The 64,912-nt window shown below is 37.0% G+C and overlaps 1 long non-coding RNA gene, 2 other non-coding genes and 1 pseudogene across 3 annotated transcripts; 3 read left to right on the top strand and 1 right to left on the bottom strand.

Annotated features, from left to right (window-relative positions):
• The first annotated feature begins 14,627 nt into the window (after positions 1–14,627).
• On the top strand, positions 14,628–14,735 carry LOC130959510 (small nucleolar RNA R71). The gene has a single exon (XR_009078585.1). It is a non-coding gene; the product is annotated as a small nucleolar RNA R71 (small nucleolar RNA).
• A 6,977-nt stretch (positions 14,736–21,712) lies between these two features.
• On the bottom strand, positions 21,713–22,847 carry LOC130957421 (photosystem II protein D1-like; annotated as a pseudogene).
• An 8,653-nt stretch (positions 22,848–31,500) lies between these two features.
• LOC130959107 (small nucleolar RNA R71) lies at positions 31,501–31,608 on the top strand. Its single transcript, XR_009078202.1, has one exon. It is a non-coding gene; the product is annotated as a small nucleolar RNA R71 (small nucleolar RNA).
• A 4,304-nt stretch (positions 31,609–35,912) lies between these two features.
• On the top strand, positions 35,913–37,484 carry LOC130958081 (uncharacterized). Its single transcript, XR_009077325.1, has 3 exons — positions 35,913–36,484; positions 36,838–36,914; positions 37,056–37,484. It is a non-coding gene; the product is annotated as an uncharacterized LOC130958081 (long non-coding RNA).
• Positions 37,485–64,912: the final 27,428 nt, after the last annotated feature.

The following is a 64,912-nucleotide window of genomic DNA, read 5'->3' as shown; positions in this document are numbered from 1 at the left end:
GATTCTTTTGCGTCTGTCACTAACGCCCCGCCTTCAGGAGTTTGAAGCACGTCACAGTCATTCAGTCATTGAATCCTACTCAGAATACACAGACAAGGTTTAGACCTTCCGCATTCTCTTGAATGCCGCCATCATTCTAGCTATACCACGAAGATTCTGTTAAGGAATCCAGAGATATCTACTCAATCTAAAATAGAACAGAGGTGGTTGTCAGGCACATGTTCATAGTTGAGAATGATGATGAGTGTCACGGATCATCACATTCATCCGGGTTAAGAACAAGTGATATCTTAGAATCGAAGCAAGCATGATTGAATAAGAAACAGTAGTAATTGCATTAATCCATCAAGACACAGCAGAGCTCCTCACCCCCAACCATGGGGTTTAGAGACTCATGCCGTGGAATGTACACAAAGAAACGTGTAAAAAAATGTCATGAGATACAGGAACAATGTCAAAGGTCCTATTAATAGTAACTAGTATCCTAAGGTTTACAGAAATGAGTAAATGACAGAAAAATCCACTTCCGGGCCCACTTGGTGTGTGCTTGGGCTGAGCAATGAAGCATTTTCATGTAGAGACCTTTTCTGGAGTTAAACGCCAGCTTCCATGCCAGTTTGGGCGTTTAACTCCAAGTTTTATGCCAGTTCCGGCGTTTAACGCCGGAATTTCTGAGGCCGAATTGCTACGCCGATTTGGGCCATCAAATCTTGGGCAAAGTATGGACTATCATATATTGCTGGAAAGCCCAGGATGTCTACTTTCCAACGCCGTTGAGAGCGCGCCAATTGGGCTTCTGTAGCTCCAGAAAATCCACTTCGAGTGCAGGAGGTCAGAATCCACAGCATCTGCAGTCCTTTTCAGTCTCTGAATCAGATTTTTGCTCAGAACCTTCAATTTCAGTCAAAAATACCTGAAATCACAGAAAAACACACGAACTCATAGTAAAGTCCAGAAAAGTGAATTTTAACTAAAAACTAATAAAAATATACTAAAAACTAACTAAAAGATACTAAAAACATACTAAAAACAATGCCAAAAAGCATATAAATTATCCGCTCATCACAACACCAAACTTAAATTGTTGCTTGTCCCCAAGCAACTGAAAATCAAAATAGGATAAAAAGAAGAGAATATACTATAGACTCCAAAATATCAAAGAAACATAGTTCCAATTAGATGAGCGGACTAGTAGCTTTTTGCCTCCGAACAGTTTTGGCATCTCACTCTATCCTTTGAAGTTCAGAATGATTGGCATCTATGAGAACTCAGAACTCAGATAGTGTTATTGATTCTCCTAGTTAAGTATAATGATTCTTGAACATAGCTAGTGTATGAGTCTTGGCTGTGGCCCAAAGCACTCTGTCTTCCAGTATTACCACCGGATACATACATGCCACAGACACATAATTGGGTGAACCTTTTAGATTGTGACTCAGCTTTGCTAGGGTCCCCAATTAGAGGTGTCCAGGGTTCTTAAGCACACTCTTTTTGCCTTGGTTCACAACTTTATTTCTTTCTTTTTCTTTTTCTCTTCTCTTTTTTTTCGAAATTTTTTTTTCACTGCTTTTTTCTTGCTTCAAGAATCAATTTTGATGATTTTTCAGATCCTCAATAACAGTTCTCTTTCTCCTCATTCTTTCAAGAGCCAACAATTTTAACATTCTTAAAACAACAAATTCAAAAGACATATGCACTGTTCAAGCATTCATTCAGAAAACAAAAAGTATTGTCACCACATCAAACTAATTCAACTAGTTTCAGAGATAAATTTTGAAATCCTGTACTTCTTGTTCTTTTGTGATTAAAGCATTTTTCTTTTAAGAGAGGTGATGGATTCATAGGACATTCATAGCTTTTAAGGCATAAACTTTAAATTTTATTAATTATGAATTAAGAACAAGACTCAGGAAATAAATATAAGATGAAACTAAAAATAGAAAAACAAAAAAAAAACGAAAAAAATAGGCTCCTAATGATAGAGGTTTTCACACAGTTAGGACTCAACAACCTTGATTTTGAGAAGTGGATGCTCCCTCAGCTTGAGAGGAGAGCTTTTGGCGTTTCATCTCTTGGATTTCACGCCCCTGCTTCTCTTGTTCCTTCAGTAATTTGCAGAGCATGCAGTTCTGATTCTGCTGTTCTTCCCTAAGTTGCTCCATAGTTTCTTGCAACTTGGTGATAGATGCTTCTAGGCTGGCCCAGTAGCCAATTTCAGGAAATTCAGGGAGGAACTCCTGCGCCCTCCTTTTGATAGAGTTTTCTTGCATTTGTCCTTCCATTGACTTCTTGGTGATTGGATGTTCAATGGGTATGAATTCATCTACTCCCATCTTCACCCCAGCCTCTTTACAGAGCAAGGAGATTAAGCTTGGGTAAGCCAGTTTGGCTTCAGTGGAATTTTATTTGCAATTGTGTAAATCTCACAGGCAATCACATGATGAACCTCCACTTCTTTTCCAAGCATAATGCAATGAATCATCACTGCTCTCTTGATTGTAACCTCAGAACGGTTGCTAGTGGGCAATATGGAACGCCCAATAAAGTCTAGCCAACCTCTTGCAATTGGTTTGAGGTCTCCCCTCTTGAGTTGGTTAGGGACACCCTTAGAATTGGTTATCCACTTAGTTCCAGGGAGGCATATGTCCTCTAGAACTTGATCCAACCCTTTATCTACTCTCACCATCCTCCTATTAAAGGAGTCAGGATCATCTTGCAGTTGAGGCAACTTGAAGATTTCTCTTATTTTGTCCAGATGAAAGTACATAACTTTCCCTCTGACCATAGTTCTGTAGGTATGGTAAGCGGTTCCAGTCATTCTCTGCTTATCTGTCAGCCACAGATTTGAGTAGAATTCCTGAACCATGTTCCTTCCAACCTTTGTCTCAGGATTGGTTAGAACTTCCCATCCTCTGTTTCGAATTTGCTCTTGGATCCCCGGATATTCATCTTCTTTCAGATCAAATTTAACTTCTGGGATCACTGACCTCAGACCCATTATTTTGTGATAATGGTCTTCATGTTCTTTAGTTAAGAACTTCTCTTGATTCCAAAGATTCTTTGAATTAGTCTCTTTCTTTCCTCTTAAATTGGTTTATTTTCCTTTAGGAGCCATGATATTGATGAATCTTGGCTTAGTGATCACGGAAAAGCACACCAAACTTAGAGGTTTTGCTTGTCCTCAAGCAAAAGAAAAGAGAGAAGAGAGGGGGAGGAAGAGGAAATTCGAATGGTGTGGTGTAATGAGTGAGCCAAACGTGTATTTATAAGGTGGGGAGGGGAGTTTTCGAAAAAAAAGAGAGAAATTTGAAAGGATATTTGAGAAGATATGGAAAGAAATTGAGAAAAGGGTAAAATTTTTTAACAATGGTTGTAATTGATTTGAAATAAATTTGAAGAATGGTTTTGATTTTTGAAGATTTGAAAGTGAATGATGAATGATTGAAGTGTGATTTTGTAGAAAAGTATGGGTGAGAAAAGGAAAGTTTGAAAAAATTTGATTTGAAAACAAAATTGTGGTCCCCCCACCTTGCTGGCGTTAAACGCCCAGAATGGCACCCATTCTGGCGTTTAACGCCCATTTGTTGCCCCTTTTGGGCGTTTAACGCCCAGCCAAGTGCCCTGGCTGGCGTTAAACGCCAGAAATCCTTTATCACTGGGCGTTTTTCTGAACGCCCAGGATGCTGCACACCTGGCGTTAAACGCCCAGAATGGTACCCATTCTGGCGTTTAACGCCCAAAATGCCCCTTACTGGCGTTTTTTCGCCAGTAAGCTCATTTTCTCTGCTTTTTGAGCTGAATCCTTCTGTAACTCTGTGAATTCCTTCATTTTTGATACTTGCCTCTGTAAGAACTAATCATATAACTTCCTAATGACTGGGTTGCCTCCCAGCAAGCGCTTCTTTACTGTCTTTAGCTGGACCTTTACTGAGAATCACTCAAGTCTCAGTTTTGAGCATTCCTGCTCAAAATTGCTCTCAAGATAATGCTTGATTCTCTGTCCATTAACAATGAACTTTTTGTCAGAATCAATATCTTGAAGCTCAACATATCCATATGGTGACACTCCTGTGATCACATACGGACCCCTCCACCGGGATTTGAGTTTTCCTGGGAACAATTTGAGCCTGGAGTTGAAGAGCAGAACTTTTTGTCCTGGCTCAAAGACTCTGGTTGACAATTTCTTGTCATGCCATTTCTTTGCCTTTTCCTTATAAATTTTTGCATTTTCAAAGGCATTGAGTCTGAACTCCTCTAGCTCATTTAGCTGAAGTAATCTCTTTTCTCCAGCTAACTGTGCATCCATGTTTAGGAATCTGGTTGCCCAGTAGGCTTTATGTTCCAGTTCCACAGGCAAATGACAAGCCTTCCCATACACCAGTTGGTATGGAGAAGTTCCTATAGGAGTCTTGAATGCTGTTCTGTATGCCCACAGAGCATCATCCAAGCTCTTTGCCCAATCCTTTCTTCGGGCTATCACAGTCCGTTCTAGGATTCTTTTTAGCTCTCTGTTAGAGACTTCAGCTTACCCATTTGTCTGTGGATGATACGCAGTTGCCACTTTATGGCTAATTCCATATCTAACCATAGCAGAGTATAGCTGTTTGTTGCAGAAATGAGAGCCCCATCACTGATTAGTACTCTGGGAACACCAAATCTGCTGAAGATGTGTTTCTGGAGAAATTTGAGCACGGTCTTGGTATCATTAGTGGGTGTAGCAATTGCTTCTACCCACTAGATACATAGTCTACCGCCACCAGAATGTAAGTGTTTGAGTATGATGGTGGGAATGGCCCCATGAAGTCAATCCCCCATACATCAAACAATTTATCTCTAATATCCCTTGTTGAGGCATGGCATATCCGTGAGGCAGGTTACCAGCTCTTTGGCAACTGTCACAGTTACGCACAAACTCTCGGGAATCTTTATAGAGAGTAGGCCAGTAGAAGCCACACTGGAGGACTTTAGTGGCTGTTCGCTCACTTCCAAAATGCCCTCCATACTGTGATCCATGGCAATGCCATAGGATCCTTTGTGCTTCTTCTCTGGTACACATCTGCGGATCACTCCGTCAGCACATCTCTTAAAGAGATATGGTTCATCCCAGAGGTAGTACTTGGCATCTGAAATTAATTTCTTTCTTTGCACTCTGCTGTACTCCTTGGGTATGAACCTCACAGCTTTATAGTTTGCAATATCTGCGAACCATGGAGCTTCCTGAATGGCAAAGAGTTGCTCATCTGGGAAAGTCTCAGAGATCTCAGTAGAAGGGAGGGACGACCCAGCTACTGGTTCTATTCGGGACAGATGATCAGCTACTTGGTTCTCTGTCCCTTTTCTGTCTCTTATTTCTATATCAAACTCTTGCAGAAGCAACACCCATCTTATAAGCCTGGGTTTGAATCCTGCTTTGTGAGTAAGTATTTAAGAGCAGCATGGTCAGTGTACACAATCACCTTTGATCCCACTAGGTAGGATCTAAACTTGTCAATGGCATAACCACTGCAAGTAATTCTTTTTCTGTGGTTGTGTAATTCTTCTGTGCATCATTTAGAACACGGCTAGCATAGTAAATGACATGCAGAAGTTTGTTATGCCTCTGTCCCAACACTGCACCAATGGCATGATCGCTGGCATCACACATCAATTCAAATGGTAATGCCCAATCTGGTGCAGAGATGACTGGTGCTGTGACCAGTTTAGCTTTCAGGGTCTCAAATGCCTGCAGACACTGTGTGTCAAACACAAATGGTGTGTCAGCAGCTAGCAGGTTACTTAAAGGTTTTGCAATTTTCGAAAAATCCTTTATGAACCTTCTGTAAAATCCTGCATGCCCCAGAAAGCTTCTGATTGCCTTAACATTGGCAGGTGGTGGTAATTTCTCAATTACCTCTACCTTGCCTTATCCACCTCTATTCCCCTGCTTGAAATTTTGTGCCCAAGGACAATTCCTTCAGTCACCATAAAGTGACATTTCTCCCAGTTTAAAACCAGGTTAGTCTCTTGGCACCTTTTCAGGACAAGTGCTAGGTGATTAAGACAGGAGCTAAATGAGTCTCCATATACTGAAAAGTCATCCATGAAGACTTCCAGAAATTTCTCTACCATATCTGAGAAGATAGAGAGCATACACCTTTGAAAGGTTGCAGGTGCATTGCACAGACCAAAAGGCATCCTCCTGTAGGCAAACACGCCAGAAGGGCAAGTGAATGCTGTCTTCTCTTGGTCCTGAGGATCTACTGCAATTTGGTTGTAGCCTGAATAGCCATCCAAAAAGTAGTAGTAATCATGACCAGCTAGTCTTTCTAGCATTTGGTCTATGAATGGTAAAGGAAAATGATCCTTTCTGGTGGCTGTATTGAGCCTTCTGTAGTCAATACACATGCGCCACCCTGTGACTGTTCTTGTAGGAACCAGTTCATTTTTTCATTATGAACCACTGTCATGCCTCCCTTTTTGGGGACAACTTGGACAGTGCTCACCCAGGGGCTATCAGAAATAGGATAAATAATCCCAGCCTCTAGTAATTTAGTGACCTCTTTCTGCACCACCTCCTTCATGGCAGGATTTAGCCTCCTCTGTGGTTGGACCACTGGTTTGGCATTATCCTCCAATAGGATTTTGTGCATGCATCTAGCTGGGCTAATGCCCTTAAGATCACTTATGGACCACCCAAGAGCTGTCTTGTGTGTCCTTAGCACTTGAATCAGTGCTTCCTCTTCCTGTGAATTTAAAGCAGAGCTTATAATCACTGGAAAAGTGTCACCCTCTCCCAGAAATGCATATTTCAGGGATGGTGGTAGTGGTTTGAGTTCAGGCTTAGGAGGCTTATCCTCCTCCTGAGGAATTTTCGAAAATTCCTTTGCCTCCTCTGGTTCTTCTTGATCAGGTTGAGCATCTTTGAAGATGTCCTCAAGCTCTGATTCTAGGCTTTCAGCCATATTGATCTCTTCTACCAGAGAGTCAATGATGTCAGCGCCCATGCAGTCATTGGTGTGTCTGGATGCTGCATAGCTTTTACAGCATTTAACTTGAACTCATCCTCATTGACTCTCAAGGTTACTTCTCCTTTTTGTACATCAATAAGAGTTCGTCCAGTTGCTAGGAAAGGTCTTCCTAGAATGAGAGTTGCACTCTTGTGCTCCTCCATTTCCAGCACTACAAAGTCAGTGGGAAAGGCAATGGCCCAACCTTGACAATCATGTCCTCTATTATGCCTGATGGGTGTTTAATGGAGCCATCAGCAAGTTGGAGGCATATCCTGGTTGGTTTGACTTCTCCAATCAACCCAAGCTTTCTGATAGTGGATGCAGGTATTAGATTGATGCTTGCTCCAAGATCACATAGAGCTGTCTTGGTGCAAGTGCCTTCTAATGTGCATGGTATCAGAAAGCTTCCAGGATCTTGAAGCTTTTCTGGTAAGCTTTTCAGAATGACTGCACTGCATTCTTCAGTGAGAAACACTTTTTCAGTTTCTCTCCAATCCTTCTTATGACTTAAGATTTCCTTCATGAACTTAGCATAAGAAGGTATTTGCTCAAGTGCCTCTGCAAACGGAATCTTTATTTCAAGAGTCCTTAAATAGTCTGCAAAGCGGGCAAATTGCTTATCCTGTTCCGCTTTGCGGAGTTTCTGAGGATAAGGCATCTTGGCTTGATATTCTTCAACCTTAGATGCTGCAGGTATATTCCTTACAGAAGTGGTTGAAGAAGCCTTTTTAGAGGGATTACTGTCAGCACTCTCAGGTGTCTGATCTTCCCTTGGCGTTTGAACGCCAGGAATGGGTGAAGTTTGGGCGTTAAACGCCAACTTCTCTCCCTGTTCTGGCGTTTGAACGCCAGAACTGGGCAAGGAATGGGCGTTTAATGCCAACTTTCCTTCCCTTTCTGGCGTTTGAACGCCAATAACATTCCTCTCTGGGCTCTTACTGTCCTCAGAGGGATTTTGAACAGTGGTTTGGTTATCCTCTGTCAATTGTTCCCTATTTGGCTTTTTGTTCTTTTGAGCAGTGGTATTCAGTGTATTCCCACTCCTTAGTTGAACTGCTTGACACTCCTCTGTTATCTGTTTAGATATTTGCTGTTTTGCCTGATTCAACTGTAGTTCTATGCTCTTGTTAGCAACTTTAGTTTCATAGAGCATCTCTTTAAATTCTGCTAACTGTTCTGTCATCAGGAGTAATTGTTGATTAAGCTCAATTATTTGTTCTTGAGGATTAGAGTCAGTGACTACTGTCATGACTTCCTCCTTTGGAACGAACTCATTGCTAGAATATAAGTATTGGTTTCTAGCAACAGTGTCTATAAGCTCTTGAGCTTCTTCAATTGTCTTCCTCATGTGTATGGATCCATGGTGCGCGAAATTGTGAACTATACTTTTTTCACAACTTTCATAATCCCTGGTAATGGCTCCAAAAACTTGGTGCGCTTAATACCATGGCATTACACAACTTCGCACAACTAACCAGCAAGTGCACTGGGTCGTCCAAGTAATAAACCTTACGTGAGTAAGGGTCGATCCCACGGAGATTGTTAGTATTGAAGCAAGCTATGGTCATCTTGTAAATCTTAGTCAGGCAAACTCAGATATATATGGTGATGAACGAAAATAACATAAAAGATAAAGATAGTGATACTTATGTAACTCATTGGTAGGAACTTCAGATAAGTGTATGAAGATGCCTTCCCTTCCGTCTCTCTGCTTTCCTACTGCCTTCATCCAATCCTTCTTACTCCTTTCCATGGCAAGTTCGTATAGGGTTTCACTGTTGTCAGCAGCTACCTCCCATCCGCGCAGTGAAAGCTAATGCACACACGCTGTCACAGTGCTGCCAATCACCGGTTTGGTTCCCTCCCCTACCGGAATAGAATAACTCTTTTGCGTCTGTCACTAACGCCCAGTAGGTTACAGGTTTGAAGCACGTCACAGTCATTCAGTCATTGAATCCTACTCAGAATACCACAGACAAGGTTAGACCTTCCGGATTCTCTTGAATGCTGCCATCAGTTCTTGCCTATACCACGAAGACTCTGATTAAAGAATCCAAGAGATATTCACTAAGCCTCATATGCTTGTAGAACAAGAGTGGTTGTCAGTCACTTTGTTCATGGGTGAGAATGGTGATGGGCGTCAATCATCACCTTCATCAAGTTGAAGAACAAGTGATATCTTGGACAAAGAACAAGCGGAATTGAATAGAAGAACAATAGTAATTGCATTAATACTCGAGGTACAGCAGAGCTCCACACCTTAATCTATGGTGTGTAGAAACTCCACCGTTGAAAATACATAAGAACAAAAGTGATCATTGGTTTCGGCCCCAAAGAGGGAACCAGAAGAACCAAGATCTGATCTAAGAACTAGATGTCCAAAGATGATCTAGAGATCTAAAAGTGATCAAAAGATTTCTATACAATAGTAAAAGGTCCTACTTATAAGAAACTAGTAGCCTAGGGTGTACAGAAATGAGTAAATGACATAAAAATCCTCTTCCGGGCCCACTTGGTGTGTGCTTGGGCTGAGCAATGAAGCAATTTCGTGTAGAGACTCTTCTTGGAGTTAAACGCCAGCTTTGGTGCCAGTTTGGGCGTTTAACTCCCATTTGGGTGCCAGTTCCGGCGTTTAACGCTGAAATTTCTTGAGGTGACTTTGAACGCCGGTTTGGGCCATCAAATCTTGGGCAAAGTATGGACTATTATATATTGCTGGAAAGCCCAGGATGTCTACTTTCCAACGCCGTTGAGAGCGCGCCAATTGGGCTTCTGTAGCTCCAGAAAATCCACTTCGAGTGCAGGGAGGTCAGAATCCAACAGCATCTACAGTCCTTTTGAGTCTCTGGATCAGATTTTTGCTCAGATCCCTCAATTTCAGCCAGAAAATACCTGAAATCACAGAAAAACACACAAACTCATAGTAAAGTCCAGAAAAGTGAATTTTAATTAAAAACTAATAAAAATATACTAAAAACTAACTATATCATATCAAAAACATACTAAAAACAATGCCAAAAAGTATACAAATTATCCGCTCATCACAACACCAAACTTAAATTGTTGCTTGTCCTCAAGCAACTGAAAATCAAATAAGATAAAAAGAAGAGAATATGCAATGAATTCCAAAAACATCTGTGAAGATCAGTATTAATCAGATGAGCGGGGCTTTTAACTTTTTGCCTCCGAACAGTTTTGGCATCTCACTCTATCCTTTGAAATCCAGAATGGTTGGCTTCTTTAGGAACTTAGAATCCAGATAGTGTTAATGATTCTCTTAGTAGAGTATGATGATTCTTGAACATATCTATTTATTGAGTCTTGGCTGTGGCCCAAAGCACTCTGTCTTCCAGTATTACCACCGGATACATACATGCCACAGACACATAATTGGGTGAACCTTTTTAGATTGTGACTCAGCTTTGCTAAAGTCCCCAATTAGAGGTATCCAGGGTTCTTAAGCACACTCTTATTTGCCTTGGATCACAACTTTATTCTTTCTTTTTCTTTTTCTTTTTTCGGTTTTTTTTTTCTTTTTTTTTTCGTTTTTTTTTTTTTTGAAATGCTTTTTCTTGCTTCAAGAATCATTTTATTGATTTTTCAGATCCTCAGTAACATGTCTCCTTTTTCATCATTCTTTCAAGAGCCATCATTCATGAACCACAAATTCAAAAGACATATGCACTGTTTAAGCATACATTCAGAGAACAAAAATATTGCCACCACATCAAAATAATTAAACTATTATAAAATTCAAAATTCATGCAATTCTTTCTTTTATCAATTAGGCACGTTTTTATTGAAGAAAGGTGATGGATTCATAGGACATTCATAACTTTAAGGCATAGACACTAAGACACTAATGATCATAAGACACAAACATGGATAAACATAAGCATTAAAATTCGAAAAACAGAAGAACAATAACAAGGAAATCAAAGAACGGGTCCACCTTAGTGATGGCGGCTCTTTCTTGCTCTTGAAGATCCTATGGAGTGCTTGAGCTCCTCAATGTCTCTTCCTTGTCTTTGTTGCTCCTCCCTCATGATTCTTTGATCTTCTCTAATTTCATGAAGGATGATGGAGTGTTCTTGATGCTCCACCCTCAGTTGTCCCATGTTGGAACTTAGTTCTCCTAGGGAGGTGTTTAGTTGCTCCCAATAGTTTTGTGGAGGAAAATTCATCCCTTGAGGAATCTCAGGGATCTCATGATGAGTGAGATCTCTTGTGTACTCCATCCTTTTCTTGGTGATGGGCTTGTCCTCATCAATGGGGGTATCTCCTTCTATGTCAACTCCAACTGAATAACAGAGGTGACAAATGAGGTGAGGGAAGGCTAATCTTGCCAAAGTGGAGGTCTTGTCCGCCACCTTATAGAGTTCTTGGGCTATAACCTCATGAACCTCTATTTCTTCTCCAATCATGATGCTATGGATCATGATGGCCCGGTCTATGGTAACTTCGGACCGGTTGCTAGTGGGAATGATTGAGCGTTGTATGAACTCTAACCATCCTCTAGCCACGGGCTTGAGGTCATGCCTTCTCAATTGAACCGGCTTTCCTCTTGAATCTTGCCTCCATTGTGCGCCCTCTTCACATATAGTTGTGAGGACTTGGTCCAACCTTTGATCAAAGTTGACCCTTCTAGTGTAAGGATGCTCATCTCCTTGCATCATAGGCAAGTTGAACGCCACCCTCACACTCTCCGGACTAAAATCCAAGTATTTCCCCTGAACCATGGTGAGATAATTCTTTGGATTCGGGTTCTCACTTTGGTCATGGTTCTTTGTGATCCATGCATTGGCATAGAACTCTTGAACCATCAAGATTCCGACTTGTTGAATGGGGTTGGTGAGTACTTCCCAACCTCTTCTTCGGATCTCATGGCGGATCTCCGGATATTCACCCTTTTTGAGTGAAAAGGGGACCTCGGGGATCACCTTCTTCAAGGCCACAACTTCATAGAAGTGGACTTGATGCACCCTTGAGAGGAATCTATCCATCTCCCATGACTCGGAGGTGGAAGCTTTTGCCTTCCCTTTCCTCTTTTTAGAGGTTTCTCCGGCCTTGGATGCCATAAATGGTTATGGAAAAACAAAAAGCAACGCTTTTACCACACCAAACTTAAAATGTTTGCTCGTCCTCGAGCAAAAGAAGAAATAGGAGAGTAGAAGAAGAAGAAATGAAGAAGAGGGAGATGGTGGTGTATTCGGCCAGAGAGGGGGAGAAGTGGTGTTTGGGTTGTGTGAAATTGAAGGGTTGAAGTAGGGTATATATAGGAGAGAAGGGTGTGAATGGTTCGGCCATTATGGGTGGGTTTGGGAGGGAAAGTGGTTTGAATTTGAAGGGTGAGGTTGGTGGGGATTTATGAGGGATGGATGTGAGTGGTGAAGAGAAAGATGGGATTTGATAGGTGAGGGGTTTTTGGGGAAGAGGTGTTGAGGTGATTGGTGAATGGGGGAAGAAGAGAGAGAGTGATGGTAGGGTCCTGTGGGGTCCACAGATCCTGTGGTGTCAAGGAAAAGTCATCCCTGCACCAAATGTTGCTCAAAATCACGTTTTGAGCCATTTCTGGCGTTAAACGCCGGGCTGGTGCCCATTCCTGGCGTTTAACGCCAGGTTCTTGTCCTTTACTGGCGTTTAACGCCAGTCTGGTGCCCCTTTCTGGCGTTAAACGCCCAGAAAGGTGCCAGACTGGGCGTTAAACGCCCAACTGCTAGGCTGACTGGCGTTTAAACGCCAGCAGCATCTTCCTCCAGGGTGTGCTATTTTTCTTCCTGTTTTTCATTTTGTTTTTGCTTTTTTCATTGTTTTTGTGACTTCTTATGATCATCAACCTACAAAAAAGATAAAATAACAAAAGAAAATAGTTAACTATAAAATATTGGGTTGCCTCCCAACAAGCGCTTCTTTAATGTCAGTAGCTTGACAGAGGACTCTCATGGAGCCTCACAGATGCTCAGAACCGTGTTGGAACCTCCCAACACCAAACTTAGAGTCTGAATGTGGGGGTTCAACACCAAACTTAGAGTTTGGTTGTGGCCTCCCAACACCAAACTTAGAGTTTGACTGTGGGGGCTCTGTTTGGCTCTGTTTTGAGAGAAGCTCTTCATGCTTCCTCTCCATGATGACAGAGGGATATCCTTGAGCCTTAAACACCAAGGATTCTTCATTCACTTGAATGATCAACTCTCCTCTATCAACATCAATCACAGCCTTTGCTGTGGCTAGGAAGGGTCTGCCAAGGATGATGGATTCATCCATGCACTTCCTAGTCTCTAGGACTATGAAGTCAGTAGGGATGTAATGGTTTTCAATCTTCACCAAAACATTCTCTACAAGTCCATGAGCTTGTTTTCTTGAATTGTCTGCCATCTCTAATGAGATTCTTGCAGCTTGCACCTCATAGATCCCTAATTTCTCCATTACAGAGAGGGGCATGAGGTTTACACTTGACCCTAAGTCACACAAGGCCTTCTTGAAGGTCATGGTGCCTATGGTACAAGGTATAGAAAACTTCCCAGGATCCTGCCTCTTTTGAGGCAGTTTCTGCCTAGACAAGTCATCCAGTTCTTTGGTGAGCAAGGGAGGTTCATCCTCCCAAGTCTCATTTCCAAATAACTTGTCATTTAGTTTCATGATTGCTCCAAGGTATTTAGCAACTTGCTCTTCAGTAACATACTCATCCTCTTCAGAGGAAGAATACTCATCAGAGCTCATGAATGGCAGAAGTAAGTCCAATGGAATCTCTATGGTCTCATTTTGAGCCTCAGATTCCCATTGTTCCTCATTGAGGAACTCAGAGGAGATTGGTACACGCCCACAGAGGTCTTCCTCAGTGGCGTCCTCCTCCTCTCTTTCCTCTACATATTCGGCCATGTTTATGGCCTTGCACTCTCCTTTTGGATTTTCTTCTGTATTACTTGGGAGAGTACTAGGAGGGAGTTCAGTAACTTTCTTGCTCAGCTGACCCACTTGTCCTTCCAAATTTCTGATGGAGGACCTTGTTTCATTCATGAAACTTCGAGTGGTCTTTATTAGATCAGAGACCATTGTTGCTAAGTCAGAAGTATTCTGCTTAGAACTCTCTGTCTGTTGCTGAGAAGATGATGGAAAAGGCTTGCTATTGCTAAACCTGTTTCTTCCACCATTATTGTTATTGAAACCTTGTTGAGGTCTCTCTTGATTCTTCCATGAGAGATTTGGGTGATTTCTCCATGAAGAATTGTAGGTATTTCCATAGGGTTCTCTTAGGTAATTCACCTCTTCCATGGAAGGGTTCTCAGGATCATAAGCTTCTTCCTCAGATGAAGCATCCTTAGTACTGTTTGGTGCATTTTGCATTCCAGACAGACTTTGAGAAATCAAATTGACTTGTTGAGTCAATATCTTGTTCTGAGCCAATATGGCATTCAGAGTGTCAATCTCAAGAACTCCTTTCTTCTGACTAGTCCCATTGTTCACAGGATTTCTTTCAGAAGTGTACATGAATTGGTTATTTGCAACCATTTCAATCAATTCTTGAGCTTCTGCAGGCGTCTTCTTCAGATGAAGAGATCCTCCAGCAGAGCTATCCAAGGACATCTTGGATAGTTCAGAGAGACCATCATAGAAAATACCTATGATGCTCCATTCAGAAAGCATGTCAGAAGGACATTTTCTGATTAATTGTTTGTATCTTTCCCAAGCTTCATAGAGGGATTCTCCATCCTTCTGTCTGAAGGTTTGGACTTCCACTCTAAGCTTACTCCATCTTTGTGGTGGAAAGAACTTTGCCAAGAAGGCATTGACTAGCTTTTCCCAAGAGTCCAGGCTTTCTTTAGGTTGAGAATCCAACCATATTCTAGCTCTGTCTCTTACAGCAAAAGGGAATAGCATCAGTCTATAGACCTCAGGGTTAACCCCATTAGTCTTGACTGTGTCACAGATTTGCAAGAATTCAGCTAAAAACTGATGAGGATCTTCCATTGGAAGTCCATGGAACTTGCAATTCTGTTGCATTAGAGAAACTAATTGAGGCTTAAGCTCAAAGGTGTTTGCTCCAATGGCAGGGATAGAGATGCTTCTCCCATAGAAGTCGGGAGTAGGTGCAGTAAAGTCACCCAGCACCTTCCTTGCATTGTTGGCATTGTTGTTGTTTTCGGCTGCCATGGGTTCTTCTTCTTTGAAGAATTCGGTCAGGTCCTCTAAAGAGAGTTGTGCTTTGGCTTCTCTTAGCTTTCTCTTCAAGGTCCTTTCGGGTTCAGGATCAGCTTCAACAAGAATGCCTTTGTCTCTGCTCCTGCTCATATGAAAGAGAAGAGAAAAAGAAAATGTGGAATCCTCTATGTCACAGTATAGAGATTCCTTGAAATGTCAGAGAAAAAGAGAAATAGAAAGAAGAAGGGGAAGAAGAATTCGAACTTTAATTAGATAAGGTTCGAATTGTGCATTTAGAAGGAGTGGTACTCCATAAATAGAAGGATGTGAGAAGGAGGGAAGAGGATTTTCGAAAATTCAATTAAAAGATTTTGAAAACATTTTGAAAATTTGATTGATAATTTTCGAAAATTGATAGTGGAAGAGAATTCAAGTGATTTTTGAAAAAGATTTTGAAATTAGAAACTAAAAAGATTTGATTGAAAACTAATTTGAAAAAGATGTGGTTAAAAAGATTTGATTGAAAAGTTATGGTTTTAAAAAGATGTGATTGAGAAGATATGATTTGAAAACAATTTTAAAAGATATGATTTGAAAACAATTTGAAAAGATATGATTTAGAAAATTAATGACTTGCCTAACAAGAAAAGATATGATTCAAACATAAAACCTTTCTTAATAGAAAAGGCAAAAAATGTTCAATCAAATCATTAATTGTTAGTAAGTATCTTTTAAAAAGGAAAGAAATTGATTTTGAAAACATTTGATTGAAAGGATATGATTTGAAAAAGATTTGATTTTGAAAAACTTTGAAAACTTGAAAAAAAATTGATTTGAAAACAAAATCTCCCCCCTAGCACCATCCTGGCGTTAAACGCCCAGAATGGTATACATTCTGGCGTTTAACGCCCAAAATGCACCCTTTTTGGGCGTTAAACGCCCAACCAGGTACCCTGGCTGGCGTTTAAACGCCAGTCTGCCTTCTTCACTGGGCATTTTTGAATGCTCAGCTTTTTCTGTATAATTCCTCTGCAGTGTGTTCTGAATCTTCAATCCCTTGTATCATTGACTTGAAAAGACACAAATTAAAAATATTTTTGGATTTTTAATAATCAAAATGCAACAAGAATCAAATAACAATGCATGCAAGACACCAAACTTAGCAGTTTGTGTACTACTGACACTATATGAGACACATGAACACTCAAGTCAATAGAAGTTAAAGATCAAAACAAGAAATATATGCATGGATTCGAAAAATGTGACAAAAACATGCATTTGACACCAAACTTAAGATGAGACTCTAGACTCAAACAAGAAATATTTTTGGATTTTATGGTTTTGCATATTTTTTTGTGTTTTTCGAAAATTAAGTGGAAAAAGAAGGTATCAAAATTCTTAATGAGAATTCCAGGAATCAGTGCAATGCTAGTCTAAGACTCCGGTCCAGGAATTAGACATGGCTTCACAGCCAGCCAAGCTTCCAAAGAAAGCTTCGGTCCAAAACACTAGACATGACCAAAGGTCAGCCAAGCCTTAGCAAATCACTGCTCCAAAAGCAAGATTGATACGAAATCAACAAGCTCTTGTGGTGATAAGTTGAAACCTCGGTCCAATCAGATTAGACATGGCTTCTCAGCCAGCCAGATTTCAACAAATCATCATGAAACTCTAGAATTCATCTTCAAGAATTTCGAAAAAAAAAATACCTAATCTAAGCAACAAGATGAACCGTCAGTTGTCCAGCCTGAACAATCCCGGGCAATAACACCAAAAATTTGATGTTGTTGTCGGATCTTGGCACTGATGTTACCAAAGGCTTGCTCAAAACTAGAACAATCCCCGGCAACGGCGCCAAAAACTTGGTGCGCGAAATTGTGAACTATACTTTTTTCACAACTTTCATAATCCCTGGTAATGGCTCCAAAAACTTGGTGCGCTTAATACCATGGCATTACACAACTTCGCACAACTAACCAGCAAGTGCACTGGGTCGTCCAAGTAATAAACCTTACGTGAGTAAGGGTCGATCCCACGGAGATTGTTAGTATTGAAGCAAGCTATGGTCATCTTGTAAATCTTAGTCAGGCAAACTCAGATATATATGGTGATGAACGAAAATAACATAAAAGATAAAGATAGTGATACTTATGTAACTCATTGGTAGGAACTTCAGATAAGTGTATGAAGATGCCTTCCCTTCCGTCTCTCTGCTTTCCTACTGCCTTCATCCAATCCTTCTTACTCCTTTCCATGGCAAGCTCGTATAGGGTTTCACTGTTGTCAGCAGCTACCTCCCATCCGCGCAGTGAAAGCTAATGCACACACTCTGTCACAGTGCTGCCAATCACCGGTTTGGTTCCCTCCCCTACCGGAATAGAATAACTCTTTTGCGTCTGTCACTAACGCCCAGTAGGTTACAGGTTTGAAGCACGTCACAGTCATTCAGTCATTGAATCCTACTCAGAATACCACATACAAGGTTAGACCTTCCGGATTCTCTTGAATGCTGCCATCAGTTCTTGCCTATACCACGAAGACTCTGATTAAAGAATCCAAGAGATATTCACTAAGCCTCATATGCTTGTAGAACAAGAGTGGTTGTCAGTCACTTTGTTCATGGGTGAGAATGGTGATGGGCGTCAATCATCACCTTCATCAAGTTGAAGAACAAGTGATATCTTGGACAAAGAACAAGCGGAATTGAATAGAAGAACAATAGTAATTGCATTAATACTCGAGGTACAGCAGAGCTCCACACCTTAATCTATGGTGTGTAGAAACTCCACCGTTGAAAATACATAAGAACAAAAGTGATCATTGGTTTCGGCCCCAGAGAGGGAACCAGAAGAACCAAGATCTGATCTAAGAACTAGATGTCCAAAGATGATCTAGAGATCTAAAAGTGATCAAAAGATTTCTATACAATAGTAAAAGGTCCTACTTATAAGAAACTAGTAGCCTAGGGTGTACAGAAATGAGTAAATGACATAAAAATCCTCTTCCGGGCCCACTTGGTGTGTTCTTGGGCTGAGCAATGAAGCAATTTCGTGTAGAGACTCTTCTTGGAGTTAAACGCCAGCTTTGGTGCCAGTTTGGGCGTTTAACTCCCATTTGGGTGCCAGTTCCGGCGTTTAACGCTGGAATTTCTTGAGGTGACTTTGAACGCCGGTTTGGGCCATCAAATCTTGGGCAAAGTATGGACTATTATATATTGCTGGAAAGCCCAGGATGTCTACTTTCCAACGCCGTTGAGAGCGCGCCAATTGGGCTTCTGTAGCTCCAGAAAATCCACTTCGAGTGCAGGGAGGTCAGAATCCAACAGCATCTGCAGTCCTTTTGAGTCTCTGGATCAGATTTTTGCTCAGATCCCTCAATTTCAGCCAGAAAATACCTGAAATCACAGAAAAACACACAAACTCATAGTAAAGTCCAGAAAAGTGAATTTTAATTAAAAACTAATAAAAATATACTAAAAACTAACTATATCATATCAAAAACATACTAAAAACAATGCCAAAAAGTATACAAATTATCCGCTCATCAATCCACCAGCTGAGTGGTCTAAAGACATCTGAGCTTTTTCTGTAAGCCCATAGTAGAAAATGTCTAACTGTACCCACTCTGAAAACATTTCAGAGGGACATTTCCTTAGCATACCTCTATACCTCTCCCATGCATTATAAAGGGATTCATTATCCTCTTGTTTAAAGCCTTGGATGTCCAGCCTTAACTGTGTCATCCTTTTTGGAGGGTAAAAATGATTCAGGAATTTGTCTGATAACTGTTCCCATGTCTTTATGCTTGCTGTAGGTTGGTTATTCAACCACCTTTTAGCTTGATCCTTTACAGCAAATGGAAACAGTAATAGTCTGTAGACATCCTGATCTACCTCTTTATCATGTACTGTGTCAGCAATTTGTAAAAATTGTGCCAGAAACTCAGTAGGTTCTTCCTGTGAAAGACCGGAATACTGGCAATTTTGCTGCACTATGATAATGAGTTGAGGATTTAGCTCAAAGCTGCTTGCTTTGATGGGAGGTGTACAGATGCTACTCCCATATGCAGCTGTAATGGGGTTAGCATATGACCCCAGAGTCCTTTTGGACTGATCAATCCCACTTATGTCCATAATGGACAAAAGGGAAATGATAATGATTGCAAATAGATAAATTTTGTTTTTTTTTTTTTTGAATTAACAAAAAAAATTATAAAATAAAACAAAAGAAAATTAAAATAAAAATTCGAAAATCAAAAAGAAAATAAGATCAAAGCAATTTGAGAACTGAATCAATTAAGTAATTAAAAAGATTTTGAAAACAGCAATTAAAAAGATATGATTGAAAAATTTTTATGAAAAAGATTTGATTTTTGAAAAGAGGAAAGAGAAAAACACAAAAAGACACCAAACTTAAAATTTTTAGAAAATCAAACACTAATTTTCGAAAATTTTAAAGGAAAAACACAAAGAGGACACCAAACTTAGAATTTTTATGAATCAAAAAGGGACTAAGAACATGCAAAAACGAAAATTAAGAGAAAAATAAAAGCATGCAAAAGACACCAAACTTAAAATATGAAACTAGACTCAACTAAAAGACTCTAAACCAACAAAAATAAACAGTCCTAATCTAAGCAACAAGATAAGCCATCAGTCGTCCAAACTCGAAGAATCCCCGGCAACGGCGCCAAAAACTTGGTGCACGAAATTGCAATCACACTTTTGCAATCCCGCACAACTAACCAGCAAGTGCACTGGGTCGTCCAAGTAATACCTTGCGTGAGCAAGGGTCGATCCCACGGAGATTGTCGGCTTGAAGCAAGCTATGGTTATCTTGTAAATCTTAGTCAGGATATCAGAAATTATCAGGATTGATTGTAAAAAGCAAAAGAACATGAAATAAGTACTTGTTATGCAGTAATGGAGAATAGGTTGAGGTTTTGGAGATGCTCCATCTTCTGAATCTCTGCTTTCCTACTGTCTTCTTCATCAAACACGCAAGGCTCCTTCCATGGCAAGCTGTATGTAGGGTTTCACCGTTGTCAGTGGCTACCTCCCATCCTCTCATTGGAAATGTTCAACGCACCCTGTCACGGCACGGCTATCCATCTGTCGGTTCTCAATCAGGCCGGAATAGAATCCAGTGATTCTTTTGCGTCTGTCACTAACGCCCCGCCTTCAGGAGTTTGAAGCACGTCACAGTCATTCAGTCATTGAATCCTACTCAGAATACCACAGACAAGGTTTAGACCTTCCGGATTCTCTTGAATGCCGCCATCAGTTCTAGCTTATACCACGAAGATTCTGGTTAAGGAATCCAAGAGATATCTACTCAATCTAAAATAGAACAGAGGTGGTTGTCAGGCACATGTTCATAGTTGAGAATGATGATGAGTGTCACGGATCATCACATTCATCCGGGTTAAGAACAAGTGATATCTTAGAATCGAAGCAAGCATGATTGAATAAGAAACAGTAGTAATTGCATTAATCCATCAAGACACAGTAGAGCTCCTCACCCCCAACCATGGGGTTTAGAGACTCATGCCGTGGAATGTACACAAAGAAACGTGTAAAAAAATGTCATGAGATACAGGAACAATGTCAAAAGGTCCTATTAATAGTAAACTAGTATCCTAAGGTTTACAGAAATGAGTAAATGACAGAAAAATCCACTTCCGGGCCCACTTGGTGTGTGCTTGGGCTGAGCAATGAAGAATTTTCGTGTAGAGACCTTTTTTGGAGTTAAACGCCAGCTTCCATGCCAGTTTGGGCGTTTAACTCCAAGTTTTATGCCAGTTCCGGCGTTTAACGCTGGAATTTCTGAGGCCGAATTGCTACGCCGATTTGGGCCATCAAATCTTGGGCAAAGTATGGACTATCATATGTTGCTGGAAAGCCCAGGATGTCTACTTTCCAACGCCGTTGAGAGCGCGCCAATTGGGCTTCTGTAGCTCCAGAAAATCTACTTCGAGTGCAGGGAGGTCAGAATCCAACAGCATCTGCAGTCCTTTTCAGTCTCTGAATCAGATTTTTGCTCAGAACCTTCAATTTCAGTCAGAAAATACCTGAAATCACAGAAAAACACACGAACTCATAGTAAAGTCCAGAAAAGTGAATTTTAACTAAAAACTAATAAAAATATACTAAAAACTAACTAAAAGATACTAAAAACATACTAAAAACAATGCCAAAAAGCGTATAAATTATCCGCTCATCACATACCCCTTGCATTTTGCATAGAATATTTGCGGCTCAAACTCATATACAGTGTAGCCAGCTCCTCTAGAGATAGCATAGGTCTTAATTGTAGAGATCACCAATTCACTAGAACCAAATTTCATTCCGACACTAAATTTACCATCTTCCGCTGAGACATTGCCTTCATCTACGACATGCGAACTACCATTAGTCGGTCAAGGAAAATAAAATAAATGGAAGCAGTAACTTTAATTAATAAACATAACATACCCACATTCACATACTCAGAAAATTTTGGAGCATGCATGGCTGCGAGATCTAAAGTTTGCATAATAGATAGAACATAAAAAAGGTGCTGGTTTACTAGTGCGTCTGCTTCATTTTACACCACCAGATTGCCTGTATCGTCTTCATCATCGTTTGCATCATCGACTTCGTAGTTGGCTTCGAACTCCTCTTCACTATCGTTGTTATCTTCTTCCCAATCTATATCCCCGAACTCATCAACATTCATATCCTCGCCAACTGCGTCCAGCCTTGTATGATGTTCAAACTCAACGTACAACACTATCGTCGGCACGTGAATCGGATTTGTTGATAAATATAGAACATCTACTGCCTACATGTGTCATCCGTGATGGACATTATTTGAAATTGTATCAATCCACCAAATACTTGTACAGGATTCTTGTATAAAATGTTGCTCACCCTCTTTGAAATATGACTTTGTATGTTCTCACAAAGACTATTTTGCAACTCTACAAAACTCATGATGCATGAAATTTCTTCCTCTTGACCGAATCTGTAACCTTCATTAGCAGATTCATTTTCTGTGGTTTTCCTAATCAAACTAGAAGTTACCAAGGAACCGTGCATTGCACTGAATAGGGAGCCGCCGAATACACCAGCTATGCCTAACATATGAAATGGATGCATAAGAATATTGTGTTCAGCCTGAAATACAATCATAAAATTGAAAGTACCAGAAATTCCTAGAGGCATACCATCCGAAAAGCTTCCTTGACCAATTGGATAGATCAAGAAAACAGTAGTAGCCACTGCAACAAGAGCTGAATATGCAACAGCAATTCAAGGGCGTAAACCCAGACGAAAACTAGGTTCCCACTCACACGCATGTAACAAGCTACACCAAGTAAGAAGTGTAGAACAATTAGTTCATAAGGACCGCCATTGTATAACCATTCATCAATAGATGCCGCTTCCCATATTGGGTAAAAGTGCAAACCTATAGTCGCCGAAGTAGGAATAATGGCACCCGAAATAATATTGTTTCCATAAAGTAGAGATCCAGAAACAGGCTCACAAATACCATCAATATCTACTGGAGGGGAAACAATGAAAGCAATAATAAATACAGAAGTTGCGGTTAATAAAGTAGGGATCATGAAAACACCAAACCATCCAATGTAAAGACGGTTTTCTGTGCTAGCTATCCAGTTACAGAAGCGAGCCCATAGGCTTTCGCTCTCGCGTCTCTCTAAAATTGCAGTCATGGTAAAATTGGTGCCATGTGTCTGGAAGATTTGCGAATCCCTATCTCTTACATTAAAAATTTCCAAGGTCCGCCTCATGGCATCCAAGTTGAAAGAGATAAATTAAACAAATATGGTCGCTCCCTATTGGGATGTACTATTAAACCAAATTTGGGGTTATCTGCGAAGAATTACGGTAGCAGTTTATGAATGTCTTCGCGGTGGACTTGATTTTACCAAAGATGATGAAAATGTGAATTCTCAACCATTTATCCGTTGGAGAGACCGTTTCTTATTTTTTGCCGAAGCAATTTTTAAATTCCAGGCCAAAACTGGTCAAATCAAAGAGCATTACTTGAACGCTACTGCAGGTACATGCGAAGAAATGATAAAAAGAGCTGTATAGTAAACGAAAATAGACATTCACAAACAAAAGTCACTCCTTCGTATGTGTTTGGTATAATCTCACCGTTATAATATACTCGCAAATTTGCAATACCTTCCATAACTTTAACTTCACCTAACCTAACTTTTTGGACACTATTAATTGTCAAAAAACTCACAAGTTTGAAAGATATGAAAGAAAGAAGAATGGGAGTGGAAGTGAGGTATAATCACGGATGAATTGGCTTTGTTATTTCTAGGCAAGACTCTGGATTAAAATATTTTTTTCTGTACAAAATGCAACTCGCATTTTTCAACTTTCAATAAAAAATTTTTGCACATTTAAAACGCAAGCTGCGTTTTGATTTTTCGAAAAAAAATAAAAAAGAACTCTTAAAATGCAAGATGCGTTTTGTTTACATTCAAAAACAAACAAGGAAAAGGTTAAAAAATGAAAAATGCAACCGGCGTTTTATGTGTTTCAGAAACCAAAAAAAAAAAGAAAAAAAAGTGAAAAAGCAAAACGCAACTTGTGATTTTCACTGACATCATAGCCGTGTAAATACTTTATACACCTATATTTAATTGAGTTACACTATAATTATTTCCGTATGTAAAAAAAAAATGAGCCTATCTCGAATTCTCGATGTGAGTAAAACTAATTATTTTCAATAATTAACGTGTGAATCATTTAAATGAATAGAAAATGTTATTTGCACACTAAAATAAGTTATCATATATATTTATGTATAAGAATAATACTATACATCCAAGTATTTTTGTTAATTAAGTCCAATCAAGTTGGTGTCGATCTATCATAGCAAAAATCAGCTATGGCTACTGTTATTCCAATTCTTATTATTTAATTTGGTTGGACTTGGATCATAAAAAAAACTTGGATGTGTAGCATTACTCTACGTATAAATACATAGAGAAATTCTTAGAAGTTAATGATTTTTAGTATTTTTAGCCATCATTTGACTAGCATAAATACTAAATTATTTTTAACAAATGAATTTTACTAATTAAATGTGTAAATTCTAAAAATCATGAGTGCAAACTGTATTAATTAATGTCTGCAAATTATAGTAAATACATGTGTAAATTATATGCTTCTTGTGTGCAAAATGTTTGAAAATATAGTTGAAAATTATTGTTGACCAAGTACCGACAAAAAATAATAATATTTGCTGGACATATAGCATTGCTCTAAATACATATATGTTTAACTTATTTTTTATATGTATTTTAATATATATTTTATATTGGTGATCAATTTTAGTGTACCTAGTATGGTTATAAATAAATACATATGATTGAACGACTATGTACAATGATTTATATAAACAAAACATTAAAATTAAAATCAATAAACAATTATAAATCCAAAAATTTAGGCATCTAAACTTTTTTAAACCAAGTATTTAACCAAGTCACAACGCCTCTTTGAATGTACATATATACACCTTGTCGTTCTTGCTTCTTCTTCTTCCTTTTCCTTGTCATCCTCTGTCATTATCATCATTATCGACATCTTCTTCATGTTTTTCTTTTATATATGTTCAGAAAATTACAACACATAAATTTTGATTCATAACATAAAAATTTTGATAAGTTTTATACACAGTACAAACATTTTAAAAGGACATCTCCAGCACCCAATGAATAAAATATGCATAACACATAAATTTCAGTACAAAGTACAAAATTTAGTGCATAACAAAAATTTTGGTGCACAATACAAAATATTTTGAAGGATTACATTTCTAAAACATTGACATCCAACTAACAGAACATACAATACAAAAATTCTGGTGTACACGTACAGCACATAAATGTTTATGCACAATAGAATTTTTTGAAAGACCACATGTTTAGAATATTGACTTATCCAATCTAACAAAACTCTATTCAAACCTGCAGAATTGAGTGGTGAAACGGTGGAGCAAGCATGGTGCGCGAAATTGTGAACAATACTTTTCACAACTCTCATAATCCCTGGTCATGAACTCCAAAAACTTGGTGGTTCAATTCCATGGCATTACACAACTTCGCACAACTAACCAGCAAGTGCACTGGGTCGTCCAAGTAATACCTTACGTGAGTAAGGGTCGATCCCACGGAGATTGTTAGCATTGAAGCAAGCTATGGTCATCTTGTAAATCTTAGTCAGGCAAACTCAAATGTATATGATGATGAACGAAAATAACATAAAAGATAAGGATAGTGATACTTATGTAATTCATTGGTAGGAACTTCAGATAAGCGCATGAAGATGCCTTCCCTTCCGTCTCTCTGCTTTCCTACTGCCTTCATCCAATCCTTCTTACTCCTTTCCATGGCAAGCTTGTGTAGGGTTTCACTGTTGTCAGCAGCTACCTCCCATCCTCTCAGTGAAAATACGTCCCTGATGCTCTGTCACAGCATAGGCTAATCATCTGTCGGTTCTCGTTCAGGCCGGAATAATATCCATTGATACTTTTGCGTCTATCACTAACGCCCTAGCCTGCTAGGAGTTTGAAGCACGTCACAGTCATTCAATCATTGAATCCTACTCAGAATACCACAGACAAGGTTAGACCTTCCGGATTCTCTTGAATGCCGCCATCAGTTCTTGCCTATACCACGAAGACTCTGATCTCACGGAATGGCTGGCTCGTTTGTCAGGCGAGCACTCGGTTGTCAGGCGATCAACCATGCATCGTGTTATCAGGAATCCAAGAGATATTCACTAAGCCTCAGATGCTTGTAGAACAAGAGTGGTTGTCAGTCACTTTGTTCATGGGTGAGAATGGTGATGGGCGTCAATCATCACCTTCATCAAGTTGAAGAACAAGTGATATCTTGGACAAAGAACAAGTGGAATTGAATGGAAGAACAATAGTAATTGCATTAATACTCGAGGTACAGCAGAGCTCCACACCTTAATCTATGGTGTGTAGAAACTCCACCGTTGAAAATACATAAGAACAAGGTCTAGGCATGGCCGAATGGCCAGCCTCCCAATGATCTAAGATAGCATAAAACAAAGATAGCTACCAAAGTCTTTTAGATACAATAGTAAAAGGTCCTACTTATAGATAACTAGTAGCCTAAGGTGTACAAAGATGAGTAAATGACATAAAAATCCAATTCCGGGCCCACTTGGTGTGTGCTTGGGCTGAGCAATGAAGCATTTTCGTGTAGAGACTCTTCTTGGAGTTAAACGCCAGCTTTAGTGCCAGTTTGGGCGTTTAACTCCCAATTAGGTGCCAGTTCCGGCGTTTAGCGCTGGAATTTCTTGAGGTGACTTTGAACGCCGGTTTGGGCCATCAAATCTTGGGCAAAGTATGGACTATTATATATTGCTGGAAAGCCCAGGATGTCTACTTTCCAACGCCGTTGAGAGCGCGCCAATTGGGCTTCTGTAGCTCCAGAAAATCCACTTCGAGTGCAGGGAGGTCAGAATCCAACAGCATCTGCAGTCCTTTTTGGTCTCTGAATCAGATTTTTGCTCAGGTCCCTCAATTTCAGCCAGAAAATACCTGAAATCACAGAAAAACACACAAACTCATAGTAAAGTCCAGAAAAGTGAATTTTAATTAAAAACTAATAAAAATATAATAAAAACTAACTAAAAGATACTAAAAACATACTAAAAACAATGCCAAAAAGCATACAAATTATCCGCTCATCACAACACCAAACTTAAATTGTTGCTTGTCCCCAAGCAACTGAAGATCAAATAAGATAAAAAGAAGAGAATATGCAATGAACTCCAAAAACATCTATGAAGATCAGTATTAATTAGATGAGTGGGGCTTTTAGCTTTTTGTCTCTTGAATAGTTTTGGCATCTCACTCTATCCCTTGTAATTCAGAATGATGGGCTTCTTTAGGAACTTAGAATCCAGATAGTGTTAATGACTCTCCTAGTAAAGTATGATGATTCTTGAACATAGCTATTTATTGAGTCTTGGCTGTGGCCCAAAGCACTCTGCCTTCCAGTATTACCACCGGATACATACATGCCACAGACACATAATTGGGTGAACCTTTTCAGATTGTGACTCAGCTTTGCTAAAGTCCCCAATTAGAGGTGTCCAGGGTTCTTAAGCACACTCTTATTGCCTTGGATCACAACTTTATTCTTTTCCTTTTTTCTTTCTTTTTCTCTTTCTTTTTTTTTTCTTTTTCGGTTTTTTTTTTTCGCTTGCTTTCTCCCTTTTTTGTATTCACTGCTTTTTCTTGCTTCAAGAATCATTTTTAATGATTTTTCAGATCCTCAGTAACATGTCTCCTTTTTCATCATTCTTTCAAGAGCCAACATTCATGAACCACAAATTCAAAAGACATATGCACTGTTCAAGCATACATTCAGAGAACAAAAGTGTTGCCACCACATCAAAATAATTAAACTGCTATAAAATTCAGAATTCATGCAATTCTTTCCTTTTCAATTAAGCATGTTTTTATTCAAGAAAGGTGATGGATTCATAGGACATTCATAACTTTAAGGCATAGACACTAAGACACTAATGATCACAAGACACAAATATGGATAAACATAAAGCATAAAATTCGAAAAAACAGAAGAATAAAGAACAAGGAAATTAAGGAACGGGTCCACCTTAGTGATGGCGGCTCTTCCTTCCTCTTGAAGGTCCTATGGAGTGTTTGAGCTCCTCAATGTCTCTTCCTTGTCTTTGTTGCTCCTCCCTCATGATTCTTTGGTCTTCTCTAATTTCATGAAGGATGATGGAGTGTTCTTGATGCTCCACCCTTAGTTGTCCCATGTTGGAACTCAACTCTCCTAGGGAGGTGTTTAGTTGCTCCCAATAGTTTTGTGGAGGAAAGTGCATCCCTTGAGGCATCTCAGGGATCTCTTGATGAGAGGGGTCTCTTGTGTACTCCATCCTTTTCTTAGTGATGGGCTTATCCTCATCAATGGGGGTGTCTCCCTCTATGTCAACTCCTACTGAATAACAGAGGTGACAAATGAGATGAGGAAAGGCTAACCTTGCCAAGGTAGAGGACTTGTCCGCCACCTTATAGAGTTCTTGGGCTATGACCTCATGAACCTCTATTTCTTCTCCAATCATGATGCTATGAATCATGATGGCCCGGTCTATAGTAACTTCGGACCGGTTGCTAGTGGGAATGATTGAGCGTTGAATGAACTCCAACCATCCTCTAGCCATGGACTTGAGGTCATGCCTTCTCAATTGAACCGGCTTGCCTCTTGAATCTCTCTTCCATTGTGCGCCCTCTTCACATATAACTGTGAGGACTTGGTCCAACCTTTGATCAAAATTGACCCTTCTTGTGTAAGGATGTTCATCTCCTTGCATCATAGGCAAGTTGAACGCCACCCTCACACTCTCCGGACTAAAATCCAAGTATTTCCCCCGAACCATAGTGAGATAATTCTTTGGATTCGGGTTCACACTTTGGTCATGGTTCTTTATGATCCATGCATTGGCATAGAACTCTTGAACCATCAAGATTCCGACTTGTTGAATGGGGTTGGTGAGTACTTCCCAACCTCTTCTTCGGATCTCATGGCGGATCTCCGGATATTCACTCTTTTTGAGTGAAAAGGGAACCTCGGGGATCACCTTCTTCAAGGCCACAACTTCATAGAAGTGGTCTTGATGCACCCTTGAGAGGAATCTATCCATCTCCCATGACTCGGAGGTGGAAGCTTTTGCCTTCCCTTTCCTCTTTCTAGAGGTTTCTCCGGCCTTGGATGCCATAAATGGTTATGGAAAACGAAAAAGCAACGCTTTTACCACACCAAACTTAAAATGTTTGCTCGTCCTCGAGCAAAAGAAGAAAGAAAAGAGTAGAAGAAGAAGAAATGAAAAAAGAGGGAGATGGTGGTGTGTTCGGCCAAAGAGGGGGAGAAGTGGTGTTTAGGTTGTGTGAAAATGAAGGTTTGAAGAAGGGTATATATAGGAGAGAGGGGGGTAATGGTTCGGCCATAATGGGTGGGGTTGGGAGGGAAAGTGGTTTGAATTTGAAGGGTGAGGTTGGTGGGGATTTATGAAGGATGGATGTGAGTGGTGAAGAGAAAGATGGGATTTGATAGGTGAAGGGTTTTTGGGGAAGAGGTATTGAGGTGATTGGTGAATGGGGGAAGAAGAGAGAGAGTGATGGTGGGGTCCTGTGGGGTCCACAGATCCTATGGTGTCAAGGAAAAGTCATCCCTGCACCAAATGGCATCAAAATTCACGTTTTGAGCCATTTCTGGCGTTAAACGCCGGGCTGGTGCCCATTCCTGGCGTTTAACGCCAGGTTTTTGCCCTTTACTGGCGTTTAACGCCAGTCTGGTGCCCCTTTCTGGCGTTAAACGCCCAGAATGGTGCCAGACTGGGCGTTAAACGCCCAACAGCTAGCATTACTGGCGTTTGAACGCCAGCTTCTTCTCCTCCAGGGTGTGCTGTTTTTCTTCCTGTTTTTCATTCTGTTTTTGCTTTTTTCATTGTTTTTGTGACCTCTTATGATCATCAACCTACAAAAAAGATAAAATAACAAAAGAAAATAGTTAACTATAAAACATTGGGTTGCCTCCCAACAAGCGCTTCTTTAATGTCATTAGCTTGACAGAGGACTCTCATGGAGCCTCAGAAATACTCAGAACCGTGTTGGAACCTCCCAACACCAAACTTAGAGTTTGAATGTGGGGGTTTAACACCAAACTTAGAGTTTGGTTGTGGCCTCCCAACACCAAACTTAGAGTTTGACTGTGGGGGCTCTGCTTGGCTCTGTTTTGAGAGAAGCTCTTCATGCTTCCTCTCCATGATGCCAGAGGGATGTCCTTGGGCCTTAAACACCAAGGATCCTTCATTCACTTGAATGATCAACTCTCCTCTATCAACATCAATCACAGCTTTTGCTGTGGCTAGGAAAGGTCTGCCAAGGATGATGGATTCATCCATGCATTTCCCAGTCTCTAGGACTATGAAATCAGTAGGGATGTAATGGTCTTCAATCTTCACCAAAACATTCTCTACAAGTCCATGAGCTTGTTTTCTTGAGTTGTCTGCCATCTCTAGTGAGATTTTTGCAGCTTGCACCTCAAAGATCCCTAATTTCTCCATTACAGAGAGGGGCATGAGGTTTACACTTGACCCTAAGTCACACAAGGCCTTCTTGAAGGTCATGGTGCCTATGGTACAAGGTATAGAAAACTTCCCAGGATCTTGCCTCTTTTGAGGCAGTTTTTGCCTAGACAAGTCATCCAGTTCTTTGGTGAGCAAGGGAAGTTCATCTTCCCAAGTCTCATTTCCAAATAACTTGTCATTTAGCTTCATGATTGCCCCAAGGTATCTAGCAACTTGCTCTTCAGTGACATACTCATCCTCTTCAGAGGAAGAATACTCATCAGAGCTCATGAATGGCAGAAGTAAGTCCAATGGAATCTCTATGGTCTCATTTTGAGCCTCAGATTCCCATGGTTCCTCATTGGGGAACTCAGAGGAGATTGGTGCACGCCCATTGGGGTCTTCCTTAGTGGCGTCCACCTCCTCTCTTTCCTCTCCATATTCGGCCATGTTGATGGCTTTGCACTCTCCTTTTGGATTTTCTTCTGTATTACTTGGGAGAGTACTAGGAGGGAGTTCAGTAACTTTCTTACTCAGCTGACCCACTTGTCCTTCCAAATTCCTAATGGAGGACCTTGTTTCAGTCATGAAACTTTGAGTGGTCTTTATTAGATCAGAGACCATTGTTGCTAAGTCAGAAGTACTCTGCTTAGAACTCTCTGTCTGTTGCTGAGAAGATGATGGAAAAGGCTTGCCATTGCTAAACCTGTTTCTTCCACCATGATTGTTGTTGAAACCTTGTTGAGGTTTCTCTTGATTCTTCCATGAGAAATTTGGGTGATTTCTCCATGAAGAGTTGTAGGTGTTTCCATAGGATTCTCCTAGGTAATTCACCTCTTCCATTGAAGGGTTCTCAGGATCATAAGCTTCTTCCTCAGATGAAGCATCCTTAGTACTGTTTGGTGCATTTTGCATTCCAGACAGACTTTGAGAAATTAAATTGACTTGTTGAGTCAATATTTTATTCTGAGCCAAAATGGCATTCAGAGTGTCAATCTCAAGAACTCCTTTCTTCTGACTAGTCCCATTGTTCACAGGATTCCTTTCAGAAGTGTACATGAATTGGTTATTTGCAACCATTTCAATTAGCTCTTGAGCCTCTGCAGGCGTCTTCTTCAAATGAAGAGATCCTCCAGCAGAGCTATCCAAAGACATCTTGGATAGTTCAGAGAGACCATCATAGAAAATACCTATGATGCTCCATTCAGAAAGCATGTCTGAGGGACATCTTCTGATTAATTGTTTGTATCTTTCCCAAGCTTCATAGAGGGATTCTCCATCCTTCTGTCTGAAGGTTTGGACTTCCACTCTAAGCTTACTCCATCTTTGAGGTGGAAAGAACTTTGCCAAGAAGGCATTGACTAGCTTTTCCCAAGAGTCCAGGCTTTCTTTAGGTTGAGAATCCAACCATATTCTAGCTCTGTCTCTTACAGCAAAAGGGAATAGCATCAGTCTGTAGACCTCAGGGTTAACCCCATTAGTCTTGACTGTGTCACAGATTTGCAAGAATTCAGCTAAGAACTGATGAGGATCTTCCATTGGAAGTCCATGGAACTTGCAATTCTGTTGCATTAGAGAAACTAATTGAGGCTTAAGCTCAAAGTTGTTTGCTCCAATGGCAGGGATAGAGATGCTTCTCCCATAGAAGTCGGGAGTAGGTGCAGTAAAGTCACCCAGCACCTTCCTTGCATTGTTGGCATTGTTGTTATTTTCGGCTGCCATGTCTTCTTTCTTTTTGAAGAATTCGGTCAGGTCCTCTAAAGAGAGTTGTGCTTTGGCTTCTCTTAGCTTTCTCTTCAAGGTCCTTTCAGGTTCAGGATCAGCTTCAACAAGAATGCCTTTGTCTCTGCTCCTGCTCATATGAAAGAGAAGAGAACAAGAAAATATGGAATCCTCTATGTCACAGTATAGAGATTCCTTGAAGTGTCAGAGGAAAAGAAAAATAGAAGAAGAAAAGGTAGAAGAATTCGAACTTGATTAGATAGAGTTCAAATTGTGCATTAAGAAGGAGTAGTACTCCATAAATAGAAGGATGTGGGAAGGAGGGAAGAGAATTTTCGAAAATTCAATTAAAAAGATGTTGATAATTTTCGAAAATTGAAAGTGGAAAAGAAATCAAGTGATTTTTGAAAAAGATTTTGAAATTAGAAATTAGAAAGATTTGATTGAAAACTATTTTGAAAAAGATGTGGTTAAAAAGATTTGATTTAAAAGTTATGGTTTTAAAAAGATGTGATTGAGAAGATATGATTTGAAAACAATTTTAAAAGATATGTTTTGAAAACAATTTTAAAAGATTTGATTTTGAAAACTAGTGACTTGCCTAACAAGAAAAGATATGATTCAAACATTAAACCTTTCTCAACAGAAAAGGCAACAAATTTGAGATGTTCAATCAAATCATTAATTGTTAGGAAGTATCTTTGAAAAAGGAAAGAAATTGATTTTGAAAACATTTGATTGAAAAGATATGATTTGAAAAAGATTTGATTTTAAAAAACTTTGAAAACTTGAAAAAAATTGATTTTGAAAACAAAATCTTCCCCCTAGCACCATCCTGGCGTTAAACGCCCAGAATGGTATACATTCTGGCGTTTAACGCCCAAAATGCTACCTCTTTGGGCGTTAAACGCCCAACCAGGTACCCTGGCTGGCGTTTAAACGCCAGTCTGCCTTCTTCACTGGGCATTTTTGAATGCTCAGCTTTTTCTGTGTAATTCCTCTGCAGTATGTTCTGGATCTTCAATTCTTGGTATCATTGACTTGAAAAGACACAAATTAAAAATATTTTTGGATTTTTTTTTAATAATCAAAATGCAATAAGAATCAAATAACAATGCATGCAAGACACCAAACTTAGCAGTTTGTATACTACTGACACTAACAATGTGAGAATGCATATGAGACACACAAAATACTTCAAGTCAATAGAATTTAGAGATTAGAACACAAAAATCATCAAGAATTACTTGAGGATCCATAAGACACATGAATGAATGCATGCAATTGACACCAAACTTAGGATGAGACTCTAGACTCAAACAAGAAATATTTTTGGATTTTATGATTTTATAATTTTTTTTTTTGTGTTTTTCGAAAATTAAGTGGAAAAAGATATCAAAATTCTTAATGAGAATTCCAGGAATCAGTGCAATGCTAGTCTAAGACTCCGGTCCAGGAATTAGACATGGCTTCACAGCCAGCCAAGCCTTCAAAGAAAGCTTCGGTCCAAAACACTAGACATGGCCAATGGCCAGCCAAGCCTCAGTAGATCACTGCCCCAAAAGCAAAATTGATGAAAATCAACAAGCTCTTGTGGTGATAAGTTGAAACCTCGGTCCAATCAGATTAGACATGGCTTCTCAGCCAGCCAGATTTCAACAAATCATCATGAAACTCTAGAATTCATCTTCAAGAATTTCGAAAAAAAAATAAATACCTAATCTAAGCAACAAGATGAACCGTCAGTTGTCCAAACTGAACAATCCCAGGCATTGTTACCAAAAGCTTGCTCAAAACTTGAACAATCCCCGGCAACGGCGCCAAAAACTTGGTGCGCGAAATTGTGAACAATACTTTTCACAACTCTCATAATCCCTGGTCATGAACTCCAAAAACTTGGTGGTTCAATTCCATGGCATTACACAACTTCGCACAACTAACCAGCAAGTGCACTGGGTCGTCCAAGTAATACCTTACGTGAGTAAGGGTCGATCCCACGGAGATTGTTAGCATTGAAGCAAGCTATGGTCATCTTGTAAATCTTAGTCAGGCAAACTCAAATGTATATGATGATGAACGAAAATAACATAAAAGATAAGGATAGTGATACTTATGTAATTCATTGGTAGGAACTTCAGATAAGCGCATGAAGATGCCTTCCCTTCCGTCTCTCTGCTTTCCTACTGCCTTCATCCAATCCTTCTTACTCCTTTCCATGGCAAGCTTGTGTAGGGTTTCACTGTTGTCAGCAGCTACCTCCCATCCTCTCAGTGAAAATACGTCCCTGATGCTCTGTCACAGCATAGGCTAATCATCTGTCGGTTCTCGTTCAGGCCGGAATAATATCCATTGATACTTTTGCGTCTATCACTAACGCCCTAGCCTGCTAGGAGTTTGAAGCACGTCACAGTCATTCAATCATTGAATCCTACTCAGAATACCACAGACAAGGTTAGACCTTCCGGATTCTCTTGAATGCCGCCATCAGTTCTTGCCTATACCACGAAGACTCTGATCTCACGGAATGGCTGGCTCGTTTGTCAGGCGAGCACTCGGTTGTCAGGCGATCAACCATGCATCGTGTTATCAGGAATCCAAGAGATATTCACTAAGCCTCAGATGCTTGTAGAACAAGAGTGGTTGTCAGTCACTTTGTTCATGGGTGAGAATGGTGATGGGCGTCAATCATCACCTTCATCAAGTTGAAGAACAAGTGATATCTTGGACAAAGAACAAGTGGAATTGAATGGAAGAACAATAGTAATTGCATTAATACTCGAGGTACAGCAGAGCTCCACACCTTAATCTATGGTGTGTAGAAACTCCACCGTTGAAAATACATAAGAACAAGGTCTAGGCATGGCCGAATGGCCAGCCTCCCAATGATCTAAGATAGCATAAAACAAAGATAGCTACCAAAGTCTTTTAGATACAATAGTAAAAGGTCCTACTTATAGATAACTAGTAGCCTAAGGTGTACAAAGATGAGTAAATGACATAAAAATCCAATTCCGGGCCCACTTGGTGTGTGCTTGGGCTGAGCAATGAAGCATTTTCGTGTAGAGACTCTTCTTGGAGTTAAACGCCAGCTTTAGTACCAGTTTGGGCGTTTAACTCCCAATTAGGTGCCAGTTCCGGCGTTTAACGCTGGAATTTCTTGAGGTGACTTTGAACGCCGGTTTGGGCCATCAAATCTTGGGCAAAGTATGGACTATTATATATTGCTGGAAAGCCCAGGATGTCTACTTTCCAACGCCGTTGAGAGCGCGCCAATTGGGCTTCTGTAGCTCCAGAAAATCCACTTCGAGTGCAGGGAGGTCAGAATCCAACAGCATCTGCAGTCCTTTTTGGTCTCTGAATCAGATTTTTGCTCAGGTCCCTCAATTTCAGCCAGAAAATACCTGAAATCACAGAAAAACACACAAACTCATAGTAAAGTCCAGAAAAGTGAATTTTAATTAAAAACTAATAAAAATATAATAAAAACTAACTAAAAGATACTAAAAACATACTAAAAACAATGCCAAAAAGCATACAAATTATCCGCTCATCAAAGCACTATAGGAGAGGGTCTGTCTAAAATCAGCCCACCTCTTATGAGCTTATCTGATGCACCATTCAATTTTAAGCATTAGATTAGATTGACAAATGATCTAATGGTTTATATTTAAATTATTATTAATTTATTAAAAATTACACTTAAAGATATCAACTCTTTTGATATTTTAAAATGGCCCAGTATAAAAGTTCATAACCAAACCTTTACTTGCTGCAGCTATGCGCCCCTGCCTCTTCCCTCCACCCACTTCCTCTGTCTTCTCCCTCAAACTATGAAACGATGGTTTCTTCCTTTCGGTCTGCCTTCTTCTTCTTTGCGATGTCTCTCTGCTTCTTTCTCTACTCACTGTCCTCTGCCTTCTTTAACAACGACTCCATTTCGTTTTTCTGCTCAATTTTCTCAAACCTTTTTAGGATTTTGGTCAAAAGAGGATGACCTTTAATGGAGCCTCCAATTGGGAACAAGTTCTGTATCGGTCGAAAAATCTGTGTTGCATATTTGCCCGAAGGCTTTTTTATTGTGTTTTATTTCCATTTTTTGCCTTAAACTAGTGGTATACTATGTTGCATATTTGCCCGAAGGCTTTTTTTATTGTGTTTTCTTTTATGCTTGTTCTAAGATCTTGGTAATTCGGGAGGTGGGAAGTCTAGCTGTAATTTGATTTCAAACAGTTATAAGGTGATGCATGAAGTTCAACAACCTAGTACCAGAAAAAGTCAGCAAGATAGAAGTGATTTTTTCTCGAGTACAAATACTAGTGCTCTCTACAAGCCTTTTGCAGCTTCATCTACAGGAATGAAGAGACTGTCTCCATATGGTAATTCTGCTGTTGATGCTTATCCCAAAAAGATGAGGGCTGTTATAAATAAAAGTGAGTATGAAAGATCCAAAGTGGTTCCGACAGCCCAAAAGGTAGATGTTATTGCTTACCCACAAAATAAAATGGGTGAAAAATGCATGTATGATTCTATTATTAATGGTACCAACCAATATTGTGAAACATGGACGAAACCTCCCCATGTCACAACACGTTATTTTGAAAGAATTGAGAGCCAAATTATTCTTGTAATGATCTGAGTTCTGTTGGCAGTTGTAGTGTGATAGGTAGTTGTAGTGGTGCCTTCAAATTTCCCAATAGACTTAGCATGATATTGGATGCCTTTGAAAACTGGTTATCCACTTAGCAGTTATTAGTGTAAATGAGATTAGATGTTAATATATGTCATAGAATTCAATTTGATTCACATGAAGCTTGGTGGGTTAAGTGGCAGGTAAGGACAATAGCAACTGAAGGAATTATTTCATCATATAAATGCTAAAGAGTGGTTGTCTGGAGTCAATGGTATGTTCTTAATTCATTAGGTTCTGAGTTCAAAACAATACCTTTTTATATGGCTAAACTATTTCTAAATCTTATATCGACCATTCTTAGATCTATAGGATAATTTAAAACCATTATTGATGTTATAATTCCTCCCTTTAGTAGGTGAGTCTCCATGGATTCTTGAGGGTATTGGAGTTCCGTGACACTCTTCTGGCAGCCCTGCATGATGACGGATTTGCTGATGTTGACTCTGAAAGTAGCAACCCTTTATTTATCAAGAATTTTGAGGACTCTATTTTGTATGAGACTATGAGTGATACATGGGCTTATGTAGCTGTCTAAACAATTATTGCTTACCGCCGCTCTATTTTATCTTTGCCCATTGTAGGATAATAAATGAACTTTTGATATTTCTATCATGGTTGTAGCTGTATCGTTGTACTTTTAAAATCATAATTTGTTTTTCATACCCCTCATATTTCTCTTTATCATGTGCGATGGTGTAACAGTGCTCTGAGTTATTTCTACTTTCTTTTACTTGAGGGACAGAGGATAGTCTTTTTTATCTTTTGGCTGCATTCCCCTTGTGCATGCTTGTTACCTCCTACTAGTGAACAATATGCAAACTAATTTAGCAAATAACTATTAAAAGATCCCAGAGACCATTTTTTAAAACACCTGAAATTCCTTTATGTTTCATCCCCTTTGGTTGGGTCCTATTAGTCCACCCTTTAATTTTTCATTAAATATTTTGTAATAGTAAAAAATGTAAAAATTGGTCAACCTAATAGCATCAAAATAGCAATGCTCATAGAAATAATTTTAAGGATTATGTAAACCAATTTTTATTTTATTTTATTTTTATCAATTTCAAGTTACAAATTTATAATTTTCAATAAAATGAATAAAATTTGAACTTTGTTGTTGTTTTAATGCATTTGAGGATTTGCCTTGATATTTGTTAAAAGAGTAGGAATAAATGATCAAGAAAGAAGACAAAATTTGCATACTAATGATTATGCACTAAGAATGATTCAATATTATAGGTTTTGATTATTGCTTCAGTAATCACTAATACTCAATTCCACCCCAAAATAAAAATAAAAGATCACAATATGGCCATGAAAATGAAAAAGCAACAAATTGTTATTTTTACCATATAGCAAGAAGGCAGATCATCATTCAATCACACTCGAACTACTAACCATATAACAAGATGATACATCATCATTCAATAATACTCTAACTACTAACAATCAAGGATTTGGGTATTTAAACAAAATTACTTGAAAGGAAAGCCACAATTATTGCTTCGCCTTTGGACCCAACGCGGACGTTGGCCTTGATGGACGACTTGCTATTGAACGATCAACGGGGAGGGAGAGCCTACGAACGACGGGGAGATGGATTGAACGGCGACGGTTCAATTGGATGGCGACGGTGAAGGCTGAGACCAGCAGAGAGTCACGTAGGTGGTGGTGAGTTAATAGGGAAAGGATTTGGGAATTAGGGTACCGTATGGTGGTGAATTTAGGGGTGGGACTGTGGGGTGTGGTGAATTAAGGGTTTTATTAGCTAAATTTAAAAAAAAATTATGGTAAATATCAAAAAATAATAATTATTATTAAACTCCCATGTGGGGTATATTTATAATTTATCACTTGTGTCTATTAGAAAAGCTCAAAAGCCTTGAGCTTACTAAAGACAGACCCTATAGGAGAGGGAGACTCTAAAAAGAGAGAAAAACATAGTTAAGGGATGAAAAGTTTCATTACCTTTGTTATTACTATTATCCATATATATATAGCATTAGACATCTTAACCCTAATAAACATACTCTATTTAACAATCTATATACACCAGAATACCTCAAGAGTACCTAAGGAGTACCTAATTAACAAGATAAAATATTATTTAATATATAACCTTAATTACATCCCCCTTAAGTTGGAGAACATGAAAATTGATGAGACGTAGTTTTTTATTGTAAGAGGAGAAGCTTTTAGGTGATAATTACTTGGTTAAGACATCAACAACTTGATTTGTTGAAGAAACTAGAAGGAGTTTAATCAGTCTTTTCTGAACTCTATCACGAATAGTATGATAGTCAATCTTTATATATTTAGTTCTTTCATGAAAGACTAGATTAGTAGAGATATGGAGAGCGGATTGATTATCACCGTACATAACAATAGGACAAGAGAGCGGTATTCTAAAGTCTTTCAACAAGTAAGAGAGCCACACTCCTTCATAAGTGGCAAGAGCCATGGTTCTGTATTCAGCTTCATCCGAGAAGCGAGCTACAGTGTGTTTCTTCTTACTTCGCCAAGAAATCAATGACTTTTCAAGAAAAAAACAAAATCCATACTAAAAATTTAGTGTTTGGACAGCTCCCCAATCTGAGTCAGAGAAGACAGTGAGTGTGAAATTGTTGGAGGTAGAAAATAACACTCCCTTGGCCGGGGTACCTTTAAGATATCAAAGTACATAAGCGGCTTGAAAATATTTTGTTGTGGCACAATCTAGAAACTGACTAAACTTGCCAACTGTGAAGCATATATTCGACCGTGTATTGGTGAGGTAAATTAAATATCCAATTAGTCGTCTATAAGGAGCAACATCATTAAGAGGAGTTCTTGAAGATTTAAATAGATGAGTTGTATAATCTATTGGCATGGAGGCTAGTTTTGCATTCATCAACCCAAACTCTTCAAGTAAGTCAAGTGTATATTTGCGTTGATACATGGCAATGCACTGTTGACTTCTGGCAATTTCCAAATCAAGAAAAATTTTAATTTGCCAAGGTCCTTAATTTTAAATTTGTTATCCAAGAGCTATTTAATCCTTGTAATTTCTCTCCAATCATCTCCTACTAAAATTAGGTCGTCCACATAAACTAGGATACATGTGAAGCCTGAATCAGATAGTTTAGTAAACAAATAACTGTCTGATTTTGATTATCTCTATCGTCAATGAGAACACAACATAACTTCTGATGCCACTGTCTACTAGGCTGTTTCAAGCCATATAATGATTTTTTCAACTTACAAACTAAAACAGCTAGCACTGCCAATCCTAATGGAGGTTTCATATACACCTCTTCTAGTAAATTTCCATGAAGAAAAGAAGAATTGACGTCTAATTGGTGGACATACCATCCTTTAGTAATAGCAATAGCCAAAAGCAATCTGAAAGTAGTGATTTTGATGATTGGACTAAAGGTATCAAAGTAGTCAAAACATGTCGTTTGAGTGAAGCCTCTAGCAACGAGCCTTGCCTTGTGGCATTTCACCTCACCATTGGGTTTGAACTTGGCCTTGAAAATCCATTTGCAACTGATTGCCTTCTTTCCAAAAGGAAGAGAAGTTAGTTTCTCTTTTTTATTCTCCTTAAGAGCCTTCAATTCAGCACTTATTGCCTTATGCTAGCAATAATAGAGGATGGCCATTTCATAATTTCTTGGTTCTGTGGTGGAGGATATAACAACTAAAAAAGCTTTATGCCTTATGGAAAGTGTGTTGTAAGATACATAGTCGAAGCTTGGATACTTCACTTCAAAGAAAGTTGGAGATTACTGAGCCGAAACATTGACTTGGATGCAATAATACTCTTGCAAATAGGATGACTGTTTTCTTTGCCTGCATGATCTTCTAAGTTCATTAACCTTAAATGTGCTATTTAGATTACTTAATGATGTAGTAAGATTCAAATTATTTGCTTCAAAAATGAAAGTTTGGCGAAGAGAAAAATTATGAGATGCAAGTTCAAGTGAGTGAGAATTAGGAAAGGATGATGCATGAGAATTAGATCCAGGTGCACGAGGTTCAAAAAACGAGAATTTCTTCATTAGAATGCAAGGAGATCTTGTTTGTGAATTATTTTTGAAATTAGAAAAAGTGCCCAAATCAAACAACTTATTTGATGTTTCACTACTGCAAAAAGGATTCGAATGGAAATTCATTTCAAGATGAGAAGAATTAGAATTTTGAGAGTACAAATTTTTAATGCCTAAAGATTGATTATTTGGAGACAAAATCTCTTTGAAAGAAAATATGATTCATAGAAAACAACATTTCAAGAAATAACAACTTCTTTGGTTTTAATGTCAAGTAAAATATAGCCTTTTGTCCCTGATTTATATCCAAGAAAGATATATTTTCGTACTTTATGATCTAATTTTTTTCGATGAGCATATAAAGTGGAAGCAAAGGCTAAACAACCAAAAATCTTTAGAAATGTTAATTCTGGAAGGTTGCCATTAAGAATTTGATATGGGCTATTTTTTAGTATAACTTAGGGTACTCTATTAATTATGTAAATAGCATGAGTCACTGCATAATGTCAAAAATAATTTGGAAGATTAGAAGCAAATATGAGAGCCCTAACTACATTTAGAATATCTTTATGCATTTTTTCAACAATTCCATTTTACTGTGGTGTTTACACTTGATGTAAAATTTTTTTTTTTCTGATAGAAAGAAGTTATAAAAAATTCTTAGTCATTATCAGTTCTAATGGCTTTTACCATGATTCTCTTTTGTGTGTAAATCATTTCAACAAAATTTTCTAAAAGAGAACGAATTTCAGATTTAGTTTTCATAAATAAAATTCAAGTGAACCTATTCCTATCCTCAACAATGGTTAAAAAATATCTATAGTCAAAAGTAGATAGTATGGCAATAGGCCTCCAAATATCAGTATGAATCAAATTAAAAGGAAATTTAGTTTTACTCAAACTATTACACCTTGTTTGGATGTTGGAAAGAAAATGGAAGGAAAGAAAATAAGAAGAAAGAAAATGGAAGGAAAAGTTGAGTTATTTGTATGTTGTTTGGATGAATAGAAAATAGAGAGAAAAATTTCTTTTGTTTGGATGAAAAGAAAAGTGAGAAGAAAAAAAATCATAATAGTATAAAATTACGTTAATACCCTTATCATAAAATAAAGTATAAATATTTTTATTTATTCATATTTTATTATATTTTATAAATATTATAAAATATTATAATTTTATATATTTGATTTAAATTATTTATCTAATACATATAATATTTAAATATAAATTTTTATTATAATAATATATTAAAACAAAATTTATATTAATATTTGTCAATAATAATATAACTAAAGATAATGTTGGAAATACAAAAATTATAACACTTTCCTTCTTGTTTTCTTGCTTGTGATGGAAAGAAATTTTTTTTAGTGGGACTCACAAAAATTTTCTTTCCTTCCTATTTTTTTTTATAACCAAACAAAGGAAAATATCATTTTTTATTCATTTTCTTTTCATTCATTTCCTTTTCATTCATTTTCCATCAAACCAAACATAGTGTTAGAGAAAGGTAACCTCTTTTATTTTTTAAAATGACATGAATCATATGATACATCATTGTTTGGACATGAGATGAATGGATGCATTTTTTCTAATTCTTGTAATCTACTAAAAGAAATACGACCTAACCTATAATGTCAAAGAACACTATATGAAGTGTGTGAAGTATGTATGTCCTATTCTTCTGTCATAATATTCAAAACCTTTTTTTCTAATTTGCTAAAGTTAACAACCATCTTTTCTTGAGTATTCATTGTATATAGCCCCTTGCTTTTGATTAGTAATTCCAATCATCCTCAAGGTAGGTCGCTCCTGAATCTCACAATTATGAGCATTGAACATAAAACAATAAGATAAGGCATTAGTAACTTTTGAAATAGAACTGAGATTACATTTAAAGCTTGGTACATATAGAACCTTAATCAAATAAAAATCAGTTGAGAAGAAAACTGTTCCACTTAAGGTTGTAACAGTCTGTGAACCATTTGGCATGACAATTTTAATTGGATTAATATGTTTAATAAAATAAAAATATTTAAGACTAAAGCAAATGTGAGCAGTTGCCCAGTATCTAAGATCCAATCTTGAGAATTTAATTCAAAATCGGAAAGAGAAATGAGATAAAATATATCAGCTGAAAGAGCATGAATGGTTGCCAAATTTCCATCATGAAGAGGTTCTTTATGTTGCTAGAATAGTGCACTAAGTGCTTCTTTTTGTCTATCCGAGAATATCCTATCCAAACTGATCTTGCCTTCATTTTGGATAACAGGTGTAGGGTTGCATTCTCCATTACTCGCAACTACCACTGAGTTCACTGAATTAGCTGAAAGAGGTACTCCATTATAGTGATTTAGTTGCAAATGTGGTGAAAAGCCATGCTTATGGTAACATGTATCCACCAAGTGACCTTGTTTTTCACAATAAGAGCAAAGTTTGGGAGCTCTTTTAGTAGTACCTCTGCCACCTTTACCACGCCCTCTTCCTCTTTCTCTGACATTGTTGGCCCCAAATTGGCCTCTTTCACCTCTAATATTGACAAATTTGGCACTGCCTATGCTAGTATAGTATGTCTCTCTTTCACCTATAGATTTAGGGTGAACAACATTCACTAACATTCTAGAATCTGGTTTAATAAGATGCATCATTTGTCTCTCTTATTAAAAAAGTAGAGAAAAAATAGTATTTACATCTAGAAGGAGCTTAAGTAATATAACATAGGAGTTGCATATTACTCATTTAAACCTCTAGGAAAATGAATAATATAAGACTACAACCTATATTGTCTCATTATGTCTAGTCCATAACTACAATTACTCAAGCAAGCACAAGTTGATATGGGTCTAAATTCGTCTATTTCTTCTCATATCCCTTTTAGTTTTGTATAGTAAGAGGTGATAGATAATTCAACTTACTTTGTGATGAATAAATCTTCGTCAAGCTCAATAATCCAAAATAGATCACCCTCATAAAATCGATGTTTGTCGTCTTTCCACAGTTTGTGTGCATTATCACACCATAGTACACTCTGTACAAATTTTGGGCTTAATGATCTATGTAGCCAGCCATGACAATACAAACATGTTGCAACGGTCCCAAGCATCATACGAATCATCTGTTGTAGTTGTTTTGAGTAACGTACCATGAATGAATCTAATTTTATTCTTCGATTTTAGATAGATGCACATAGATCTGGACCAGGTGTGGTAGTTCAACGTGGTCAGCGGAGTGGTTGTAAGAGCGATTTTAGGTGTCTCACTTGGGTGAAGATAGTAACAATTTGAAGGATCTTGAAGAAGGTTGGTGTTAGATTGAAAGTGGCTTGAAAGGCTTGAAACTGGGCCATTATCTTTGCAAAATTCTGAAAATCTGCTTGAGTGAAACTTTGCGTATCTGAATCCATCACATTTTGTGCCTCATTCAAAGCCATTGATGAATAAATCGGTTAGATCTATATTTTACGAGCTACTCTCACTACAAATTCTCATATGTGGTAAAAAATTCACACTTTATTGCAGGCTCCATGCTCACCGCACTATGACAAAATTCGGTTCAAACTTACAGAATTAAGTGATGAAATGGTAGGACAAGCACCATATGAAAGGAAGGCTCAAAGATAGAAAAAGATAGTTGAGGAATAAAAAGTTTCATTACCTTTGTTATTACTATTATCCATATATATATATATATATATATATATATATATAAAGAGCATTAGACATCCTAACTCTAATAAATATACTTTATTTAATAATCTATATACACCAGAGTACCTAATTAATAAAATAAAATACTATTTAATATATAACCTTAATTATACAACCAACAAATTACATTTGTAACAAAAAAATTTTTGCTATGAGTAAAAATTTTTATAATATGTGCAAAATTTTCTGTATTATATCAATAAATTTGTATTTATATAAAAATTTTTGTGCTATATGTTGAATAAATTTTGTGCTCTTCAATAAAAATTTATATACTAAATAAATGTGAAAAAAGTTTTTGTTATTTTACTTGTACTAATTTAATTAGACTTAGTTAAAAAAAAAATTTATACTTATAGTATTGCCTGTATAAATATTTTACAACATGTGTTTTTTATTCTTTCCGATTTATTTTAGAAAATATATTCTTTAACAATTCTCTTTTATAGTTAGATAAAAAATTTAGAAAAGAATTTTAAAAACTTTTAAAATAGTATTTCCGGTGACTTTGCAATTAACATCTCTTTACTCTAAAACCTTATCCTTATATCAATGGGATTTTGACCAAATCTTATTCACTTTGCGGTCTTTTACTTTTAATCCTTTTTTGGGTTTTTCATTGCTAGAATTTTATATGTATGACTATGTGTTAAAACCTCAGAGAAAATTGGATCTGCATGGAAATATCATAGTTCATAAATATTTTTTAATCGTCATCGTTTTATATCTTCTTTTTGTTCTTATTCTTAGTCACTTCCTTTTACACTGCTACATAATTTTTTTCGTATTCCTCTTCATGTTTCTTCTTTCTTTCTTTTATATTTTGTAAATATTAAATCTTATAATTAATTGACTCTAAAATTGTTTATTCATCTACATATTTCAACCATAATATAACAGGAGTTAATATTTAAAATAACTTCTCATATTAGATTTGTAATTCAATTTAACAGAAATTAATTAAAAAAATAGAAATAGACAATAACTGAGAAAGTTTGAAGTTTTTAAATATATCCTTATTCTTTGTATGCAGACAATAATTGAACGGTTGATAGTTTAAAAATTTTCAAAACAGAAATTATGTTTGGTAGCAGTCAGAAACAAAACATAGGTTATATTTGGCAGGCTTTCTAACTACATGAACGCCACGTGTTGAAGGAGAGCAGTGATAAAGTCTATAAAACGCAAATTAAACGCAAAACGTAAGAAACAAGGGTAAAAAAGTTGAAAGGCTTGTTGAGAGAGAGGTTATAACGAGGAGTTTTAACTTGTAAAGTTGTGTTGAAAGTTTGTGAGAGGAAGAAAAAGAGTAAAAAATTTAAGATAAATATTATAAAATAAAAAATAATTCATAATTTTACTAAACGTGAAGAACACATTATTGAGTTTTTGAATATTTTCAATAATAAGTAATTTTTTTTAATATTTAATGTATATATATATATATATATATATATATATATATATATATATATATTCGAATATTATTTATTTGTATTATAATAGGTAATTTTATTATTATTATCGTTATTATTAACATTATTATTAGGGTTTATTATTGCTACTGTGATTATACTATTATTATTAGTGATCTTATTATTATTATTATTGTTGTTGTTGTTGTTGTATTTGAGTAATTATTATTATGATTTGTATATTATTATTTATTTATAATACCGATTATAATAATGAGAATAATTTATTGATATTTTTTAATAATTAATAATACTGTTTATTAATTTATTATTATTTTTTAGTGATTTATTATTATTTTTTATAATAATAATATTACTTTTAATAAATTATCGTTATCTTGTTTTTATTAATCATTATAAATAATTATAAGTAACTGTTATTATTAATATTTTATTAACATAGTATTATTTAAAAAAATGTGACGATTCATGAAAATTATTATTATTATTATTATTATTATTATTATTATTATTGTTAATAATAATTTTATTATTGTTATTATTATAACTAGTATTATTATAATTAGTAACCGTATTATTATTATTATTATTATTATTATTATTATTATTATTATTATTATTATTATTATTATTATTATATGAGAATAAATATTGGATTAGTTATGATTAGTATATTGTTATATGTTTATAATAATGTCTGTAATAAAAATAATAGTTTTTTTTATCATATTGTTATTTATGAATTATTATTATTATTATTATTTATCATTAATTTTGTTTTTGCAAGCTATCAGGAATTTGTTGTACAGACAATTAGATTCGTCAGAGACTTTTAACGAGGTAGCTGCAGCTTCACTAGCACCATTGGGTTTCAACACGTTTCGTGAGTAGGCGAACTGAGAGGTCATTCTGCACTACTAAGTGCCTTGGTCAAGCGATGGAGGCTGGAAACCCACACATTTCATCTTTCGGTTAGTGAAGTGACAGTGACGCTGGAAGATGTTACATATATTCTTGGCCTCCCAATTAATGGGGAGCCCATTACTAGTAGATCAGACAGCAGTCACCAGTTTTTGGTGGAGAATTGTATCGCATTTTCTGGTCGGGAGCCCAGTCCGCAGGATCACGTATTGAGTAAGGTTAATCTAGCATGGGTCCGGCAGTGCAAAGACACCGAGTCGTGTGACCCGCAGGAGTCTATTGAGCGTTACGTTTGGGATCACATTTTCTGCATACTCGGAACGGTTGTGTTTCCGAATAAGTCGACTACGTCATTGAACTCGATGTTTCTGTCTCTACTTCGGGATTTCCACGTGATTTCAGGATACAGTTGGGGGGCAGCCAGTCTGGCACATTTATACAGCTTATCGATGTTGGGGTTCCACTTGCACAACGATATTCTTTTTAACTGTTGTTATTATTATTGTTATTGTTTAGGTGGAGCCATTGGCGTCGGCATACATGATACATACAGAAGCCTACTGCGCATTTTAGACGAGGACTCAATGATATGGGAGTCGACGATGTAAGTTGTAACCATGTATCTTAGGCTGCTTATTTACAATAATAATTTTACTTATCAGCCTCGTGGGTACTAATGTCAGTTTATATGGTGGGCGTATATGGGAGTGGGGGTTTCGGATGACCTTGCGATCCATTTGTTTATGTGCTCCACACAATCATCGTTGGTGTCATTCGAGTGTGTAGAGTAGCACCCGACAGACCGAGTAAGACGACAGTTCGGTCTACAACATCTTCCACCAAGCCCGGCATTCAATATTGGTTGTGATCATTGCAGGCGGTTGACAGGTCCACAAAACCATGATCGAAGAGCAAGGAACATCCAGTGGGTTACCTTGTGGATATCTTCCCGCTATAGCACACTCCAAATAGGGGAGGAGATTGTCGACTTTCATCCTCTCCAGGTGTACTTCGACTGTTACATACAGCATTATGGGGATCACCTGCGCCTGTCAGATAGAGTTGCAGGTGGCGAGGCTGATGCGAATGAGCCATATGATCAACATGAAGAAGCAGCTGAACCTCAGGAGCCAAACCCCCCTCATGAACAGCAGTTTGAGGACCCAGCCTATGACCAAGGATTTCAGGTATCATTAAGGTTTATTACCGTGTTAGTTATTGTTGTGTATGTCATTATTAAAAATTATTATTAATAAAGTTGATGGATATTTATTAATTATTGCTAATTATTATCTAGGTTCTGGCATATGAGCAGAACTTTCAGGTCCCGACATATGAGTAGCATTTTCAGGACCCGTCACACGCCGAGCAGTTCCAGATGCCAGCCTATGGAGGACAGCAGTTTCCGATACCTAAGCAACAACACCAATAGCCGGCGTGGGTTCAGCAACAACTGTACATACGAGAACCACAACCACCTCAGGCAGCTGAACCCTACATACCACATATAGTTATTCCAGCAGAAGGTCAGTTTAGTCTGTTGGGTGGATCGGACACCCTCAGCTTCTCTCAGGTCCTGAGAGATACAAATTATCTGTTTCTGCAACTGGATGGGCCTACTGCTTCTCATCAGTCAGCTGGCTATCGCACCACATCAGGTTATGCCAGTGACTTCGACATGGATCGATCGACGGGTCATGTAGATCATCCCCGTCCCTCCGCACCACCTCGTACAGAGTTGTTTGATTTGAATGAATACCCGCCACAAGAGGACATCCAGTTGGGACATGACCTTCAGAATTGGTATGATTATGTGGGAGCGAGTGCTCTGGGGACGAGTGGTTCCAGTTTGTACGACACTGGCGGTGCGAGTATGCCAAATGTCGGTGCTTCTGATGTTGGCGGTGGAGTGGATGCCGGAGTACATCAGGGTCGTCCGTATAATTTACGGGCATAGATCGCGCCACCGGATAAATACACCCCATCTTTGTATTTGAAGAAGGCACTGAGGAAGTAGTCTGTTGTTTTATTTCATATTGTATATTTAGATATTTTTTGTACTCGTATTCTTATTCTATATTTAGCTTTATTCTCGAACAACTTTATTTGAGATTAGCCTGTTGCATTTTTTAATCTAAGTATTTATTTATTATTCAGTATTTAACGTATACATAAATAAACTACGGAATACCATAAAAATCTTACAGACTACTTTAAATTGGATAACAAAGTTACATAAAATGTTACGTTAAAAGGTTTAACCACTATTGACCTCCGGCGGAGCTTGGACCAGTGCGCTAAGGACATCGGTTGCGGCTATGTCCCTCCCGTCCACAAATAGTACACCGACGTAGACCACGCATATCCCGTGAATCTATCTCCAAGTAGCGGGTTGACTTTGGTCTTCCTTTTGTCACGCGCCTCAATGTCTAATTGGTGATCACCTTCGCTCCTTCATATCTATCCCACGTAGATGGGTCACCCATCGGAACAAACTCACCTCTGTACACCTTGCAAATTTCAGACATCTTGTATACGTTATGCACATACACTTGCCAATCAAGATGTTGGTTAGCACAACATGCAAGAACGTGGCGTCATGGGAGTCGCTCGACCTAGAAACGACCACAGTCGCAGTATCGTTGCGCAAGTTTGACGGTGTAAATAGAACCATCTTGCATTTCTCAAACCTTAAACATCTCGTTGCGCTTGTCGAACCGATTAACGACAATGTTTCCTGCACGTCGAAAGCTTTCTTCAACTCTTTTGGTAGCAAATTATGAATACGTGAATCCATTGCGGACACACTCATGAGCCTCGATGCTCTTCCAAGTAAACAATTCGTGTAGCCGATAGAAAGTAGACCTAACAATTGCAGTCACAGGAAGGTTGCGTGCACCTTTTAGGACAGAATTTATGCACTCTACCATGTTTGTGGTCATATGTCCCCAACGATAACCCCCGTCAAATGCCAACACCCATCTCTCAACACCAATCTCATCTCACCATTGAGTATATGCCTCACCTCGCTCTTTAAGCCATTGGTAGTTTTTGTTGTACTCCTGTTCCGTCCTAAAATAGCCTATTCACCAAACCATGAAATCATAAGCAGAAGCCACAATATTTCCATGAATAAGACCATAAACAATGCATTTAAATACCTGTGTTAACCACGAGTTTATGCAAATACGGAGCCTTGAACCTGTTTAAGAAGTTGGACACGATGTGCCTGATGTAGAACATGTGCCATGCTCTTGGTGGTGACCATGCACCGTTACTGCGAGCTATTGTTGCGTCGATGGAGTTATGGCGGTCATAAATAATTCCCACGCCATCAATGGTAACAATATATCTTTGCAAATTGGTTAGAAAAAACTCTCACGCGTCTGCTGTCTCAGCCTCGACTATTGCAAATACAATAGGCACAATATTTTGGTTCCCATCTTGTGCAACTGCAACTAGAAGTGCACCTTTATACTTCCCATACAGGTGTGTGCCATCAACCTGCACCAATGGCTTGCAATGCCTAAATGCCACAATACACGGATAGAAGCTTCAAAAAACACGATGGAGAACTCTTACACCTTGAACTTCCTCATTCTCATGGTAAACGGGGAGCGTTTTTATTTGAACACAAGACCTTGGCATCTTCTCAATCATTACTTTCAACCATACCGGCAGAATTTGGTAAGAAACTTTTCAATCATCGAAAATTTTTGTGATAGATTTTTGCTTTGCCAACTGATGGAGCACAGAAAGTGGGGAATTAAAAATTATTAAATTAATTACGTTGCCAGTATAGTTCTTAACTCACCGAAAATCTACCTATCAATTTAGAAATATGTCACAGAGAATTTAAATTAAAAATTACTGGGAGTTTGAGTCCCAGGTCGTCTCCCAACGAGTTGTAGGAAAGTGTGCTATTTTATTAATTAGATGTTTCCAAAAAGTTGAGTTAAGTAGATGGAAAATTAAATTGAGGAAATTTGAATAATATAAATAAAAGTCTTGACTGTGAGTTGATTAGTTGAAATCTCTATTATTGATGGATTGATTTTAGGATTAATTTATAATTAATGGTTATTCTGTTTAGTTATCCTTTACTAGGTAAAGGAAAGTCAAACAAGTTGGAATGATAGATCTGTTCACGAGTTGCAACCCACTTAGTTCAAAGGGATTGGTGTTAGTGACAAGATAGCAATTCAACAGTTAACCCAATTAGAAATTCTCTTTCAATCCTTCCAACTCAAGAGTTCCTTTCAATCAACTCCCCATCAAGTGAGGGGAACTACTCGCTCATTGTAAATAATAAATCCATAACATATGAAAGGGAATTAAAAGAAGACATGATTATTGGAAGGTAAAATGGATTAAAATGAAAGAAATAATTCTTGTATTAAATAATCATAAAAGTATTCAAATGACAAAATTGAACAAAGCAAAGAACATGGAAGAAATAAACCAAGTTAAGAGAACGAACTAGAATGACAAAGTCTTGATGAGGAAATAACTCTTCTCAATGTTCCAATGCTAAGACCAATTGAAAATTAAATTCTAAAACCTAAAGAGAAAAACCTAGAGGAGGAGTGAAAACTAGATCTAAAACTGAAAACTGTGTAGAATGAATGTTGTGCCCTGTTTCTGCATGTTCTCTAGCTCTAGTCTGCTATTCCGGACCGAAAACTGGGTCAAAATCAGGTCCAAAATCACCCCCAGCGAATTCTGCAGATTATGCAGATCGCATATGTCACGCGATCGCGTCACCCATGCGGACGCGTCACTCGCGCTTTTCCATGCCACGCGTCCGCGTCGTCCATGCTACCACGTCGCTTGAGCTTTTCCAATCTGCGCGGCCGCGTGAGCCATGCGGCCGCGTCACTGCGATTTGCTCCCCTTCGCGCGGTCGCGTGAGCCATGCGACTGTGTCACTTCTCGCTGGTTATCTCCTCAAATTCTTGTGTTCCTTCCATTTTTGCCAGCTTCTTTTCCAATCTCCCATTCATTCATGCCCTGTAAAGCTTGAAACACTCAACACACAGATCACGGCATCGAATGGAATAAGAGAGAATTAAAAATACATAATTAAAGTATCTAAGAAGCAGTTTTCAACCATGTAATAAATTCAGGAAGGAAATCTAAATGCATGCTAATTTAATGAATAAGTGGGTAAGGATCATGATAAAACCACACAATTAAATACAATATAAACCATAAAATAGTGGTTTATCACCAACCAAGCCTTACGATAACTTACAGTGTAGTTGAACATCGACTGAACTTCTGCAATAATAGACTTCACCTTTATCGACGGGTCCACTTCAACCAACGGCCTGATGGCATCTACAATTGTGTCTGAGTCCAACTTGGCATGATCTTGTGAGATCGTGCCCATGGTGCACGTGTGTTTGTCATTGTATCTCCTGATCTCACAACACTCCTTCTTTCGAATCAAGTTAGCTCGAATAAGCCAATCGCACGCTGCACTATAACCCTTGCATTTCGTATAGAATGTTTGCAGCTCAGACTCATAAACAGTGTAATCCACTCCTCTAGAGATAGTGTATCTTTTGATTACAGATATCACCGAATCCCTAGAACCAAATTCTATTTCGACACTAAATTCACCATCTTCCACCGCAACGTCGCTTTCACCTACGACATGCGATCCACCATCAGTCGAAAAAAACATAAAATTAATGGTAGTGGTAACTTTAATTAATAACCATAAGATAACATACCGATATTCGTATACTCAAAAAATTCTGGTGCAGGCATGGCTTCGAGATCTAGAGTTTGCATAAAAGATGGAACTCTAAAGGAGTGCTGACTTATGATCGAATTCGCCTAATTTTGTTTCGCCAGATTGCCTGTCAAGTCTCCATCCTCATTTTCGTCATCGACTTCATAGTTGGCTTCAAACTCCTCTTCACCGTCGTTGTTATCTTCTTCCCAATCTATATCCCCGATTTCATCAACGTTGACATCGTCGCCAACTGAATCCATCCTCGTATGCTGTTCAAACTTAATGTACAGCTCGATCATCGGCACGTGAAATCAAATTTGTTGATAAATATAGAACATATGTTGTATACTTGCGTTGTCAGTGATGGACATTATTTGAAACTGCATCAGCCACCAAATACTTGTACAGGATTTCTGTATAAAATGTTGCTCACCCTTTTCGAAATGTGACTTTGTATGTTATCACACAGACCATTTTGTAACTCCACAAAACTGATGGTGCGCGGAATAGCAAACGATAAGGGACATTCATAAACAAAAGTCACTCCTTCGTGTGTGTTTGGTATAATCTCACCATTATAATATACTCACAAATGTATAACACCTTCCATAACCTAGCCTCACTTAACTCGACTTTTTTGACATAGTTAACTGCCAAAAAAGCACACCACTATGGATTTTATGTAAGAAAGAGTAAGAGGAGAAATGAAGATAAAGATGAATGAAATTGCACTTCGTATTTATAGGCAAAGCTGTGGATTAAAATATTATTCTGTGTACAAAATGTAACCTGCATTTTGGGGCCTCCAAGAAAAAGTTTCTGACACTCACAAAATGCAACCTGCGTTTGTGGGCTTCAAAAAAAATTTGAATTTTGTAGCTCCAAAAACGCAACCTGCATTTAGCCTACACAAAAATTAAAAAAAAATGAAAATCTCAAAACGCAACTTACATTTAGTATGTTTCAAAAAAAAAATGTAAAAGTTCAAAACGCAGCTTGCGTTTTACATCTGACACTATAGCAGTGCAATTTTTTTTCACACGTCCATTTCATGGTGTTACACCTTATTTCTTTCCAAAAAAACATCAGCCTCAATTTAATCCTCTAATTTTTAATGAACTCGAATTATATCTTAAAATTTTAAAATGTAATTCAAATTGATTTTTCCGTCCATCTCTATCACCAAAGAACTGACATATTACCGCTTGGCACCAATTAAACCTCAATTCACTATTCATTCATTAGCAGAAATCTCAATTAGATGTGTCAATCAGTCTATTCCAATTTTTGTGTCGGAGGTTACCCCTTAAAAATACAGAAGAACCCTTAACATAATGTTCCAATTAGGCATCACCATTAGCATCTTTGTCATCAACGTTCTCAATTATTTCTTTGCCAAGATGAAGAATGGTGAAGGCTGGTGCTACAACTTGCGTTTTGCAACTATCTTGGTCGTGATGATCGTTAACGGCACAATCTTTCTCCCCATGGCTATCCTTGCCGTAATGACCTTGTTGAGGCGAGTGAATCGTCCATGGCAGTGAAACACCCATGGGAAACTCTGTTGAAGAGGCATAAAAGTCTACATGCCCCTCTTTATATAAGCAAGAATTGCTAATAAACTTATATTCTTAATGACTAAGTTCTTCCTAATTAATTCCAACTAATGTCTATATAAGATTCTAGCATAACAAATCAAAAAATTGGATCATGTATTAGTAGTTTGGATGAATCACTTATTATAACATTGAAGGTCTTCAAATTTTAATCTAATTTTAATACATATTTTTTTTTTAATTAAATTAGATATACATTAAAATTAGTTATTAGTATAAAATATATATTAAAATATAAAATATATATTAAAAATAAATTAAATTATATATTTATCTGTATAAAAATATATAATAATTATTTTTAATAATTAATTTTAATACATAAATAATATTTTTTATTTTTTATATTGCTAAATTTTTCAAGTTATACTTTGACCAAATTAAAGTTTTCAACTTATTTTTAAGAATTTGACATACTCTAAACATTTTAATTCAACTTAAAATTTTTAACTTATTATTAGTAATCGACAAGCTTAGTTTTATTTTTTCACGTATGTTTTAACTATATTATAGATTACCAAAAACAAAAAACTTATTAGGTTATTACTGCTGCTTCTACATTACTTTTTTAATTGGCCAAAGAGGATTATCTCTCACCGACATCAAATCACAAGGAATGGACATATCTCAAGGTTCTGAGAATTTTTAATTGGCAAAAAGTAGGAGGAAAAAGAAAAGAAAAACCCTCCAATAATGTTCAAAAATATTTTAGTACATTAAAATTAATTATTAATATATTTATATATAAATATATATAATTTAATTTATTTTAATATATCTTTATATTTTAATATATATTTTATATTAATCATTAATTTTAATATACATATACTATAATCGAACAATGTTAGATGTACATATATCTTGATTCCTGTCATGAACCAAATCGCGAGTGAATGTAAGGCACGTTGGCCACATTTGTTTTATTATTATAATATAATATAACAAAATAATAACGAAATCAACAAAAGATAATCTAATGTCTCTTTCGATAATCCATATATGATTGCTAATGCTATGTAAAACGTGTGAAGTGACCTCTCTTACTCTTATCTCTGCTTGGTTGTGGGCCCACCATTGTAGCAACAGAACAGTGACCGTAGTGAAATCCAACCCACAAGATATGGATCCAAAGTGGCTAAGTTCCACTCACTGCTGCAAGAACCCAAAAAGCATATGTTAATCCCTTCCCATTTTTTAAAAGCAAAAGACCAATACAACGAAAGATAGCCAATAACTCATAGCTCACGTGATATTTGTCTCCTCTTTTTGTGTAGAGGTCTCGAATTCAACATCAAGAAAAAAAAAAAGGATAGATATACCTTTCAACTTTTTTTAAAGAAAAAATGATAGAAAAGTCAATTTAAAAAAGATGATTATTATATAACCAATAATAAATAGATTACAAATTTCCAGTGTGTAAGTTGAGTTTTGTTGAATTGATTCATTTTATGGTTGTTATGTTATGTTGTTAGTTTTGTTAATTTTTTTAATTGTTCAAATATAACATATATTACCTATGAATGTCCATCGAGAATGAGAATGGAACGAAAGAAAAGAATCTGCTTGCTCCCACGGAATCTATTGTTTTGTTGTGATAAAGATGATAATATGGATGACTATATATGATTTGAATGGTTTAATTTTTTTATAATAAAGTGCTATATTACCAAAGAAATTATATTTAATAAAAAAGAAAAAAAAGAACTCTACACATGTATAAATAGGAGGTTAAATCTATGTTGATTACTACTATAATCAATAATAAAATTACTTTTTTTTTCATATATTATTTTTCTTTCTCTTTTACTAATAAGTTGCTACATATATTATAGTAGATAAATATATATAAACTATCTCTATTATATTGAGATAATTATATTGGTGAATATTAATAGTAGAATTATTTATTTACATCTCTTTATTTTATATCTATTATATCTTTCTTATTTATTTATTTTACAACATGTTATCAGTACGAGACTCTGATCAAATTTTAGGAAGACTCAGAAAATAAATTTTCATTATGTTGAAACTCTCCTAACTTGAATTTAATGCTCCTGATATATCTGAAAACAGCTATTTATCATGGATACTAGATGCTAAAATCCATCTTGATTCAATGGACCTTGGAGATACAATTTTCTCTTTTTTTGGAATGGAATATTTACAGAATCCCCATGAATAGGACCAAACCTTATTCCATGGTATTTACATAAGATTCCTCTTTCTTATTCTTCTTATTCTTAAGCAAGTCCCCGAGAGGGCTTAGTTGATCCATGATTTATGTTTTGTCTTTCATTTCCTTTTTGTTTGTTTCGAGAGATATATTGATCACTTTCGATTCTTTTTCCATTGATTCTTTTTTCGATCGAGGCTGAAAATAATACATTCCAGAAGGATAAAGCCAAAGCCATAATTTTTCTCCGTCGTCATCTTGATGAAGGATTGAAAAATGAATATTTCACATTAAAAAATCTTGCAAATCTGTGAAAAGACCTTAAAGAAAGGTACAATCATCAAAAGACGGTGATACTTCCTCAAACTTGATATAAATGGACGCACTTGCGTTTACAGGATTTTAAATCCATAACTGAATATAATTCATCAATGTTTCAAATCACCTCACGAATAAAATTATATGGGAAAATGATAATTGATAATGATATGTTAGAGAAAACTTTCTACTCAGTTAAATTGCAAAGATCTTTATATGGTCTAGAGCAATTTGGACGAATGTGGTATAATCGTCTTACTGAGTATTTGGCCAAAAACGGATTTAAGAATGATGATATCTACCCATGTGTTTTCATAAAGAAATCTGCATCTGGATTCATTATAATTGCTGTGTACGTTGATGATTTAAATATTATTGGAACTCCTGAAGAGATTCCAACAATTATAAAAACTCTAAAGGAAGAGTTTGAGATGAAAGATCTTGGAAAGACTAAATTTTGTCTCGGCCTGCAAATTGAGCATATAAAAAATGGGATCTTTATTCATCAAACAATATACACAGAAAAGATCTTGAAGAGCTTTTATATGGATAAGTCACATCCATTAAGAACTCCAATGATCGTAAGGTCTTCGGATGTGGAAAAGGATCAATACCATCTTAAAGAAGAAAATGAAGTTATCATTGGTCCTGAAATATCATATCTTAGTGCCATTGGAGCGCTAATGTATCTTGCTAATAATACACGACCTGACATATCATTTGCTGTGAATTTACTAGCAAGGTATAGTTCCTCTTCAACCAGAAGACATTAGAATGGAATCAAACAAATGTTTCAATATCTTTGGGATTGTTTTATCCCTATGGATCCAAGTCACAACTAGTTGACTATGCAAATGCAGGATACTTGTCTGATCCACAAAAAGGGGAGATCTCAAACAGGATATCTATTCACATATGGTGGTATAACTATCTCATGAAGGTCCACAAAATAGACAATTGCGGCAACCTCCTTTAATCATGCTGAAATACTAGCGATACATGAAGCAAGTCGCGAGTGTTTTTGACTCAGGAGTTTGATCCAATACATTCTGTCATCATGTGGACTGATTGATCATAAGATAGCTCAAACTATTCTGTTTGAAGATAATACAACATGCATTACTCAACTTAAGGGTGGATACATCAAAGGTGATAGAACAAAGCATATTTCTCACAAATTCTTCTTCACACGTGATCTTCAAAATCAAGGGACAATTGATGTTCAACAGATCCGCTCAAGTGAAAATCTGTCAGATTTATTTACAAAGTCACTTCTAAAATCCTCCTTTGAAAAATTAGTATATCAGATTGGGATGCGCCGATTTTGAGATGTTAAATGATGTCAATAAGAGGGGGAGACTGTACTCTTTTTTCTTTGGTTTGATTTTTTTCCATTGGGTTTTTCTTGACAAAGTTTTTAATGAGGCAGTCCCCATCACAAAGGATTTTTTCTTCACTAAAGTTTTTTTCCATTGGGTTTTTCTATAGTGAGGTTTTAATAAGGCATAATCCTAAATGGTCATCCAATGGAGAGTGTTGTGATAAAAATGATAATATGGATGATCACGTATGACTTGGATGGCTTAACTTTCCTATAGTGAAGTGCCATATTACCAAGGAAATTACATTTAATGAAAGAGGAAAAAGAGGACTTTGTATATGTATGAACAGGAGGTTAAGCCTCCGTTGATTACTACTACAATCAACAGTAAAATTACTCTCTCCTTCTTCATATACTATTCTTCTCTCTCTTTTACTAATAAGTTGCTATATATATTAGTAGATAAATATATATAAATTGTTTCTATTATATTGAGATAATTATATTAGTGAATATTAATACTAAAATTATTTATTTACATCTCTTTATTTTATATCTATTACATCTTCTTTATTTATTTATTTTACAACATATTCTTAGTAATAATAATAATAATAATAATAATAATAATATTATTATTATTATTATTATTATATTATTATTATTATTATTATTATTATTATTATTAAAACAACTTGCGCTCATGAGTAAATCAAGAATTTTGACCACTTAATTTTATTATTTGGAAGTCTTTATTTTATCATTCTTAGTCTTTGATAAAAAAAACTATAAAAAGAAAATTTTATTTATTGTTAAAATCGTCAAATTTTAAAAATATTTTTTTAATAATATAAATAAAAAACTATATCAAAATCTAATTTTTAAAATATTATTAAAAATTATATATTTAACATTGGATATTTTTGTTACATTTTAAAATATTTTGACAAAATCTTTGTTATTAATAAAAGCAAAGTTCATTTTTTTTCAGCACTCTTATAATGTGGGATTTTAAATTGGTTTATTATTATTATTATTATTATTATTATTATTATTATTATTATTATTATTATTATTATTATTATTATTATTATTATTATTATTTAAAGTTTTAAACACTAATACTACTTGGGATGACAAAACTCCCAAAGATACGAGAATCTCTACGGAGACTGTCCCAAATGGAGATCTGTGGAATTTTTTTTTTTGCGGGGATGAGGTGATGTGTGAGCATCTTATACCCATTTCTGCTTATTTTAAGTTAGAATTTAATGAGTTTAAGTACATTTTAGTGTTAAAATTCTCTTTGGATGCTACTTTGAGTTATTTTTGTGTTTTAATTATTTCAGGTGAAATTTGAATCAATTTGGCAGAGTTTTGTGCAAAAAAGGGAAAAAAGTGGATATTATCAACTCTGACCTCCTTGCACTCCAAAGAACATAACTTGAGATATAGATGTTCAATTGATGCGGTTTTAGCAACGTTAAAAAGCCAACATTCCGAACTTTCCAACGATATATAATAGTCTATACTTTTATTCTGGAAACCTTACCTCGAAGGGCGCTAAACGGCGACCCTAACGTTTAGCGCCCAGGAAGCCAAAACTCACTGCCAATTCTGGCGCTGAGCGCCAGAAGTGCGGGTCAACCTCACCCAAAGGAGCATCTTTAGCTGGATTTAGCTTTTAATTATTATTTTATCTTTTATTTTTGTAATTTTTATTTGCAAACAAAATCTTTTAGGTTTAGAATTTATTATTTTATTTTAGTTTCAAATCAAATTAGGTTAGATATAAAAGAAAAAAGATTCACCTTTTAGTGGGATCTTCTCAGTTTTGTATGTTTCACTTTTCTGAACTCTAGTTTTCTCTGTAATTCATGAGCCACTAAATCTCCTCGGTTAAGGTTAGGAGCTCTGTTTATTTCTATGGATTAAGACTATTACTTTTCTATTTTAATTAATGTATTGATTCAGTTTCAAGGACTGCTTTCGTTCTTCATCTTAAGAATCTGGGTAGAACGATAGTATAACTCGTATTCTACATGTGTTCTTGTGATTTTTGACAGAGCTATCTTGCTTGAACAATAGCTTGAAAGTAAATTCCTCCTAAATTGTTAATTACTTGAACTAATCTGGATACGTGACATATAATCCGTTTAGTTTTGGGTAATTAGGGTTTCTGTGGCCATAAACTAGAATTGCTCTTAACCCTCTAATATAAATTAAGTGACCAATATATTAACGGTTGATTTGGGTTAGAGGAGACTAAATTACTAAGACATTAGAGTTTAGTCAATTACAGTTTACTATGAAATAAATCTTGCATGACTAAAATAGTTAATAAGAAATGTTAGTCCGGACGAATAAACAACTCTAAAACTTTAACTATTTTCTCTCATATATTTCACACTACTTTTATATTTCGCTTTCTAATTCTTTGAATTTATTATTTAAAGCATTTTACAACCATCAAAACACAACTCTCTGCTTGCCTAACTAAGTGAGTCGCTCGACCATTGTTGCTCAATCCATCAATTCTCGTGAGATCGACCCTCACTCACCTGAGGTATTACTTGATATGACCCGATGCACTTGCCGGTTAGTTTGTGGGTATTCAAAATCACGCATCAAGTTTTTGGCGCCGTTGCCAGGAGTTGACTGTGATTAACAACTACCAGTTTTCTGATTGCTTAGATTAGGCATTTTTAGTTTAATGATTTATTTTTAATTTTATTTTCTTTCTTTCTCTTTTTATTTTTGAAAATTAAGTTTTATCTTGGTTAAAATTTTTCCTTAACTTTTGAAATTAAGTTTGGTGTCCCTTAGTTATTTTATTTTCAAAATTTTCGAAAATACTAGTTTTATTTATCTTATTTAATTTTTGGATTAATCAGTTTATTTCCTTAATTATTTGCCTAGTCATTTTCGAGTTTTATTGTCTTACTATTTAGTTTATTTTATTTTATTCCTTTTATACAGAATACCTCACTGGGAATTCTCTGCACTCTGACGTAGAGATTTTTACCTTTTCCTTGTTTTCTATTTGTTTATAAGCAAGAATAGAAACAAAGAACTTAAGGGATGATTTTGAGGCAAAAGGTTGAAGAGTCATTATGGATCCAAATGCAGATGAGCAACCCAGGAGAACTCTTGGCTTATTCACTGCTCCCTCCCCTAATTTCTATGGGAACAGCATTGTTGTGCCCCCTTTTGCTGCTTACAAATTTTAGTTGAAACCTCAGTTGATCACCCTAGTGCAACAAAATTGCCAGATTTATGGACTCTCTCAGGAAGACTCAAACTTGTTCATCTCAAATTTCCTGCAAATATGTGATACTATGAAGACCAATGGGGTGCATTCTGATGTCAACAAACTACTTCTCTTCCCATTTGCTGTGAGGGATAGAGTAAGTAGTGGCTTGACCCTCAGCCCAAAGAGAGCTTGGACACTTGGGATAAGGTGGTCAACAAATTTTTAACCAAATTTTTTCCACCTCAGAGGCTAACTAAGCTGAGGACTGATGTTTAAACCTTCAGGCAGAGATATGGTGAATCACTCTATGAAGCCTGGGAGAGGTACAAGTTAATGATCAGAAAATGCCCTCCAGATATGTTCACACAATGGATGCAGCTACAGATATTTTATGATGGCATCTCTGAGTTGGCCAAAATATCTCTTAATAATTCTGTCGGTGGATCACTTCACATGAAGAAGACCCCAGAGGAAGCTACTGAGTTGATTGAAATAGTTGCTAATAACCAATACCTATATTCTTCTGAGAGGACTACTGTGAAGGAAAGAGTCATAGAATCAGATACTTTGGGTGAACTTCTTGCTCAGAACAAGGCAATGTTTCAGGAAATCAGTGCTCTTACACAATGCTTAAGTGGGATGCAAGTCCCAGCCATTAATGCTCAAGATACTTCCTATGATATGATTGGTGGCTTTCCTCAAGGTGAGACTTATGACTATGGCCAATTTACTTTTGCACAGGTTAATTTCATGGGAAACTTCTCTAGAAATTTCAACAATGATCCCTATTCCAAGACATTTAATCAAGGGTGGAGGAATCATCCCAACTTTGGATGGAGAGACTAATTTCAGAGGCAACCAAACTTCAATAATTCTCAGGGTGGTTTTAATCAGAATAATCTCAACAACCATAAGAATAATTACAATCATAGTGATTTCAACAACAATAATGTACTTTCTCATTCTCAAAAATCTTCTTACTTAGAATCTATAGTTGCAGAGCTCTCTAAGAGTATTCTTAGTTTCATGTAGGACACCAGAGCTTCACTTAGGAACTTGGAGGTTCAGATGGGTCAATTAGCCACCAAGGTTGTTGAAATTGATCAAAAGACCACCAATACCCTTCCTAGTACCACAATTCTAAATCTAAGGGAGGAGTGCAAGGTCATCACCTTGATAAGTAATCAAGTGGCAAGTATAGAGGTACAAGTTACTGAGAAGCCAATTGAAAAAGAAGTTCTGGAGGAGGTGTAGAGTAAAGAGGAGCACTCCCCCTCTAGACACCCAAACAACTTTCTGGTTGATCTTGAGAAATATCCAGCGTTACCTAAATTATCTGAGTACAAGCCTAAGATGCCATACCCTCAGAGGCTTCAATATGAGACCAAGGACAAGCTGTTTTCAAAGTTCTTGAAGCCTTCAGAAAGTTGCAAATCAATATTCCTTTGCTGATGCTTTGGAGCAAATGCCTCTCTATGTCAAGTTCATGAAGGACAAACTTTCCAAGAAGAGGACTTTAAGGGGGGGATGAGACAGTGGTTCTGACCAAAGAATGTCATAATTCAGAGTAACTTGCCAAAACAAGATGCTAGATCCAAGAAGCTTTCAAATTTCATGCACCATTGGGAGCACGACCTTTGAGAAAGCCTTGTGTGATCTAGGCGTAAGCATTAATTTAATGCCCTTGTCTGTGATAAAGAAGTTGCAAATCAAAGAGGCATAACCAACAAGAATAACATTGCAAATGGCAGACAAATCTCTAAAACATGCACATGGACTAGTGGAGAATATCTTGGTCAAGGTAGAAAATTTTTTCTTTCTAGTGAATTTTGTGATTCTTGACACAGAGTGGGATGAAAATGCTTCTATAATCCTAGGTAGACCATTCTTAGCCACTGGTAGAGCTCTGGTTGATATGGAAGAAGTTTAACTAGTGCTTAGAGTGCATAATGAGCAGCTGGCCTTTTATGTCTTCAAAACTATGTTCACCAGGCAGAGAGGAGAATTGCATACAGACTGATCTTATTGTTCCAAATCTTCTCGAACCTCCTGATAATGCGCAACAAGATTTACAACTCAAGCCTCCTTTGGTGGGAATCAATACAATTTTCCCTGATATCAAACCTAAGTTTGGTGTTGGATGTGCCTTATCCACCAAGGAGAAGGTTCCCAAGAAGAAAGTGCCCAGGAGATGGAGAAACAAGAATATCCCCACTGAAGATTTCTCACTAGGAATGAAGGTGGTGTTTATTAAAAGTCCAATCCTACCTCATACAGTGAACAAGATCCTATCTTTAGAGCATATTAATTTGATCCATGAGAGTACAGAAAAGAAGTTCACAGTGAGAGGTGAAGAGATAAAGGCCTATGATCAACCCCTCCCTAAGAGGGTTGACCGTCAAGTTAGTGACGGTAAAGAAGCGCTTATTGGGAGGCAACCCAACACTGAGTATCCTTTGGTTGTTCTTTTAGTTTGTTTTCTTTCTCTTTGAGTTTTATTGTTTTTATTATTTATAGTTTTTCTTGATTTAATCTTGTTTATGGTCATGCACAGTCTGTAGAATAGGGACAAGAGAACTCTGGAGGAGAAAAAGAACACCCTGGATAGCATGCCACTCGAATGTGTTGGCACTAGACGCTGAGCTGGGCGTTCAGTGCCTGAGTTGGCAGGTAGGAACTGGCGTTAAATGCCATGGAGGGCATTTAACGCCCTAAAGGGCAGAAGGATCTGGAATTAAATTCCCACAAAGAGCATCAATTCATACCTCCAAGGACACTAAACACTAGCTGGGCATTTAGCGCCAAGGCTCGTGACCCAAAAAAAATTAAATAAATAAAAATAAAAATAAAAATAAATAAAAAATAATTTTTCTTTCCCTTCTATCATTCTTATCTTCTTTTGCATTATCTCTTCTTTTACTCATCCATGTGCTTTTTGTGTCCCTCTCCGTTTTTAGTTTTTCTTTGCTTGGGGACAAGCAAACTTTTAAGTTTGGTGTTGTTGAGCGAGCTCTCTGTTTATCTTATCATCAATGGAACCAAGAGGAGGTGAATCTTTTTCATCATGGAGAAGCACAACCTGAGGAGGGAGATGACCACCAGGATGACTGAGGTGAATCTTTTTCCGTTCTTATTTTATTAATTTTTGTTTTCTGTTATTTACTTTTAGTCCCTTGCATGATTATTAGTAGTATTTTATTTTTTTTCTAGCTTAGATGTTTAATTTAGTATTTTATGTTTATTTTGAAAAATGTCTCATGTATTGCTCACTAAGCTTGAAAAATTAAAAGAAAAAGAAAAGAAGTAGTAAAATACATGAGACAGAGTAGTAAGAGTCGAGACCAAGTGTAATTATAGAGTATGCCAAAGGCTCTAAGCACCACTGACTGGGAGAAACTAGAAGAAAAATCAAACTTCAAAAGAGCTCTGCAGTTAATTGTTTGTGGTGTTTTTGTGTCGAGCTAAGCTTGAGACAAAACACTTAGAGTCACGGCTAGGATCAAGGTGCTAAGCACCAAAGAAAAGAAAAGAAAAAGCTGTGTTCAAGATCAAAGCTCCAATAAAAGAGAATTCATAATATCATCCGAGTTCTAGTTCTAAAGGATGTCAATATTTCTGAGCTTCAAAGGATAGTGAGAAGCCAGACCTATTCGGAATTATAGCACCATAAACCCCACTCGATAATTA

The sequence above is a fragment of the Arachis stenosperma genome, chromosome 10 (genome assembly GCF_014773155.1).
Source record: "Arachis stenosperma cultivar V10309 chromosome 10, arast.V10309.gnm1.PFL2, whole genome shotgun sequence".
Classification (NCBI taxonomy): Eukaryota; Viridiplantae; Streptophyta; class Magnoliopsida; order Fabales; family Fabaceae; genus Arachis; species Arachis stenosperma.
The sequence above is the reverse complement of the archived record's forward strand: the minus strand, read 5'-3'. Positions and strand labels throughout refer to the sequence as shown.